The sequence below is a fragment of the Silene latifolia genome, unplaced genomic scaffold (genome assembly GCF_048544455.1).
Source record: "Silene latifolia isolate original U9 population unplaced genomic scaffold, ASM4854445v1 scaffold_158, whole genome shotgun sequence".
In the NCBI taxonomy this organism is placed as follows: domain Eukaryota; kingdom Viridiplantae; phylum Streptophyta; class Magnoliopsida; order Caryophyllales; family Caryophyllaceae; genus Silene; species Silene latifolia.
The window spans coordinates 14553-84291 of record NW_027413142.1 but is presented as its reverse complement, the minus strand read 5'-3'; the positions used below and the strand labels follow the sequence as shown (position 1 = coordinate 84291).

The following is a 69739-nucleotide window of genomic DNA, read 5'->3' as shown; positions in this document are numbered from 1 at the left end:
GTATATTTTCTTTTTCTAAATATCTTGTCTGTACGGTTGTACCTACTTATTTAATGGGTCAAATTCAATGAACAAGACGACCCATAAACAGTTCCTCCACTTACCTAATTACACGGTTTGAATTGAGTAATTTTCAACGTATATGCATGGTTTTACGTAGTCTCCGGCAATCCAACTACCACTACTCTGAGTACTCTCTATATAAGAAAAAATTGTTCAATTTGTTTAAGCATCACATTTTCACATACACATTCAATCTTATAACATAAAGTTTTAAACACTTTCAATTAATCAATAAAAATGGATATCATGCTAGTTCAAAAGGCCTTGTATGCACTTTTCTTTGCTATCGTGGTTGCGATTACAGCCTCGAAGCTGAAGGGGAGGAAGTTGAAGCTTCCCCCAGGACCGCTGCCAATTCCCATATTCGGGAATTGGTTGCAGGTTGGGAATGATCTTAATCACCGGAACCTCTTGGACCTTGCCAAAAGGTTCGGAGATATAGTATTGTTAAAAATGGGGGTTAGAAATGTGGTGGTTGTGTCCTCTCCCGAACTTGCTAAAGAGGTGCTTCAGAAACAGGGAGCTGAATTCGGGTCTAGGCCGAGAAACTTAGTGTTTGACATATTCACTGGGGAAGGACAAGATATGGTGTTCACCGAGTACGGTGAACACTGGAGAAAAATGAGGAGGATCATGACGGTCCCCTTTTTTACCAACAAGGTGGTACAACAACACAAGGCCGGTTGGGAGGAGGAGGCTGCGAGTGTGGTTGACGATGTTATCAAACACCCTGAGTCCTCCTCCACCGGCATTGTACTACGTAAACATCTCCAACTCATGATGTACAATAACATGTACCGTATCATGTTTAACCGTCGCTTTGACAGCGTGGACGACCCTCTTTATAACAAGCTAATTTCTATTAATGCCGAAAGAGGACAATTGTCTCAGACATTTGACTACAATTACGCTGATTTTATACCTATTCTACGACCTTTCCTCAGGGGTTATCTCAAGTTATGTATAAAAATCAGGGATAAGAGATTGAATCTCTTCAAGGACTACTTTGTCGACGTCCGCAGGTACGATAATCTATGCCTTTACCCTTTTAATTTTCATCAACGTAATTTTGAGTTAGATTATGATAGGACGTCATCAAATAGTACTTATCGATAACACCGTGTCAGTGTCACCGTTTATCAACCTTTTTTTTTTTTGTCAAAACACAATAATTATAAATGTTCCAAACTTTTCCAAGTTGACCCAAAAAAGTCAAAGTTTGACATTGAAAAACAAAGACCGGTTGGAATAATATTTTAGTTTCCCACCAAGTATTTTCTAAAACTTTGAATTTAAACAAACAAATTATTAATGAAATTCTTGTCAAAAATACAGGAAATTATCAGGAACAAAGGCAGCAAACAACACTGAACCAAAATGTGCAATAGATCACATCCTGGAAGCACAAAATCGAGGCGAAATCACGGAACAAAATGTAATGTACATTGTTGAGAACATCAATATTGCTGGTGAGTTAACTTGTAAAATTTTCTTCAGCTCGTCGCTACGACTTTATTTGTATGTATAGAGTGTTTAGTAACCGAATACTAATAAATTGAACTGAACTGAACTGAATGTTAACAGCAATCGAAACAACATTGTGGTCGATCGAATGGGCAGTAGCAGAGTTAGTGAACCACCCTGAGATTCAGAACAAGGTAAGGGAAGAGCTAGACAATGTACTCGGAAAAGGGAACCAAATAACCGAGCCAGACACGCATAAGTTACCATATTTGGAAGCTGTGGTGAAGGAAACACTTAGGTTGCGAATGGCCATCCCGTTGCTGGTACCTCACATGAATTTACACGAAGCCAAGCTAGGCGGTCATGACATTCCCGCTGAAAGCAAGGTATTGGTCAACGCTTGGTGGCTTGCAAATAACCCTGAGCATTGGAAAAAACCGGAAGAGTTTAGACCGGAGAGGTTCTTGGAAGAGGAGTCTAAAGTCGAAACAAATGGAAATGATTTTCGATACCTTCCGTTTGGGGTTGGTAGAAGGAGTTGCCCTGGTATTATCCTTGCTCTTCCGATCATCTCCATCACTATCGGCCGCTTGATCCAAAATTTCAACCTCCTTCCTCCTCCCGGCCAATCTAAGGTCGATACAACGGAGCAATGCGGACAGTTTAGCTTGCATGTCCGGAACCACTCCACTGTTGTGCTTAAACCCAGAGTTTAAGGCTGATTTGTTTTTCTTGTATCGCGTAAATTACATTTTTTTCTAATTAGCTATATTTAATCGATTTCATTCGTTTATTTATTCTGTATATTCAAAGTTAGAAAAAAAAATGTGTGTTGGAGTACACTAGTGTAATAAACAAGTCAATGACTTTTGTAAACATTCTTATAAAGCTCATAAACTATACTACTGGTTGTATTAAAAAAAATCATTTTTCCGTTTTTACAAGCCCATAGGGCTTGCATGTTAAAGAGTTCATGTCCACGTTATTCGACCCATAGACAAATTCAGGCCGAATTTGTCCAAAATTTGAGATAAGTATTATTATAAAAAGGGTTTTCTAAAATGTATCCTTAGGGCACATTTTGACAACATTTTTCCATCTTTACGAGGCCGGAGTGCTACTCTGTTAAAGATTTCACACCAACGTTTGACCAATTTATCAATCGGTATAGTCGATCACTTATGAATTCCACTCACTAGGATAGCTTTTGATCTTGACAAGTATTCAGATAGCATATTGGACGTGTGACATTCAAGTTCTTCTAGAAAAGGAGCTAATGTTTTGTGTCCCACATGACAAGTATTGAGTGTAACATTCAATCAACACATTTGTTTTAACCTTGTGTTAATAATTTAATTTTGAGAAGTTATTTCCGAAATCGGAAATTAATTGCAACAAGAATACATATAGGCCATGTTTGCTAATCAAGGTGAAATAAATAGATTTTGGCTTAAATAGTAGATTGACCAATTAATCTACTAATTTCTTATGTTTCGTTAATGACATATTTAGATAGCATATTAGTGGAAATCTCCTGTTTTTGAATATGCTGCTAATAGCAGCATATTGTAATAGCATATTCAGGTTTTACATGAAAATGATAGATATATACATATACAAATATATAGATTTTTTTAGTACATAAGTACTAAAGTTGTATAATAGCGGTAAAATCTCAAATTCATAACTTGAAATTTAATATTTAAATTTTTTGATTGAAATATCACAAAAAATCGAAAATAACCATAAAAAAAACAAGGAGTTAAAATGTGTATAATTATCAACTTCAAACTTCCATATACTGCATTTTCGAAACCTTACATTTTTATGTCGATAAGTATAATTTTAAAATCTAGTCCAACGTACTTTTGATTCGTTGATCTGCCCTTGTCCCTTGATAGAAGAGTTAAAAGCATAATACCTAAAAACTACCTAAAAATTTGTTTATTCTAGCCAAATAAAGTTGTTATTTAACTTGTTTAATTTGAAGATGGATAGCGCCGTCTTAATAATACCTAAGTGAACCTCAAATACATCATAGAAATTAAAAAGGATTAATTTATGAAAACACCCTTTAATGTTGCACTTTTTAAAACTTAACACCTTATCAATACAAAAAATTAAAACTTAATACCTTAATGTGCACTCCTTTTACATTTTTGTACCTTAAGTGGATTCGGGCAAAAAAAAAAAGGGAAATATTCCTACCATTTTTGAAATTTCCCTCCAAAATCCATATTTTATCTCCATTATACCCTTATGCTATTTTCCTTCCCTCTTATAACTTCATTCTATTCTCAATCTCTCACCATTTCATCTACAATGCAAGCTTCTTGTGTGAGTTCATGGTGGTTGGGTCTTCCTTTTTGAGATGTGCCTGGTAGGTGATGAATCGGGTTTTGGGCGGGTTTTGGGATCTGTTGTTGGCTGCGTCGGATGCGGTGGTCCGCTTCTACTTGATGTTTGTTTTTTGTTTACCATGTTTACTGTTCTTCAAAATAAAAACTTTCCCTATCTTTATCTTCCTAGCTTTAGTTGTGACGGTTTTGGTTTGAGGGTTGATCATGTGGCTTTTTATTTTGCTCCCTATCTTTTTACTCACTTCTTGGCTACGAGTTTCTTGTCCGTAGGGACTGTTGTTATTTTGTTATTCAAAGTGTAGGAGATTTATCTTCTTTGGAGGTTAGCTTTCATGGTCTACACTCTACCTTCCGCCTTTCCTTTCTACGTCCTTGTGGCGTAAGTATACTTTGTTCAATCTCGATGGGTCAAGGGTCTTGTTGGTTTCCGGGTTTCATGTATCACAGCCAAGGAGATGAATCTCCTAGACACATTTTTGTGTCTTGTTGTAGGTATGTCTCCGAAACTCAATTGATAATTAAGATGGGTAAAGATTGGTTCGGTCTTTTGGCCATCTCTGATCGTCACTTCAAGATTGTTCTGGATCTTTTGGCCACCTGTGATCATCACTTCAAAATTACGCGATCAATAATACATTTGACCGATTTGTTTGACATGTCTAAAAATCATGCAATTAGGCTAATAAGAAGTTTCGTGTATATTTTTTAATTTTATGGAAGAAAATGTTAACGGGATTTACTTTACCAGCTACCAAAAGTGTGTTAATGTGGAAGTGGAAAAATGTCGTATTAACACTACAATCAGTGCGATTGATCTTACATAAAATTTTCTAGTATTATTTTTTATCGCTAATAGGAGGGTGTTGACCGGCAAAACTAATAAATCGAAAGACTAACCCGACTCATACAACGTTCAAACATATAAAACCCTAATGACCCATAATCGAATTGACTTCACCCCATCCAATCCTACTTTATATATACTGTATTTAATGACACATGAATCATTACCCCTAACTAATGTGATAACATTTTCAAAAAAATGATTAACCTTACCTAAATTCTTATATATTCGGAATCATAGCTCGCAAAATCAACCCGACCTGAAAAGGCTGAGCTGAGACCTAAAATTGACCCAACTAGCCGACCTACAATCAATCAATACTATATATTAAATCCAGAAACCAAGGGACTTCAATGTAATTAAAGAAAGTTATACAAATTAATTATACTATATAGTTTTAAATCAATAGCACCGTGTGATGGACCCGATTAAGGGATCTCAATGCAAATATTATATAGTTTGGGTTAAAATTAAATTATATAGAAGCTTGGTAATTTTCCTAAACATGGTCAATTTCCTTAAAATAAAATAATTAATTAAGATGGTCAATTTTCTAATATTTATAGAAGACTAGAAGATGGTCAATTTTCTTAAAATAAAATAATTAATTAGTATAAACATGCACACTTATGGTATTAATTATTATCATCATAAAATTATATATTAAATTTAAAATCTATGCAATTTTATTAAACTTTATAGTTTATTAGATGTATAGAGATGTTAATTATTTAACATACAAAAATATAATAAGTAGGTTATAACTAATTCAAGTTAGATTCCATAATATATAATATTGCATAATTCTTTCGATTTGATTTAATGCATATATGTAATATATTTATATAAATATATAATCCTCTTAAAATTGTATGCCTAAGTAGTAAAAGTAATTTCCTTAGCAAAGAAAAGAATTGTAGTAACATTGGATATAGTTATATGATAGTAATCACTCATTTGATTAGTAAAAGTAACAATATTATCAACGAGATTAGTGAGAGTGGTAGAAACAACAAAGGGAGTAGTGAAATAATCAATATTAATGCGGCAATAGTGAAAGTAACAATAATTACGGCGGGAGTAGTGAAATTATCAATATTAATGTGGTAGTAGTGACAGTAACAATAATTACGGCGGGAGTAGTGAAAGTAACAATGATTACGGGCAAGTAGTGAAATGTTATTACAATTGTTTCATTAATAAGAGTAAAATATTAATAGCGGGAGTAGTGAATTTGTCTCAAAATTTATTTCATCGTAATTTTAGGATGTGTTATAAAAAATATATTAATGATAAATAATATGGGTTATGCAACTCTAAGTAATTTTATTTAATGAAAAACAAAATTAATGGTAAGTAGAGGTAGCCCGGGCGAAGCCGGGCACCAATACTAGTATCCAAATTATACTAGAAACCTGAATCGACTTGACCCTTCTCGAACCAACATTCTTTTTATATTGTGACTCTTTAGCTTTTTGCCGTGCCACACTTGCACTTCACATTTAACATCCCAAATATGAAAAAACAGGGGATTTGCCATTATGAATTCATTGTGGATAATTATCCGCAATCCAACTAAAACCTACAAATTTGGATGAGGAATGCTATTTACCATTTATTTTCTACCTTCTCATATGATCTTACAATCGATTAAAATATTGTATATTTAACCTCGTCCACTTGCCATCTGATCCCAAATGATATATATTTTATTAACCGATTGTGAGAGGGTAAAAAGAGAAGGTGAAAGAAAAGATTCGGGAGAAAAGGTAGATAGCAACCCTCAGTTTAAATAGTGTCCTAAGTAGGAACATGTTGAGGTAAAATTCTCTCCATTTCCTAAAAAGAAATGGAGAGGCCATTACCTATCAATGGTCCAAATTGTATCATGTCAACATCGAACGGTTCACGATTTATGCATAAAAATAAAGGGTTAATAGAGTAAAGATGAGATAATATTATTAAATGGGTTTGTGAGAGGAAATGGAGAGAAAAGAAACGGAGAGGATCCTTGTTGTAACATGTTGAGGTGCTTTAACATTGACTAATGCATTTCTTTGCTATCATACTCAATGAAGAAAAAGTCATTGCCTTGCTTGTTTATTGAATTAGTGTAATTAAGCACTCTCTTTTCTTTTTTTTTTTCTAAATTTGAATATACAGAAGAAATAAAGAAAATCGATTAAATAACGTTAAATGTGCGATAGCAGTGCGCACCAAAGATAACAGCTACAGAACCCCTAGTCATTACCACAAAAAAAAAAAAAAAAAAAAAAAACTTAAACCCGGGGTTTAAGCACGATGGTGGAGTGATTACGAACATGCAAGCTAAACTGTCCACATTGCTCCGTTGTATCGACCTTTGACTGCCCGGGAGGAGGAAGCAAGTCGAAATTTTGGATCAAACGGCCAACAGTGATGGAGATGATCGGAAGAGCAAGGATAATACCAGGGCAACTCCTTCTACCAACCCCAAACGGAAGATATCGAAAATCATTCCCATTTGCTTCGACTTTAGACTCCTCTTCCAAGAACCGCTCCGGTCTAAACTCTTCCGGTTTTTTCCAATGCTGAGGGTTATTAGCAAGCCACCAAGCGTTAACCAGTACCTTGCTTTCAGCAGGAATGTCATGACCGCCAAGCTTGGCACCGTGCAGATTCATGTGCGGTAGCAGCAACGGGATGGCCATTCGCAACCTAAGCGTTTCCTTCACAACCGCTTCCAAATATGGTAACTTATGTGTGTCTGACTCGGTTATTTGGTTCCCTTTTCCAAGTACATTGTCTAGCTCTTCCCTCACCTTGTTCTGAATTTCAGGGTGGTTCACTAACTCTGCAATTGCCCATTCTATCGACCACAATGTTGTTTCGATTGCTGTTAAAATTCAATTCAGTTCAAATTATCAGTATTCAGGTTTTCTTTAGTAATTTCGCCTCGATTTTGTGCTACTAGCTGAAAAAAAAATTAGAAGTTAACTCACCAGCAATGTTGATGTTCTCAACAATGTACAATACATTTTGTTCCGTGATTTCGCCTCGATTTTGTGCTTCCAGGATGTGATCTATGGCACATTTTGGTTCAGTGTTGTTTGATGCCTTTGTTCCTGTTAATTTCCTGTATTTTTGACAATAATATTTAGCAACTTGTTTTTTTCTAAATTCAAATTAAGAAAATACTTGGTGGGAAATAAAAAAAAATATACTCCCTCCCGTAATCAATAGTTATCTATTGCTTTGGCATAAAGATTAAGGAAATAAATACGGGTGTATTTGGAGCACACAAATCACTTAACCCCACTTACACATGACAAATGGCCGACAGAAGATTACCAAGAATGAAAATAGATAACTATTTATTGAAACATCCAAAAATAGAAATAAATAATTACTGACTAACTGGGCGATATCTCATTTGTTTTTCATAAGGTCAAAGTTTGACTTTTTTGTCAACTTAGAAAAATGTTGATACATTTATAATTGGAAAATGAATTAGCATCGTCCAATCTTAGCGTCACCCTCTCACATGTAATAAATAAAGACACTAATAATAATAGGTCCATCATATACAATAAGTAAGGGCCCAAATAAAAAAGTACATGTGAAAGGTGACACCGATGACATCCTATCATTATTTTTTATAATTAAGTGTTTTGACAAAAATAACAAAATGTAGATAAATGTTGACACAAACATGGTGTTTTCGATAAGTAATATCTGATGACATCCTATCATAATCGATAAATAAAACCCAAAATTACGTTAAAGAAAATGAAAAACGTGAAGGTGGAGATAATCGTACCTGCGGACATCGACGAAGTATTCCTTGAAGAGATTCAATCTCTTATCCCTGATTTTCACGCATAACTTGAGATAATTCCTAAGGAAAGGTCGTAGTATTGGAATAAAATCGGCGTAATTGTAATCAAATGTCTGAGACAATGGTCCTCTTTCGGCACTAATGGAAATTAGCTTGCTATAAAGAGGATCGTCCATGCTGTCAAAGCGACGGTTAAACATGATACGATACATGTTATTGTACATCATGAGTTGGAGACGTTTACGTAGTACAATGCCGGTGGTGGAGGATTCTGGGTGTTTGATGACATCATCAACCACACTCGCAGCTTCCTCCTCCCAACCGGCCTTGTATTGTTGTACAACCTTGTTGGTAAAAAAGGGAACTGTCATGATCCTTCTCATTTTTCTCCAGTGTTCACCGTACTCGGTGAACACCATATCTTGTCCTCCCCCAGTGAATATATCAAACACTAGGTTTCTCGGCCTAGACCCGAATTCAGCTCCTTGTGTCAGAAGCACCTCCTTAGCAAGTTCCGGGGAGGAAATAATAACCATATTTCGAACCCCCATTTTTAATAGTACCATATCTCCGAACCTCTTGGCTATGTCCAAGAGGTTCCTGTGATTAAGATCATTCCCAACCTGTAACCAATTCCCAAATACGGGAATTGGTACGGGTCCTGGGGGAAGCTTCAGCTTCCTCCCCCTCAGCTTCGAGACTGTTATCGCAACTACGATAGCAAAGATAAGTGCATACAAGGCCTTTTGCACTAACATAATATCCATTGTTTTTAGGAGTTTGTGTTAAGATTGAAAGTGTGTATGTATGTGAAAATGTGATGGTTAAACAAATGGAACAATTCTCTCATATATATAGGGTAGTGGTAATTGGATTGTGGGAGAATGACTCAAATGTAAACCGTGTAATTAGGTGAAGTGACGTGCAAAAACAAGTTGCACCGTTTGATCCTGGAAAATGCACAATCCCAATCCCATGCAAGACTTATCTTTCTATCGTTAGTTTGTGCGGTTGTGCGTCAACCACTTAGTTTTGGCCAAATTTGCACTCATATTGGGATTTGGGATTTATTATTGAGTGAGTTCTATTTGGATTTTACTTGTTTTTCAATTGTTTGATTCTAGAATGTTTAAGTTTCTAGAATGTAGGGACCAAGGTTAATCCACATGTATTGTTTTAGTTTGTTTTTTTTATAAAATGGGTTTGAGAGAATATCGGTGGTAGGGTTAAGGGACGGTTAGTATGGGTGATTGTAACGTAGATACTTCGTACTACTCCATTCAACTTCACTCTACCTACTATTTGTGTTTTGCACAAATATTAAGAAGGGTGGGGTTGGGTGAAAAATATTGTAAATAAGTAATGGGGTATGATGTAAATTAGTGGGGTATGACTTATGAGTGGAAAATGGTGGAGTTTGATGTAAAAGTAGTGGAGTATGAGTGGCAAATATTGTAAATAAGTAATGGGGTATGAGGATAAAATGGTCATTTGGCATTCTCTTTTAGGAAATAGGTAGAGTGGAGTTGAATGGATGAAAAAGGAAATATGGTAGAGTGGAGTTGAATGGAGGAAGTATATGTTAATATTGTACTTTAGAAAGAAGAGGTGGTGGGTGAGATTTGAATCGCTGATCTTTTAGCACCAGGTGTGGGAAGGCTCGTGTTTAGACCTGATAAAATTGACCTGAACTGAATAACCTGACTTATCCCAACGTGAGGACACGAATTTGACCTAAACTCGAATTGACTTGATCCTATATAACTAACGCAACTGTTTATTGTTGGAAACTGCCGGTTTTCCTATTAAACGTAACTCAAAGTGGCTCTTTGATCACGAATATTCTTGTGAGAAAATTGCTCTCAAGAATTTATTGAGAGATCATTTTTTTGCCACCCCTTATAATTTGTTGGTACCACTTTGATGACACGGGTAACAAGTTAATTAGACATTCATTTGTATGTGAACTACCTATAATGTCATTCGTAATTACTTTTTGACTTTCATTACCTAGTCTCGTACCTGTTATACCATTCTAGTCTTTCAATAAGCTAAGAAGGTCTCTCGTGAGATTTACTCCTTTATAATAAGTATTTTATATCTTCATAATTTACATACCCTTTCATTATAAAACGTAACCACTATAAACAGACTATTTTAAACGATCTCTTAATAAGAATCGATCTGTCAAAAGACATATATATAAAACAAGAGTTGTACGAACGTCAGAGCAACGCTTCACTGGGTCACTAATCACTGTGTCTGAAATCATATGACTTGTTCTAGATCTATAGTTTGAACAAGACTTTATTATATGAATTAATCAATTAATCAATATTTGTAATGTAATTAAGGACATACGACTAAATTAACAAGGAGTGTACTAGTTAAATTAGGAAAGAAAAACTACTGAAAAAGTCTTTCCAACAAAAGTGTACAATACAAACACGTTTTTGAAAACTACTCCCAAGAGCTAGAAACTTTCTAAAGGGAAACCAATAATTGATAAATGTGAAACTGACCCATGAATTCTAGAAACTCTAATATTTAATGTCCAATAATTCTAGATGGGTATCATCAATTAATGACATTGATATTTGATAGGTGAGTGTTCAACCTTGTACAATGAGTTTTATTTTTCAAAGCATTAACATTTAACTTCCCTTTTTTTTTTTTACCTACGTGGACAATTTTTGTACCACAAATTCTTTGTTTGTGTGCGACAAGATATCCGTCACTTTCTTGAGTGATGATATCATTTTACCTCACAAAGACTCCACTTTTTCTCTCTCTGCAACACTATTCATGTGGTCCCCTTTCTCCACTAACTCATTTTGTTACCATTTTAACTCACAAAATATCCGCCACAAATGGTAACCCGTCACAAGGGAGACCAATTGTTTTTGTACTCTTTGTTGTCTCGGTTATCTGTTTATCTTTAATTTTCGTATAAACAACAGGGAAAAAGAAAGAGACGTATTATTAAATGGTAAATGGATTAAATTGAGTGTGCATTGGCTGAGACATCCAAAATGGAATAGGAATAAATGATCGAGATAGACTACTAGTGAGTATGATATGATGTATTTGATCTCTTTTAAAACGGGTATATGTCTTAAAATTAGGGAAGGCATAATGGCTATCCGAAATTACTAATGTCACTCATATTTATGAGGCGGTGAATAGTAACATGCCCTTAAACTTAGTTTGTATTGTTGTGGCATTAACAAAAAGTGTAATAACATTATCATTTCTTTGAAATTAAGACTGGTTAAATAGTACTCCGTACTCCAACTTGGATATTTTGGAAAAGTTTGTTTTGTAGCCCTGGGCATAGGCTTTTGTCCTATTTACTCATTTTAAATTTAAGACGAATATATATTAGCCTTAAACAAGAATTTGTACTTATTCTTGGTTGTGGATGTTAATAGAAGTGATCAGAAAAGATAAAAGAAAACGTAAAGAAACTAACTCATAGATTTAGTCCCATAATAGTTAAGATATGCGTAACTGTTAGGAACCGGCTTAAGAGTTTATATAATACTCTCTAATATCAAAACCTAGAAAGTTTCAAACAGAAACCCTAACCCAGACAGAGTCAGATATTCTGAACCTATGCTAGTCCTTCGAAGTGTGATGTTCTTTTCGGTTTAATTTTAGCTTAATTCAGTTAAGCTCAACTCAATTCAGCTAACTTTAGTTCTGCTTATTTCAGTTCAACTTTATTCAGCTTAGTTCAAAGAGTTTAATTCAATTCAGGTCGGGCCCATTTAACCCAAAATAACATCGTTTAACAGATTCAAGGCATAATTCAATAGCAAATTTTGTACGATAAGTCGATAACTGTCTAAATAACAATAATTTAACATGCTATTGTCTATTATTGAGGGGTGTTATACACCTTCTCCCTCCAACCTTCTCTTTCACCTTTTTTCTTTATAGTCTCACAATCGATTAATTTAATATATATTGTGTGGGGTCAGAAAATAAGTGGATGAAGCCAAATAATTAATATTTTAATCGATTGTGAGAAGAAAAGATACTACTTCGTACTAATGTAGAAGAGAAGATAAAAAGAGAACGTAGATAGTATTTCTATTAGATGCAATTTAGTTTTGGGATTATTAAAAAAGCTTTTCATTATTGTTACCAAAGGTTAGATCAATTGTTACACTCAGCTGTCAATTCAATTATCAGCCATATTAGCTCCTTTTCTAGAAGAACATGCACACCACAATTCTTGTACCAGCGTGTTTTACTTCAGACGGCTGTTTCCCGTCTGAAATAAGATGGATAATATGTTGTCATTTTATAATAAAATGTTGTTATTTTATGATAACATGTTACCATTATTTTTCACATTATTTTCAGGGTAAAAAATAATACATATAGAAATAACATTTTGTGAATTAAATGGCTACAATCTCTTATAAAATGACAACATTTTGTCGATTTTATTTCAAACGGAAAAACAGTCCACCTGAAATAAGTATTTGTGCTCTTGGACGTTGATAAAATTTGTTTCTTTCATGATTGAAACTATCCTATGGTCCAAGTTATACGGAGTACACAAATTAGAGTGGAGTTCATCACCCAATTGATAGCTTAGTCCATCCGACCCTTATTTCGCAATCGGACAATTGAACTTCTTAAAATAAATACCGGGCTTGACAAATCTGGCCTAAAATTTGTTTATGAGTGGGACGTGGCCGACATTTTTTTTGGTAGGCTAGCACCTGACCCTCTCAAGAAGGAAAATAATTGTAAGTAACTCTTCTTTAAGACGGAGATATCCTTGTACTATCATTCCGCATGGGCATATAAAATACATCTATTCTTTTTCTGTTTGTCTTATTTCACAAATTTTCATTATAGACGGACACTATTCGTCTATACGTATAGACGGATACCATTTCTCCTCACAAAATATCCATTTGTCATAAAGTGGGAAGCACATAGGGAGTCCACCTTGTCCCCCCTATCCATTTTATTAGAGGTGCCTTTACCCGTCAATACGCCCCAACCTGTCTATACCAAGACCTATTGGTCTTATTTATTCCACATAAGATATTTATCCGGTCTTATCCTCGTTTCTAACGGTCAACCTCCCTCGTCCTCTATTTACTAAATGAATAGGCGAAACTCTTATTTTCCCGCCTAAATAATATTTCCTAAAATAAGGTGTAGCATTTTTAGCATATATTATCTCACAATCTTTTATTAGCACAATATTTTAATAAATTTAATATTTAGTTTTTAAAACATTCTATATTATTTCACATCTTATCTTATCTTTATTAATTCAGAAGACAATACTGAATCTAGGACGCGCCACGTCATTAATAGAACTTTTTTTTTTATTTTTTATTTTTTATTTTTTGGAAATTCAGATAATGGTGGAACCCGTTAGTGTGCAAAGTATTTATTTCTACAGAAATCCGCCAATACAAACATGCGACAAATTCCGTTTTAGAACAAATACAATGAAATAATTTTATACATTCCGAATAAATGAAATTAATGGCATATAAGCGGAATGAATTACAAATCGCAATAAATGAAACTAATTACAAATTATTGATTTACATAATTTAAAAAAAAAAAAAAATAAGAATAAAATTACATAATTATGAGAAAGATTTATATTTAATTACGGGATTGAATTACATATAATGCAAATAAATTACATGCATAATTTTTTAAAACTAGATAGTACGATATATTTTAAAAAAAGTCACGACGGAGTATTTATTTACAAAAAAAAAACTCGGCAACTTAACACACACAAGACACCGAAAATGGTAGGTGACAATGATAGGCTACCGAGTAAATTTACTCTTCAACAAGCGTTTCAAGCAAAATTTATTTTTTATTTCTCTAAAAAAAACAAATAAATGTTGACATTTTTTGAAATATTTAAATTTACAAATTTTTAAAAGATTAACAATTATTTTAATAAATATTTTTTTAAATATAACACGATAACTAAACAATCGTAAAATTTTAACATATGTTCCTCTCAGATCTGTAAAGAAAGTCGTTCATTACCGAGGATTTATTTACTTGGAGCAAAAATTATGGCAACTTTACTATCAGTCACGCACTAAACCCGTCCACAACTTAAAACCGTGTACGAATCTTATTAAGACAGTAGTAGATCTCACTTATCCGAATCTGCTGCACAATTGTGGATCCAGAATATCTCCAACAAAGGGCAATCCTCGCCCCTACTCACGAGATTGTTGAATTAGTAAATGAATATGTTTTGTCGCTTATTAAAAAGGATGAGATAATTTATTTGAACTCCGATGAGGTGTGTAGTGACGACAGGGGTACAGGTGACGGTGACTTTCACTCTATTGAATTCCTCAACAGTATCAAATGTGCCGGACTCCCGAATCACCGATTGAGGTTGAAGGTCGGTGCTATGGTGATGCTTCTGCGAAACATTGATCAATCACGTGGGTTGTTTAACGTTACGAGACTAATTGCGAATGATCTGGGGGCACGCGTGATAAGATGTACTGTCTTAACTGGTAGTCATAAAGGTGATAGAGTGCATATTGCTCGACTAACACTTACTCCATCAGACATCGGTAGATTTCCGGTACGTTTCAGTAGAAGGCAATTCCCCGTTGTTTGTTTTGCGATGACGATAAACAAGAATCAAGGGCAGTCTTTAACTCAGGTCAGCATCTCTCTTTCAAGACCAGTGTTTAGTCATGACTAGCTTTATGTCGCACTTTCCAAGGTCACCCGAAAAGAAGGCTTGAAAATTTTAATTTGTGATGATTCAGATATGCGTACTTCTCCTACGACTACAAATGTAGTCTTATCATGAAATTTTTCAATTTTTAGAATAATTTGCATATGTTAAAGTTGATTATTAAATTATATTTATTTTATCAATTGTATTTACAATAGTAGATTACATTATTTCCTCTTAAACCATTTCATGTGAACACGTATCTGTAACAAGTTTAAACATTAATTATGTAGATCGCTGATTTAGACCAACTAGATAAGTACAATAGAAATACAAAAAAAAAAAAAAATACATCCAAAAATATTAATACCGGCACAAATACATACCCGTGCAATTTTGCACGGGTTTAAAACTAGTTATACATAAATTTATCTCCATTATTATATGATAAAAAAAACTGTATACTTTTTTTAAAATATTTGTACATAAAATTCAATGACTTTTAATGATAAGAAGTTGCAAAAAAAATGTTAATAATAAAAATATTTTAAAAATAACATCGTTAATTTCTCGGTGAAAAGCAAACTTTCATTAAAATATTCATTTTATGATTTATTACAATTTTAATTTTTATTGCTTAACTTAAAATAAAGTGATGAGAAACGTAAAAAATAAGTGAACTATCAATTTAAAATCCATAAATAATACGGAGTACACTAAAAAAGTAAAATTTTATAAATACCGTGCATATATTACACCGAATCTAAACTAGTTTCTCTCTAAATCCTAACCTTTATTATATTAATCATACTGGAAGCCGCCTTAGATAAACTAATCGATGGTAAGGCGCACAACAAGAAAATTTAACATCTAATTAATCAAGTCACCTTTTTGTTGAGATTTGTGTTTCAATATTTTCGTAATTTTTTGTTGTTGTTGTTGTTGTTTAATCTTTGTTTAACCAATGCAAAAGGTGTTTTTTTGGTGAATAGTTAACAGAATAATGCAGTGATCATATATTTATTCTAGAAACCCGATATTCCTCGAGATTCTAGGATCAATTCCTTCTGCAATTGTGGATCGTATTCTGAACAAATAGTCACGCCTATTACTCTGTTTGCGCTTTTCTATCATACCCCAATGAGTAGGGCATTTTTGTTAAATGCAGGTAATATAAACGACACGAAACGAAATATAAACCTTAAACCCTGGGTTTAAGCACAATGGTGGAGTGGTTCCGGATTTGCAAGCTAAACTGACCGCATTGCTTAGTCGTATCAATCTTTAACTGACCGGGTGGTGGAAGAAGCTCGAAATTTTGTATCAAGCGGCCAATCGTAATACAGATGATAGGCAAAGCGAGAACAATGCCAGGGCAACTTCTTCGACCGACCCCAAAAGGAAGGTACCGAAAATCATTTCCATTTGCTTCAACTCCAGACTCCTCTTCCAAGAACCTCTCGGGTCTAAACTCTTCCGGTTTTTTCCAATGCTTAGGGTTGTTAGCAAGCCACCAAGCATTAACTAATACCTTGCTTTCAGCAGGGATGTCATAGCCGCTCAGCTTAGCGCTTTGCAAATTCATGTGAGGTACCAGCAACGGGATGGCCATTCGCAACCTAAGTGTTTCCTTCACCACCGCTTGCAAATATGGTAACTTATGTGTGTCTGCCTCGGTTATTTGGTGTCCTTTGCCTAATACGGTATCTAGCTCTTCCCTCAGCTTTGTCTGGATTTCAGGGTGGTTCACTAGCTCGGCTATTCCCCATTCCATTGTCCATAATGTTGTTTCGATTGCTGTTAACATTTAATTTAGTTGAAGTCATTAGGGTTCGGACTACTAACTAGTACTCAGTAAATGTTTAACTTTACTCACCAGCTACGTTTACATTTCCGACGATGTATAATACATTTTCTTCAGTAATTTCTCCTCTATTTTGTGTTTCCAGGATCTGGGCAATGGCACATTTGGGTTCAATGTCTTTTGATTCCTTTGTTCCTGCTAATTTTCTGCATGTATGACAATTCTAGATGGTAATCATTGATTCGACCCGGTAACAAACACATATCATGTCCGCAGCTAGAGCTGGCCATCAGCCCGACCCGACCCGGCTCGCAATTGGCAGTTATTTTAGACAATTTAGCCCGGCCCTAAATTTCCAGCCCGGCCTGCCCTTTATCAAAAAAATTTGGTAAGGCCCGCCTAAAACAGAACACGGCCTGGCCCGAGTTATATCTCCCACAGCCCGGCCCATCTCACTCACGGGCCTGACCAGAAGAGCCTGGCCCGCCTGTTAAACGGTCATCAATCTGAACCCGACATGTTTAACTCATTTATTCTGTAAGTAGTTCATTATTAACACACGTAACCCGTAACCTGCATAAGTTTTTAGTCACGTCTGTATTAACCCGATTACATAAATAGTTGCAATGTCTTAGCTCTAATCCGTTAACTTTATGTCGGGTTTGCGTCATGTTAACAAGTTAGGTCAATGATTACAAACTCTACTTAAAATAATAATATCTTTTGGAGTTGATATAATTGTGGTGGTTTATGACAAAGAGTTGGCCCATACTAGAAAGATTAAGAGGATAATAAAACACTAGTGCGTGGCTAATTAAAATTCATAAAATCATATCGCTAACGTTTTCGTTGTTCAAAGAATCAAAGTGTTTTGACTCTATGTATTTGGAAGATGAACCTGAAAAGTGTGATGGATTTAAAATTAACTTTCTCGATTCCAATAAATTTTGAAATTTTATACGTTTGTCTACTATATATGAGATATATTTTAATTAAACGTATAAAATTCATTTAAAAGGTCATAAATGCAGAGGATAAAGCGAAGAATATCATACTTCCGGAGGACGTCGACGAAGTAGTCTTTAAAGAGCTTCAATCTTATATCCCTGACTTGTGTACATAACTTGAGATATCCCCTAAGGAAAGGGCGTAGTACCGGTATAAAATCGGCGTAATTGTAGTCGAAGCTCTGAGACAAACGTCCTCTCTCGGCATTCATAGATACGAGCTTCTTGTAAAGAGGGTCGTCCTCGCTATCAAAACGATGGTTAAACATGAGACGGTACATGTTATTGTACATCATGAGTTGGAGACGTCGACGTATTACAATTCCAGTGGAGGAGGATTCAGGGTGGTTGATAATATCATCAACCACCCTGCTGATCTCCTCCTCCCAACTGGCCTTGTTCTGTTGTACCACCTTGTTGGTAAAGAACGGGGCCGTCATGATCCGTCTCATTTTTCTCCAGTGTTCGCCATACTCGATGAAAACTACGTCTTTCCCTTTATCAGCAAAGATGTCAAAGACTAGGTTTCGAGGCCTAGACCCGAATTCAGCTCCTTGGGTATGGAGTACGTCTTTGGCTAGTTCTGGAGAGGAGACCACTACTACATTACGAACACCCATTCGTAGTAGTAGTATGTCTCCAAACCTCTTGGCAAAGTCCAAGAGGTTTCGGTGGTTGAGGTCATTCCCAACCTGCAGCCAATTCCCGAATATGGGAATTGGCAGCGGTCCAGGAGGAAGCTTCAACTTCTTCCCCCGTAGTTTTGAGAGTGTTATCGCTACTATGACGGTGAAGAAGAGGGCGTACAAGCCCTTGTGCACTAGCCAAATATCCATTACTGATTACTCTCTTCGTCTCGATTATTTATGAATGGTAGAGTGGGAGGTTTCAATTTGTCTACTGAAAGTATGATGCTTAACCAAATTAGACGCACATCCTTTTATTGATAGAAGATTGGAGATTTGGGGAGGTGGGGAGGTGGTGATTGGACCAAAGGTATAATTGGAATTACGTACTCCCTCTATAAACCTATTTTCACCCATTTGCTTTATTGCGGTCTCCAAGATGATACTTTGACAGTTTTTTCTAAGTTTACATGTTACTTTTTTTTTTCTTGAAATATTTTTTTTGTGGAAGATATTATGAAAATAAGTGTAAATGTTTTTGTTTTATTATCTAATAATTTTTATTCTCCAACTTATTTACGGTCAAAGTTCGGAAACTTTGACCTTCTAAAAGTAAATGGGGTGAAAATAGGTTTGTGGAGGGAGTAATACCATAAACTCAACTTCATATTTACTCGTCTTGATCAATCTAGCTTCAGACAAGACCCACGTCATCTCCTTGGCTGTAAAACACGTCATCTGAAGCTCCATCAATTAAAGACAAGAAAAGATGGGTATTTTCTTTGGGGCAGCGCTGCTTGCCCAGAAAAGATTGTTATGGATGTTGACCTTGAAGTCCGTGATCCGACATCCGTCTTTTGTCATCAACACGACGCTGCGAGCCGATGCATTTACCTTGTTTTAGTTTATGCTTTTAATATTACTATAGCGTTTTATGTTATTGTTTATTGGTATGGTATAGTAAGCCATACTGCCACAATGTAAAACTCTTTCTTTACGGCTGCCAAAAAAAAATAGTTTTTGTTGGTAATGATGGCTTGCAAAAGCCAAGTCCAACTTTACTTCATGTTGATGTGCATCCCCCATCGGTGGAGATTTATATTGGTCCTTGTACATCAATGGTTTAATTGAGTGAAACAAAGGGTTTTTGTTGTGAGTCTCAGGTTTGCGGGTTTGGGTCGCGCGCCAGCCCGGTTTGACTTGGGCCTGAGTAGAGCATTTGCAGTGTGGACCTTGGCCCATTTTTTGAACATGTGGGACGATAGCTGATTTTAGCCCATTTTAGGGCTGGTCATCATCCTATATTGTGATCATCATACTTATAAGTGGAATTACGTTAATAGTTTTGCCCTTTATGATTGGACACAAATAACACAGCTAGTCTTGCTTGTGATGGGCTAATTCCGTCACAAGCTTGTGACCTCTCACAAAAATGGAGAGGAGGACAAGGTGGGGCACCCCCCATGTGCTTCCCCACTCGCCTCTCATGGGCATTTTGTGAGAGAAAACGGTATCCGTCACAAGTTTGTGACGGATACCGCCGTCACAAATGAGAATTTGTGCAAATAACAAGCCTTGCCCCTGTTCCATCCAACCTTTTCATGATTAAGTGCATAATTATCATCCTTAATTATTTGTCTTTAAAATAAATGACTTGTTTATATTTTATGCATTCTGTTTTTGTCTTATGTGTAATATTTGATTTGTGTTAAGTTTAAGACAGATATGTCATGTCCATCTTAAATGAGAATTTGTCATTAGTTCGGATTGTACTCTTGTTGTAAATGCTATCTTGAAAAACTCGGGTCCTTGCAGGGCCTTACATTAACATCATTTTAGAGTGCAGGGATCGGTTAAAAGTCTCACCTTTCGTGATCATCATCTATGAAAAGCGGTCCACGAAACATGTCGCGGATGCAATTTCCAAGTTCGCCTTACGTAACTCGAGCTTACATTGTGGCTCCTTTTGCTAGGACAGTGCACCCCATTTTGTTTTGGATATGTATAACTTTGATTTGGCACACATTTGTACTCCTTTATCCCCTGATCCACCCCCTTAATTGTATTTGAACCTTGCTTGTGAAACTTTAATATATTTGTTCCTCCTTTTCCAAAAAAAAAAAAAAAAAAAAAAAAGAGAATTTGTGTTGATAAATAAGAAGTATCCTTTTAATTTAATTTTTTCAACACGTGGGACATTAGCTCTTTTTTAGTCCATTTAAGGGTTGGTCAAACCTGAGGGTTGACCCGGCCCGTCTAGACGCAGGGTCAAGTTTTATCCGGCCCACCTGACCCATAAAAAACTAGAGCTAGACTTGCAAATCCAACCCGGCCCTCTAGACTTGTCAGAAACTAGACCCAGAGTCGGAACGAGCAAATCCAATCCGGCCTGCACTCGACCCGTCCAAAACCCGGACCGTTTTTGGGCCGGGGTTGAAAAACGCAAGTTCTTTTTGTATCAAATTTAGGTTGATTTTTTAGATTGGATCATATTTTGACAAGTACAACTCAAAGTTATTCAGGTTGGGTCATTCCGATCAAATCCGTCATAAGCCCAAGTGCACAACATATACATTTCCGTTGGTTTTTTTTCACTTTGGCTCCTAAACTAGGTAGCACCGACACGGACACGGACACGGACACTGACACGACACGGACACGCGATACGGCATCTCATGAAATTTAGGACACGGGACACGTCATTTAAATTTAATAAAATATATATTTTATATTTATTTATGTGCGATTTTATTTTTGAAAAAGTATTTGAATATTAAATTTAAATAAGTGAAGGTAAAACTTGACGTTAATTATAACTCATTCTCATTTCCAAAACCAAAAACTAACTTATAATCAACTATTTCGACATCTCATTACTAGTCTAAAGAACATCATTTACCGCTAGTTCAACTTATTTCCCCACCAAATTCAACCATATAACAATTCACGCCACTTACCTTAAATTCAACTTGATTCCGTTTGAAGGTGTGTCCAAATGCCATGGACACGGCTCAAAATACCATGGACACGTGTCGGACACGTGCCCAAATAAAAGATGAAAGTTAGACACGGCTTTACAAGTGTCCGACACGTTTTGACGTGTGTCCGACGAGTGTCGTGTCCGACACGGGTCTCCGACACGGGAACGCCGATTAGGAGGAGTGTCGTGCAACCTAGCTCCTAAATAATCCCGTAGTATGAGTATGATCGTTATCCCCTAATATCACGCAATTTTGAACTATAATATCTACTTCCATTTCCATTTTTGAAAACCCATTTGATTTCCTGCTATTTCAACAATTTTGTGTATAACAACAACAACAACAATGGTGTCCATTAAAATACATAAAGAAGAACAAGAAACAGAGAAATGGATTAAACATTATTCTGAGTAAGTCTTGCTTAAAACGGGTTGGATTTTAAGACGGGTCGTTGTGTGAGAGGAAATGGGTAGAGGGGATAAAGGTGGGACCTCCCATGTGCTTCTCCACTCCCCCTAAATGGGTATTTTGTGAGAGAATATGGTATCCGTCTTATTAATAAGACGGATACCTTGGTCTGAAATAAGAATTGGGGATTCATCAAATCATCAAATACTAATTGTTGGTGATGGAGATTTCTCTTTTTCACTCTCTTTAGCCACTTTGTTTCGCTCTGCTTCCAACATCACTGCTACTTCTCTTGACTCTTACGGTTTTCTTCTCTCCCTTTTTCCATTTTTTGCGCTCTTTATTTATACTAATCAGTTGTTTAACTTTGATTAAAATATGTACGCCTCGTGAAGATTATAAAAACGTAAACAAATGATCAGGATGGAGCGAGTATAAACTTTGGTGATTTAACATATTACAGGTGACTAGGGTTTGTGGAATTATATTGTCATTTGTCAAACTAGTGGCGGAGCCAGGTGGCGGCTAGCAGAGTGATCACCCCGCTAAATAATGAAAAAATTGAAGTTTTTAGTTGAAACTTTCGATATTTTTTCTAGTATATATAACTTTCGCATATTCATGCGAAATTTATCATGTAATGTTTTATCTGTTCAATGATTTGTTTCTCTCTGATTAAAATATATCTTACAATATCAATGTAAACAATACGTCATCATGAAGAGTTTTTGTTTCTAAGGTTTATGATGCAGCCATCAATGCGTCTGATTCATCAGCATAGATTAATCCCAGTTGACTTGTTGCTTATTTAGTTACTGATTTTGTCTCAGTCATTTATTTACCTTTGATTAAAATACCCCTTACATTGTTTATTCTTTTATTGTTACACCGGATCATGTATGTTCCCTTTGAAGGAAATTTGATTGTTTGATTATTTATGTGATGTGTGACCATGTGAGGATTAGTACAATACTTCAATGTGATCATCTTCCCCTCCTTGAAATGATTATCAAAAAACGATAAGAGAAAAGTTATGATAACGGATATAGATTTTGTTTCGATGGAAGAAAGCAATTTCAGCAAAGCCATTAACAAAACTAGAGCTGGGGTTGGAGGCCGGAGAATGTGTATGTTTTTGCGTTCTGCAAAACACGTCCCAGACAGACCGGAATTTTTGTGCATTTACCAACCGATTAAGCATTGATTTTAACTTAAGGAGGCTCAATTGAAATAGATACTTTGAGAAAGAAGTACAAGAAAGCAAGTTCAAACTTGGAAGCGCTACAAAAGCTTGGAGCGTCCGTTATCCATGGGGTTGATGCAACCAGAATGAAACTACACACTGATCTTACTTTGCGGAGGTTTGATCGTATTGTATACTGTATAATTTTCCTCATGCTGGTTTCCATGGGAAGGAAGACAGCCTTCATCTTATCAAGTATGGTTTTCTTTTTTTCTTCTTGATAAATAGTACCAATATAAGGACCAATTTTTATAAAGAGTACCAACATAATCAATAATTCGTAATCAGTACCAAAATATTAACTTTTATCTATGAATAGTACCAAGTCGCATTAAAATCTCATCTTAACCTTACTATATAAAGTCCAAGAAACCATCACTTAAGTACAAATCTTGACTCATCCACTTCCAAACTCCCTCTGTTAGATGAAAACACGTGTAAACTGTAAAGTAGGAAAAAAAATGGAGTAAAAAGGCGACGTGGTACTATTTGTAGATAAAAGTTTTTATTTTGGTACTATTTACGAATTATTGATTATGTTGGTACTCTTTATAAAAAAAGGGTCTTTATATTGGTACTGTTTATCAATTTACTCTTATATTTATATATATGACTGTATTTTAATCAAAGGTAAACAAATGATTGTTATGAACTATAAAGGGAGTAACTTAATTCAAAATATGGATTTCCGCAATCAGTTGGAATGTTGCGACCAAATGGTGCAGGGATTTTTCCGTAATGGTTTTCTTTTATTTTTCCAGAAAGCACAAGGGACTTGTGCAGGGATTTTTTCGTAATGCAACTGGAATGCTGCGACCAAATGGTGAAATCCATGTCAGTCACAAAACATCAGCTCCGTTTTGTGATTGGAATCTAGAAGAACTTGCATACCTCAACGCTCTTATGTTGATCGAATGCGCTCCTTTCAGAATCAAAGACTACCCTGGTTATAACAACAAGAGAGGAGACGGTAAAAGAAGTGATGAATCGTTTCCTCTGGGAGAATGCAGCACCTTCAAATTCATCCTTGACCGTGGCTGTAAGAAAACATGTTCTCGAACTAGTCAAAGAAGTTCGAGACATATCTATGATAACTCGGTCAATATTGACTCTGAGCTTTTATCTACACCAGAGCGAAACAGGATCAGAGAAGAATTTAGTTGGATATTTGATTGGTATTTGGATCATGTCAAAAATACATTTGGAGTTCCGGATGAAAGTATCCTCGACAATGTCGACATAGGATTGACTCTCGGGCATGACAGATTTGTCGACATTGCTTCTGGCCGACCTTTGAGTGACTTCGTCTTTTTCTTAGACGAGCTCCATCGTTTAAGCATTTCTAGAATTCAGTGGCTAGAGGGTATTTTGGGAGTCGAGTATTAATCTGGACTTTCTCGTTGCAAAGAAAATGCAGTTTTGTTGTTGTTTACGTGATGTTTTAGCCCAAATGTAACGCTTTCTGTCTCAAGAAGCGAGAAAGGGAAAATGGAACTCGGATTTGCTAATAGTTGCTTCGTTTTTGTACATACATCAAGCGACTATGACCTCAGATTTTCTTACTTTTAAACATTTTAAGCACATCAGATTAGTTGATGCATGTCGCGTGGAGTACAGCATTTTAAGCACATCAGGTAGTCTCTCGCTTCGTGTTCCTTGAATTATCTTTAGTAGTATGGCAGTACGTTTGGCTTGTTGGACTTCTAAGGGAGAGGCAGGCCGCAGGGGCAATGCAGTCTGGCAATGTCATGTACTGCAACTGGCAATGGTATGTACTCTTTGAGTCTCTGTCATTTATTTACTTTTTACTCCGTATATTCATTGTGAGGAGTATTTTAATTACATTCCAGCCAAACATTTCTGGAATGTAATTAGCGTGATGCAAAATCTACTAAATAAACTCGACTAGAAAAACAAGTGCAAAATATCGCATCCAATAATACTATTAGCAACTCTTTTTTTTTGATGACGAGGGGGATGAATCCCCCGGCCCATGCATTCCCGCACCACCACATGGACCATGTAAGCCACCCCTTTGGGAGCTACAGTGGCCAAGTGATATTAGCAACTTTTAGTATATGCCATGTGGTGCTACGATTTTAGGGTGCAAACAAGCAATACAATAGGTAAACATAATACAGTAAGATCTAAAGTTTTAAACTTAAAAACTTTTCAGCATTTTCATGGAGGCGTACACATGCCGAAGGTGCAATTCAATGGAATACAACAGGCAACCGTCTTGCTGCATGACTGACCAACAATAGAACTTCTACGGACAAATGGGTTACGCTTAACGACTGGAAAACCCGGCGGCTGCTTTGGAATAACACTACCCGGGTGCTTTGCAACAAAACCAGGAGGCAATGGCGACGTTGTTGTTGGAGCAGCCATAGTTACTACAATTACATAAACTAACGCTAATAATAGAATAACACTAATGCTCTTCTTAACATTCATGATTTTTTTGGTTATATTATTTGAAATTGTTCCGGGTGTAATTTCGGAGCAAGTATCGTTACCACCCGTGGCTTGTAGAATAATGTCTTGAGTTGAACCCTTCTTGCTTCTATCGTCCCTTTCGGCCTCTCCTGCAACGATGAACGAACTGAGGGCTTGGCTTTGTGCCAAGCGTACCCACTCCGACGCTCAAGTTAGCAAACTTAAAGGATTAAGCAGTGTTACTTGGCTAGATATGTCTTGTAGAGAGATAAGGGAGATATTACCAGATGAATAGTGTATTTAGGTTAAGTTGTGGGATCCTTTCCTCAAGGAAGGTTGAGGAGTATTTATAGGCTTTCACCTTTTGTCACGTAGTGCCAAGTGGCCAAGTGGCTATCGGTGGAAAGATCGTTCTCCCCTCGGCCGATGGACCTATGGCAAGCCGGCCGAGGGTCTTGGATGTGAGTACGCGGATATGTGTCCCGGTTACCGGCGTTGCTAGGCCGAGACCCGTGTGACAGCCGATGGGACGACGGCTAGGGTCGTTTCTAAGTCGTCGACTTGTGGGATATTTTTGACCTTGCTCAGTGTGTTGACTTGGTCAGCGGTGCAGAATATGCCCCATCAATTTGCCCCCAGCGTAGTCTATGCCGTGGTATGGGCTCCGATGCACTTTTGAGCGTATATTCTGCGCAAGTAATTTTCACAAATTTTCTGTATCGGCTTCTTCTTGTGCATCGGCGTGGCTCTTGTTAGGCCGTATCATACACCATATCCCCCCTCCACATGGATGCGTAAAGGGTATCCGATGTGGAAAAGAACATGACGCCGGCCGAGACCAGTGGCCGAGAGTCTTGGTTGATTTTGATTGCCCCCGGCCGGTGCTTCCTAGCTTGGTTGATCAGGTGGCCGGCGGAGACTAGATACCTAGGAATTTGTTGAGGAAGATGAACAGTCGAAGAGATGTGAATAGGCGTGTTGAAGACGCTTGGTAACTGTTGCATTGATTGACTTTCAACTGTTGCAACGATTGACATCCCGCGGTTGCATGCTCGACACGTGTATGTTCGCTGATTGGTTGACGCTTTATGGGTTGTGCCCTGATTGGTCCTTCTTCATGGGCTTTTCTCTATAAATAGGGCAGTTATTCCGTGATTTTGGCCTCCAATTTATTTTCGAAAATTTTCTCCAAAATCTTCATCTTTCCAAACTTTCAAGGGTTGTCTTCGTCTTCTTAATCTTCGGAGTATTTGATCCGGCAAGTGTTTTTCTTTAAGGTAAACAAGCAAACTTTTTATTTTTCTTGCAAGTAATTTGTTGTGAATCATGTCTTCTGATGCCGGGACTGGTACTTCCTCGCCGGGGTTCCCGTCGCTTCTTGATGAGGAGGAGGGACGGGAGGCCATCCCGCTAAGGTTTGGGGGCCCTAGGTCTCCTTCTCCCGTAGGCCGATCTACCCCTCCAGGAGGAGTTGGAGGATGAGGATGATGCGGATGATGATGAGGGGGCTCCCGGTGATGGTGGGAGGATTACTACTCCGGATCCTGGTGAGGGGGCTCCCGTTGGTGGTGGGAGGATGACTATTCCGGATCATGGTGAGGCCTGCACGACTGGCCTCGACCGTGTCTGGACAAATAAATTCGCAAGCAGCTCCGGAGAAACTCTTTTCGGAGATCACTTCTTCCTTGGTGAGGGGTATAAAATTGTTTTCCCTGGGGAGGGTCAGGCGGTCTGCTGTCCTCCCCCGGGTCATATCGGCGTGTACCTCAGGCAGTTGGAGTACGGGCTCCGGTTTCCTTTGAATGAACACGTCATGGCCATCATCAAAGCTATGAATCTTGCCGTGGCCCAACTGCATCCGTTGGCCATGAGGACGATAATCGGCTTTGTGTGGCTCTGTCTCTTTAAAGGGGAGGTCCCTACGGTCAACTTATTCCGCCGACTTCATAGTCTTCGGCCGTCATTCGCCCGAAAGGTGGGATGGTACAGCGTGCAGACGGAGCCCGGATATGTTTCCGTAAACAAGCTTACTTCCTGCAAAGACTGGCAGGAGCGATGGGTGTACGTCCAAGTGCCGGAGGACTACCCATTGCCTCGGTCTTTTCAGAGCCCCGTTTACTTACGGTGTGAGACCCGGGAAGAGTATGAGAAATACGTCTCCCGGGGTAGCAAGGTTAAGATGGACGCTTCTTTTGTCCCCCTTACTGCGGATGAGAAGCGGCAATGCAAAATTTGATGCTGAGGAGGGATGGCTTCCCCCGACTCAGATTATTCTTCAAGACGAGCTGCTATGCCGCGTCGGCCTCATACCGGCCCTCAACTGGGGTGAGTAGGGTCGGTGTGAGGCCCACCTTTGCTTATTATGTTCCTTTTTCAGAGCCTTGTTTTACTTCCTTTATGTAACTCTTGTTTGATTTCTTGCAGATCGGTTTGGGCGGGATCTGTCTGAGAAGGACCTGAAGAGGCTAGGGCTTGACAAGGACGGGAAGGTTGTCCAGCGGCGTCCTACGGCTGAGTTGAAAGATCGCCGACTGTCCCCTAACGAACTCATGGACAAACAGACGAGGGCGTTGGATCCGGAGACGGCTCAAGCACGGGTTCTCGGTGGCGTGCCGAAGAGATCGAAGAGGGCAGCGTCCAAGTCGGCGGCTGTATCAATGGCAACTCCCTCTTCGACCCCAAAGGGTCGAAAAGGATCATGTGGAGGTGATCAACATTACGAGGGGAGGTGACCGTTGCTAAGGTCCCTTCTCCGAAGAAGAGGAAAGACGCACCGTCTGCTTCCACCGTTGCCGTGGAGAAACCTGTTTCCACCAGCCCTCCAACTAAGAGGATTCGAACTGGTACGGATTTAACCTGTGGTTCGGATTTAGCCGGCTCGTTGGACATTCCTGACGACAGGCTTTCTGACGTGTCAATGCATGGTGACATGGATGCTCTGTGTAAATTTTTTGTAGATCCATCGTCGGCAACTGCCGTTCTCACTGAACGGCAAGTAGGGAAGCAGCCTGAGAAGGCGATTGAGAAGGCGGGTGACCAAAACGTCGTCGTGGACTCCTCACCCCAGAAGGTTACTCCCACCGAGCTCGTGGCGGGGGGCGAGAAAATATATAAGTGGTTGGGGAGATGGAGTCGTCTAGCCGCCTCCCTCATCATGGAGCAGGAAAAGGCCATGGCCCAATCTGGGCCGCTGATTGCAAAGCTCAAGCTTGATCTTTCTGCTGCGAGGGGGGAAGCCGGGAAGGCTAAGCTGGATCTTCATGCCGCCAAGAGGCGCGCGGAGGAAGCTGAGAAGATGCTGAGGGCCGAGAGGGCAAAAGTTGAGGATCTTTGATGGCGCCACGCCAAGATGTTGGAGGAGCGGGACAGGTATAAAGGTGCCTACGACGCCGTGGTTGCCAAGAGGGACGAGTGGGAGGATCGATTCCGAAGCGGAGGAGGTGCTCGGGGACATGCAGCTATCCTTGCTCAAAAAGAGAAGGATATTGAAATGCTTCAAGATGATCTCCTCCCTAAAATGTGCGTCCAGTTCCGGGACCGGGCCGAGGAGGCGACCAGGGAGGCAATCAAAAGGGTCGTCCCCGACGGCTCCTTCCCGTGGGAGAAATTTGACCAGCTCCTGGATGAGATGGCCGAGGCCGTGGAAACAGCGGCTGCAGAGAAGGCAGAGGCAGCGAAGGCGGCTCGGATAGCTGAGGCCAAGGCGGCCGATGATGCGAAAGTGAAGGAGGGTGAGGGGCCGAAGTTGCTTGAAGATGCTCAGCCTTCCCCAAAACCGGCCACCGAAGGTGTCATTGTTGCACGATGGAGGGCAACGACAGGCATAGGGAGACGGGCGGTCGTCACCAGACTCACCCGGCGTCTCGGATAGCTTTAGCTGTTCGGGGGCCAATTATTGAGCCTTCTCTCCCTGCCATCCTTTTGGCGCTTCAAATCCTAAGTCTGTAATCTTTTGCTTTTTTGTTTCTTCGCTTCTGTAAAGCTTTGGTAGGTAGAGTTTAGGCTACCCTCATGGGGACGGCCGTCGTTTGTACTCTCCTTGCAATCATATTTAATAAAGTTATCTTATCGGCCTTTGGCTTGGCCGGAGCTTCGATCCACCTCTCGTTTGTCTTTTCGCGTTATTAATCGAGTGCGTTCGTTTTTACACTCGGCATGACCGAGCGGTTTGAACGCATGTCTCAACCGTGTTTCAACGTCTTTAGCGTTAGAATCGTGTAGGCATATTGACCGCTAGATTGGCGTCTCAATCGCTGCGCCGAGTATACGTTCTCTTTTAGCGTATCGGCCGGCGTGTTCCCGTCGCTCTCGGCTTTGACCGAGGTAATCGGGGTTGCGGCCCGATAGCGTTAGAATCGTGTAGGCATATTGACCGCTAGATTGGCGTCTCAATTGCGCTGAGTATACGTTTCTCTTTTAGCGTATCGGCCGGCGTGTTCCCCGTCGCTCTCGGCTTTGACCGAGGTAATCGGGAAGCGGCCGATAGCGTTAGAATCGCTAATGTGTAGGCATATTGACCGCTAGATTGGCGTCTCAATGCGGCGAGTATACGTTCTCTTTTAGCATATCGACCGGCGTGTTCCCGTCGCTCTCGGCTTTGACCGAGGTAATCGGGGTTGCGGCCGATAGCGTTAAATCGTGTGTAGGCATATTGACCGCTTAGATTGGCGTCTCAATTGCGCGGAGTATACGTTTATTTTTTAGCGTATCGACCGGCGTGTTCCCGTCGCTCTCGGCTTTGACCGAGGTAATCGGGGTTGCGGCCGATATAGCGTTTCTTCCTTCGAGTTTAAATCCGGTGGCAAATTGTGGAGGGGACAGACACTTTGATGGAGAACTTGGACGATTCATTTGTTTGTTATGATCGTGCGTTGGGGTGTCCACAATGGTTTGGACACCTCCGCCGCTATACAAAGTATTTTCTCAAGTTATCGGTGTTCCAATGGCTCATCAAAGGCGCACCTCCCATGTCCGTCACCCAGTATGTACCCTACCTCGTCTCTTCGACCACTTTGTAGGGACCTTCCCGGTTGGCCGTCGCCTTGCCATGAATATTTCCTTTGTTGGTGGCAGCCGACTTCCTTAGGACTAGGTCTCCTATTTTTAAGTCCCTTTTGTGGACTCTTCGGTTGTAGGCTCTCTTCATCCTGGTTCGATATACGGCCAAGTTGAGGCGTGCCGTGTCTCGCTTTCTTTCGACCAGGTCTAGGGAAGCTCTTAGGCCCTCCTCGTTTTCAACCGGGTCAAAAGTGGCCGGCTTACGAACGTTGGCACCGTGGCTTCGATTGGCGTGACCGCCGGAGCCGTAGACTAGGTGGAAAGGGGTGTATCCCGTTGCTTCTTTCTCCGTGGTTCGAAGGGACCATAGGACGCCGGGTAGTTCATCGGCCCATCTTCCCTTAAGGTCTTCAACCTGTCTTCTTCAAACCGTTGAGGATGGTTTTGTTGGTCGCCTCCGCTCGCCCGTTACTCTGCGGGTGGCAGACGGAGGAATACGCAAACTTGATGCCAAGCTCCTCTAACCAGTTCATTATCAGGTCGCTCCAAAATTCTCGGCCGTGGTCAAATACCATAACTTGGGGCAATCCGAAGCGGGTTATAACGTTTTCCCAGATTACCTTTCTGACGGCTGCTGTGGTCTTCGCTGGTACTGCCACGGCCTCAACCCATTTGGTGAAGTAGTCAACGGCGACGATTAAGAACTTCCTTCCTCCGGAGGCCGTTGGAAATGGCCCTAGCATATCCATCCCCCACTGTGCGAAAGGAAGGGGGCTAAGCACCGGTTGCAGGTCTCTGGAGGGAGCGTGTATCACCGGGGCGTGCATCCGACGCCCGTGCACTTCTTGGTCTTCGCTCGAATCTTGAAGCATGGTGGGCCGGGCAGTAGCCACTCGGAGAGCTTTGTGGGCTAGTGTTCTTGCCCCCATGTGGTGTCCACGATGCCCTCGTGAATTTCTCACATGCTCGATTCTGCGTCGGCCGGACCGACACACTTCAAGAGTGGTCTTATTACGGATCTTCCATACAGTTCCCCTTCGAACACCAGGTACACCGCGGCGATCCTTTTTATTTTGGCTGAGGGATTGCGGCCCTCCGGCAATTCACCTGTGAGCTTGTATCTCATTATCGGAGTCATCCACGTTGTCTCGGTCTCTATGTTACCCACCATGCCGACGGTCTCAGTGATGCTTTTCGCATTCCTGATATCTACCAAAGACGTTGGGTGACATTCTTGATGGTTGAGTGGCGGTTTGGAGAGAGCGTCGGCCCGGTTGTTCTCGGATCTGGGAACGCACTGGATTTGGAAGGATTTCAATTTGGCTACGTCGGCTTTTACCCTCTCTAGGTATCTTACCATTCCGTCGTCCCGGGCCTCATACTCCCCTCTGATTTGGTTGGTAACCAATAGCGAGTCAGTTTTCAACACAATGTGTTCTGCTCCGGCAGCCCTAGCTAGCTCGACTCCGGTTATCACCGCCTCGTATTCGGACTCATTGTTCGAGGCCGAGAAGGTGAATTTCAAGGCGTACTCAAACTCGTCCCCGTTTGGGCTGATGATAAGGATGCCGGCTCCTGAGCTATTCGTCGTGGATGAGCCGTCGGTGTAGACCTCCCATATGCCTGGGTTTGGCTCTTCCTGACGTGCATTCACCAGAAATCTGCAAGCGCTTGCCCCTTTATCGAAGGCCTTGGTTTGTACCGAATGCCAAAACCGTGAGAGTTCCACCGCCCATTTGATGAGCCTGCCGGATTGTTCGAATTTTTCCAAAGCTTTCTCCAACGGCCGATCGATTAGGACCGTCACGGGATGTGCATCGAAGTAGGGTTTTAACTTCCTTGTGGCAACGACAACGGCGAAGGTCGCTTTTTCAATTAGTGGGTAATTTCTCTCGGGCAACAAGTGTATGTATGGTCGACGAAATAGATTGGGTGTTCTTTGTTTGTCTTCTTCCCGACGATGACTACCGCGTGACCGTGGCCGAGGTAATCGCTATGTATAGGTATAACGTCTCCCCGATCGGCCTGGACAGAGTTGGAAGAGTCTGAAGGTGAGCTTTTAGTTGTTTGAAAGCCGTGCTCTGTTCCTCCCCCACCAAGTCTTTATTTCCTTTCAAAGACCTTGAAGAATGGGGTGCTTTTGTCGGCGACCGAGAGATGAAACGAGCGAGAGTCGCCATTCTCCCTGGCCACGATCATAACCTCTTTTCGATTCCTTGGTTCTCGCAGTCTAGGATTGCTCGGACTTTGTCCGGATTGGCATCTATGCCCCGGCGCCGACAAGTACACCTAAGAATTTACCTCCGCCCGACGCCGAAGTTGCATTTCATTGGGTTGAGCTTCATCTTGTATTTCCTTAGTGAACAAAATGTCTCGTGTAAATCGGCCGGATGCTCATTGTCGGACTTGCTTTTTACAATAACATCGTCGACGTAAGCCTCAATGTTCCGCCCTTTTTGGTTTTGGAACACTTTGTCCACCAGCCTCGTGTACGTTGCTCCGGCGTTCTTCAAACCAAACGGCATCATTTTGTACATGTATGTGCCGTTGGCGTGATAAATGCGCATTTAGGCATGTCTTCTTCGCCATAAACACTTGGTGATACCCGAGAAGGCGTCCAGCAGGCTCAAAGATGGTGTAGCCCGCCGTGGCGTCGATCAAACTATCTATTCGAGGCAAGGGGTAGCAATCTTTGGGGCATGCTTTATTAAGGTTGGTGAAGTCTACACACATTCTCCATGCCCCCGATGACTTCTTCACCATTACAACATTGGCTAACCACTCAGGATAAGTACAAGGCATGATGAAACCCGCCGCTAGTAATTTATCTACCTCGGCTTTGATGGCCTCGTCCTTCTCGGCGGAGGAGTTCCTCATTCTCTGCTTGACTGGGCGAGCGGTGGAGAGTACGTTCAGCTTGTGAACGATCACCTCCCGGCTCACGCCTGGCATCTCGGCCGCTGAGTATGCGAAAACATCTTTATTCTTCCTCAGCAGATCCAGGAGGTCGGCTCTGAATTTTGGTTCCAGGTTGACACCGACGGTTACGGTGCGGCCCGGGTCAATTTCTACCTCCTCGGTCTCCGCTCCTTCGACCATGCCGATGGTCCGATTATTTCCGGATCTGGGGGTGTACTGTATCCGGAAGGATTTTAGTTCTGTAGCGACAGCTCTCACCCTCACTAGATACCTTATCGTCCCGTAGTCCTGGGCTGCGCATTCTCCTTTAATCTGGCTGGCCACTAAGAGTGAGTCTGTCGTCACCATGATACGCTCTGCTCCGGCGGTTTTAGCTAGCTCAACTCCGGTTATTACCGCCTCGTATTTGGATTCATTGTTTGAGGCCAATGAGGTAAGTTTTAAGGCGTGCTCAAACACGTCTCCGTTTGGGCTGATAATAATGATATCGGCTTTCGAGCTATTCGTCGCGGAGGGGCCATTAGCGTAAACCTCCCATAAATCGGGATCCTCGTTCTTTGAGATGAGCTTCTGCGCCTCCCCCCGGTCCGAGACATACATCAGTGTCAGGGCCCTGATGGATATCACAGCGTCGATTTCGCTCAAAGTGACCCGGCCTATGAGAACGTTGTGGGCAGACGTGCCGTCGATGACTATGAATTCAGACATAACACTCTTGGCCGCACTCCCCTCGCCGAACCTTACCGGCAATCTGACCGACCCCAGGGGTACCAGGCCGTCCCCCGGAAAAGTCAGCAACGGGTTGGCGCAGGGGCTCAAATCTTCGATCCCCAGCCCGAGGCTGAGAAAGCACTCTCTGTACATGACGTTTGTGTAGGCGCCTGTGTCAATCAGGCACCTCTTCACCAAGTGGTTGGTTATGTCCAGGCGGACTGTAAGTGGGTCGCTATGAAAAGTGGCGACTCCATCGTAGTCCCCTTGTCCGATGGTCATGTCTGGGATGCTGGGAGCGGGGGTTGCTGTGTTGGGCACAAAGTTGATGGCCGGATAAGGTTCATCCTGGGGCCGTTTGTGCTTATGAGCGGACCCACTGCTCTCGTTGTCCCTGATGACGACATTGATTACTCCTACCCGCCGTAGGCGGACTTGCTATTCGGTCCGCCAAGATCCGGTTTTGGCCTCTGGCAACATATTTGCCGAGGCTCCCCTTTCGGATCAGTTCTTCGATGGCATCCTTCAGGTGTCGGCAATCGTTGGTTAGGTGTCCGGTGTGGCCGTGGTACTCACAGTACTGGCTCGTGTCACCGTCACTCCTCGGCCTAGGGGGTCTTTCCCATTTTTGGCCCTCGTTCTTGCTCAAAGCGAAAACCTCGGCGGCTGATACGACTAGGGGGGTGTGATCTTCGTGCCGTTTTTTGTAGTACGCTCCCGAGTTTCCTCCGGCATCCGCCGAGCTTTGTTTCGAGCGAGCTTGTCGACCGTGACCTATCGTTCCCACGGCGTCTTTCGTCGGACCGTGACCCGTTGTTGCCACGGCGCGCTTTCCTCCGGCCGTCCTCCCGCGACTCTTTTTCCCGAGTGCTCGGCCTCGCAGGGCCTACCCAGGTCTTGTGATAGTCTTCTACCTTGATGGCTTGGTCAGCCAACTGCCTGGCGGCGTCCATGCTCAGGCCTCCGCACTTGATGAGCTCATTTTTTAAATCTCCCCTTGGGAGGCCCTTCATTAGTGCGAAAGCTGCCAGTTCGGGATTGATTTCCCGAATCTGCTGGACCTTTCCGTCGAATCTTTCTACATAGCTCCGCAGGGACTCGCCTCCCCCCTGTCTGATAGTCAGGAGGTCAGATGTCTCTACGGCTCTTCTCTTGTTGCAGGAGTACTGGGCTAGGAAAGCGCCCTTTAGGTCGGCGTAATGGTACACCGAGCCATCGGGAAGCCCTTTGTACCAGCTCTGAGCCATCCCATGCAAAGTTGTTGGGAAAATTCGGCACCAGACCTCATCGGGCTGCTCCCATACCGACATGTAAGACTCGAAAGCCTCAGCGTGGTCGGCTGGATCACTATCTCCCTTGTATGAAATAGGTGGCAACTTGAGCTTAGTTGGCACCGGACTTCCAGACATAGGCGTTGAGGGGTTGCGACCACGTGTCGAACGACACGCGGCGATCGGCTCCTCGCATCCCTAACCTGGCTCCTTCCCCCGTAGCGGGAGGGGCTCCTTCTCCGACTCGGACTCCTTCTCCAGCTCTGCTGAGTCGGACTCCTCTGGCTCCTTCGGGGTGAGCCTCGTTCGTGTGGCGGGGACGCTGTCCTCCCACGAGTGCGGGAAGGACTTAGGTCTACCGCGCCCACTTTGGGCTCCCCCGGCATCTTGACTGGGTCGGCCTCTCCTAGTGCTCCGTTCAAATTTCTCGGAGTCACGTTTTGGGCCCTGGTCTCCCGGATGATTTCCGCCGCTCTTGTCGGCGTGACAGCGTGAGCGTGTGTCGCGATTAGGTCCAGGAGCATTTTCGGTTTACTACGTCAACCACCGTCCCATGATGGTGACCTGGTTGGTTGGCGGCGGCGTGTCGGGTATTATTGGCATCCCGAACTCGGTTGGATTACTCCGGTGGAGGGTCGCACGACTCAGTTGTTGAAAGCATCATCTTGGCGGAATTCGGTTTCGTCCGTCACGACTATCTCTTGTTGTTTCGACATCTCCTTAGCTTTTTGGGTGGGTTTTTGTTGATTTGTTTTTTTTTTTTTTTTTTTGTTTGGGAATGAATGTGACTAGCTTCTAGTGTCTTTCCCACAGACGGCGCCAATTGTTCCTGGGTGTAATTTGGAGCAAGTATCGTTACCACCCGTGGCTTGTAGAATAATGTCTTGAGTTGAACCCTTCTTGCTTCTATCGTCCCTTTCGGCCTCTCCCGCAACGATGAACGAAGGCGAGGGCTTGGCTTTGTGCCAAGCGTACCCACTCCGACGCTCAAGTTAGCAAACTTAAAGGATTAAGCAGTGTTACTTGGCTAGATATGTCTTGTAGAGAGATAAGGGAGATATTACCAGATGAATAGTGTATTTAGGTTAAGTTGTGGGATCCTTTCCTCAAGGAAGGTTGAGGAGTATTTATAGGCTTTCACCTTTTGTCACGTAGTGGCCAAGTGGCCAAGTGGCTATCGGGTGGAAAGATTCTACCCTCGGCCGATGGACCTATGGCGGGCCGTACGAGGGTCTGGATGTGAGTACGCGGATATGTGTCCCTACCGGGCAGGTTGCTAGGCCGAGACCAGTGTGACAGCCGATGGGACGCATCGGCTAGGCTGTCTAAGTCGTCGACTTGCTGTGGATATTTTTGACCTTGCTCAGTGTGTTGACTTGGTCAGCGGTGCAGAATATGCCCCATCAGAAATAATTGATTGTATTTGTTATAAGACCGTCTCACAAAAACTAATTCTTACGAAGTATATCAGAATCTTACTATGTTTTTTTTTTTTTTTTTTGTTGGGTGTGTTTGTATTGATATGAGATGATAACATGAGACTTGCTCTTACACTTTTATAGGGGAAATTACTTGGGTGGGTTGGTATATGGGTATGTTCTTAAGGCTTTCCTTTGGTTAGGTAGATTAGTTTTAAATTGAGTTTTAAGGCATGTGCACTTTATAATTCAATTTTTATTTCACTATTGTATTTAAAAGTACACAAATTCTTATTTCAGACCGTCACTATCCGTCTTAAGCTTAAAACGGATAGTGGTCTCTCACACAAATGTAAGTGGAAGGCAAGTGGGTGGGAAATGGATATACCCACTTGCCTCCCACTTGCATTTGTGTGAGAGGCCACTATCCGTCTTAAGCTTAAGACGGATAATAACGGTCTTAAGCAAGACGGACTGTTAAAAGTAATATGGTTTGTCATAACATAGATGAGTTAACGCGGATTTTAGGCTTTTAGCCAAACATATGTACTCTACAAACCACACAGTTTAAGAGCAGGACTTCTAAAAAAATACTTCCTTCGTTCCAATTACTTATCTGATTAAAATATTCTTGGAGATAGTATTATTAGTGATTAGTTTTGTTGAGTCCTCCACGACGGGTTTATAGAATTAGGTGCATGAAATCGGCATATAAGCAAATGAGGTTCCATCCTAAAACCAATTGATAATGGGAAGAATAACTCATTCACTTATAAGCTAGTCCCTTCACTATTATTCTACCGACGTCGACGTGGGGACAATGCCCCTTACACAGATACACACATATGAAAAGAGACCAAGTTTGTTTATATTTCAAATTGAATTAAAAGGTAAAGTTTTATGAGTTTGTAAATTGGGCCTGAGCCTCGATGATAAGTACCAGACCTAAGACCTGACCCAGCTTAAATTTATTTAATCCATAACTCAGGAAAAAAAAGTTCCACTGAACATACTTTAGTCGGAACGTGAACCACCTTACAAATCCTTAGCTTACTCCTGCCTAGAGACTAGAGCTGACAAGTCTAACCCAATCCGACGTAACCCAAAAATGTTGGCAAATCAAAATTGACCTAGCACGACCTGATCACGACTCCTAACCTGACAAAACTCGATTAAGATAAACCTGAAACCGAACCCAATCTGACCCGACTCGAGATGACTCGTAACCGGAGTACTCTCGATTATAACTGGCAAAATTGACTCGACATCCGAACTGAAGATCACAGCTTGACTCGAAACCCAACCCAAATATTTATTGTTGCACACTGATTACTATCCCTGAAAAATTTGAGAATAGTGGAGTCAAAAATGACCCGAACCTGACCCACATCGAAGGCTGCGAACTCGAATTGACCCGACTTAAACCCTACTCGTTTGCCAGGTCTAACCTCGGTACTTGTTCGACCTGATCTGATCAACCCTACTTATAAACGACTTAAACCTAACACGGATACAGGACCTAATCCATATTTGACATAATCTAATCAAACCGACCATAACCGAGCTACCCGATTGCCACCTCCCCTTCAAGTCTTCAACTAGTTAAAACGAGTGCGGATAATTTTGCCTATACGTACCCGGTACCCCCAATGACGACCGTTGGGTGTAACTTTGGACCTTTGGTCTTCACTCACCTTGACTCCTAAAACAATCCCCTATTATCTCGCAATTTTGAACTCAAATTTCTACTTTCATTTCCATTTGTAAACCATTTTGCCATTTTGGGTATAACAACAACAATGGCATCCATTAAAATACACAAAGAAGATTCAGAAACAGAGAAATGGATAAAACATTATTCATCAAATCATCAAATACTAATTGTTGGTGATGGAGATTTCTCTTTTTCACTTTCTTTAGCAACTTCTTTTCGTTCTGCTTCCAACATTACTGCTACTTCTCTGGACACTTATGGTATAATTCTGTTAACATAGTTGCTTAAAGTTTTGATCTTTAATGGGTTTGATCATCATTTTTGTTTTGATTTTTTTTTGGGTAATTTATGTATAAGAATTGGGTTATTTCTATTGCAATGTTGTTGGGGTCTATGTTACTCTGACTCGACTGCAGGTGTCAGATACAGTTATTTTCCGTGACATTTTCTTCTTTTTGGTCTAAAATAAAGTGTGCACGACCAAAGTGAAGTGTCAGAGTGACATAGGTTGGCGCTAGTTGGATTATTTGTGTTTTCTAGATTGTTTTTGAATTTTGATTGTGTAATTAGGGTTACATGATTTTTTTGTTATTAAAGATGCAAACTTTACCATGGAACACTAAGGTTTATGCTTTAGGGTTCAATGGTTCTGAATTTTGTATGCTTTTGGGTCAATTTTCTGTCTGGTTTTTGCTTATTTATGCATTAATTGGTTAGATTGTTTAGTGTTTCATTGGGACACATGATCATGCATGCTCCTTTCGACGAAATGTTTGTATGTTTGATTCAGTGGCGGACCTAGGATTTTGGTACCGCGGGGTCACTATTTTTTAGAGCAGACATTAACAGTAGTAGCGTTTGTAATGGAGGCCGGAGAAAGAGTATGAGTGGAAATTGCCATTTTTAGGGAAGACATTAACAGTACTAGCGTTTGTGATTGAATGTGTTAATTTACGCTGCATTATTCCGCTGCTGCTGAACGTTTAGTGTTATGTGTATATTTGTATTTTGCAAAACTTGTCCAAGCACACGGGTATTACTATTTATGTGCCTTTACCTATTTAGCATTGATTTTAACTCGAGGATGCTCAACTGCACTATTGAAATAGATACTTTGAAAAAGAAGTATAAGAATGCAAGATCTAACGTGAAGGCGCTACTAAGGCTAGGAGCGTCCGTTATTCATGGGGTTGATGCAACCAGAATGAAACGCCACACTGATCTTACAATGCGGAGGTTTGATCGTATTGTATACAACTTTCCGCATGCTGGTTTCCATGGGAAGGAAGACAGTCTCCATCTTATCAAGTATGGCTTTCTTCATTTCTGTATTATAGGTCTTTGTGGTTTGTTTCATCATTTATAGACATTTGACGATTTTATACGTTTTTTTTCCTGTTTAGAAAGCATAAGGGACTTGTGCAGGGTTTTTTTCACAATGCAAGTGGAATGCTGCGACCTTATGGTGAAATTCATGTCAGCCACAAAACAGCAGGTCCCTTTCGCGATTGGAATCTAGAAGAACTTGCAAACCACAACTCTCTTATGTTGATCGAATGCGTTCCTTTCAGAATCGCAGACTACCCTGGTTATAACAACAAGAGAGGAGATGGTAAAAGAAGTGATGACCCTTTTCCCCTGGGAGAGTGCAGCACTTTCAAATTCATCCTCGGCCGTTTCTGTAAGAAGACAGTTTCTCTAACTAGTCAAAGAAGTTCGAGGTGTGATCACGGTCAACTACACTACGACGCTACACCAGAGAGAAACAGGTTCAGAGAAGAATGCAGCTTGATATTTGACTGGTATTTTAACCATGTTAGTAAGACATTTGGGGTTCTGGATGACAAGATCGACTTCAATGTCCACAAAGCATTGGCTATCGGGTATGACAGATTCGTCAATATTGCTCCAGACCGACCTTCGAGTGACTTCATCTTTTTCTTGGAGGAGATCCATCGTTTAAGCATTTCGAGAATTAAGTGGCTAGAAGGCATTTTGGAAGGTAGGAGGTACTAATTTAAGCTTCCTCAGTTTAGAGAAGATGCATTTTTTTGTTTTTTTGGTTCACGCTTTGGATTGAACGTACTCCATTCCGTCTCAAGAAGTCAAGAAAGGGAAGATGGAACTTGGTCCTGCTGATAGTAGCTGCCTTTGTGCACATACTCTCTTCAAGCAAACCTAACATCAGTTTAGCCTACTTTTGAACAGTTTAAGCACATCATATTAGTCGGTGCATATTTTCTGAACCAACTACCGGTTTCTGTCAGCATTCTGAAGTCCTACTGAATGCATCTGTATCTACTTTACAACTATGCGTGGCATTAGAGCAATCAACTGAAAATGAAAATCGTAGCTTATCAGAACTGAATTTTGCAAATCCGGAGCATTTTGTGAGGCAAGCATTAATTTGGACTTCCTCATTGCAAAGAAGATGCAGTTTTTTGTTATTTAGGTCATGTTTTGGACAGAATGTAACGCCTTTTGTCTCAAGAAGCGAGAAAGGGGAAACGGAGCTTGGATCTGATAAGAGTTGCTGCATTTTTGTACATTAATCAAGCGACGACTATAACCTCAGGTTATCTTACTTTTGCGCATTTTAAGCACGTCGTATTAGTTGGTGCATACCCCTGAACTATGTACCTGTTTCAGTCAGCATTTCAGAAGTGTGAAGTCCTGCAGACTGTATCTGCAAGACTGCAACTGCTATATCTTTCCTAATTCCTACAATGTGTAAAATTCCCAGAACTTTATTTTGATCTAATGGCAATGTAGTACTTCTTCTACAGTTCTATATCCAAACGAAATCGCGACTTATCAGGGTTAAATTCCTCGATCAGGGTATATTTGAATGGCAATTTTGGTAGAATGGTAGGTTTGATATAAGAACAACTTATAATCGTCTGGTGGTGCTCAATGAAAAAAGCTTTGTAATTTAAATATTAAAAATAATATTTGGGATATTCTCGTGTACCCCTAAACTTTTTCGTTTTTCACAAAAAAACTTTGACCAATAATAATTTATCGTTACGAGTTTAGGGAGAGAGTATTTAATTATTTATTAGGCCTATTTTGTACAATGATAGTTGAAAAATAATTAAAAGAGAAAAAAAAAAAAATTGTTGGTTGTAGTAATTGAACCCACGACCACTAGGGTAGAATAAATGCTTCTTACCACTAAACCAAACAAACAATAATGGAATATATTGCACAACAATTATTTATTTCTGACTTAGAGGGGGTGCGGCTGCGCCCCCTGCACCCCCTCAAGAACCGCCCCTGGCCAAGAGTTATTGACGTCAAAAATTTTTTTTGCAAGAAAACGAGAAATTTAGGGGTACACAAGAGAATATCCCATAATATTACGGAATAGTATTTAAAAAAAAAATCGTGACTTACTTTTGATCTAACGGGTTGACGCGTTCGAGTTAAGTTCCGAATCTAAGTTAACGGGTCATATTGGATGAGGGTCCATCATTCTTAATTAATCATAAACAAACGGGTCGAACGAGTCACGTCCCGAATGGGGTCAATTATATAACACCCGTGAGGCCGTGACCCCGTGTGACCATTGGTCTTACTCACTTTGACTCCTAAACTATCCCTGTGACCTGTCTACTTTACCATTGTTGAAAAAACCAATGATTTCACTTGCTGTTTGAACAATTTTGGGTATAGCAATAACAATGGCGTTCATACAATTGCATGAAGAATATTTTAAAACAGAGAAATGGATAAAACATTATTCATCAAATCATCAAATACTAATTGTTGGTGATGGAGATTTCTCTTTTTCACTTTCTTTGGCCAATTCTTTTCGCTCTGCTTCCAACATTACTGCTACTTCTCTTGACTCTTACGGTTATTTCTCTCCCTTTTTATTTCTTTGCGCTTTTTTATTTTTTGTGACGAGTATTTTAATCCAAGGTAAATAAATGATTGAGACGGAGTAGTAGTTTTTAAGTTGTTTGTTTGTGAGTAGGGTTTATGTAATCATTGTATAGTTGCTTAAAGTTCTGATCTTTAATGGGTTAATCATAATTTTCTGGATTTTTGTAGGTAGTTTATGATTGTGGGTCTCAATCATTTGTTTACCTTTGCTTAAAATCGTTTAGAAAAGACAAAAAAGTAAACAAATGATTAGGACGGAAGAATAGTCAGAATTGAGTTATTAATCATTGTGGATCATTAGATAGGAAATATAGTAAGTTATGATCTTTAATGTGTTGATCATCATTTGTTGGATTTTTGTAGGCAATTTATGATCGTACATCCCAATCATTTGTTTACCTTTACTTAAAAAATCATTTGGAAAAGTAAACAAATGACTAGGACCGAGGAATAATCAGAATTGAGTTATTAAATTGTGGTCCTGTGGATCATTAGATAGGAATATACTAATATAGTTGGTTAAAGTTCTGATCTTTAATGGGTTTATCATCCTTTTATGGATTTTTTAGGTAATTTATGATTGTCTGTCTCAATCATTTGTTTATCTTTGCTTAATATACCGTTTAGAAAGAATAAATAAAGTAAACAAATGATTAGGACCGAGGAATAAGCAGAATTGAGTTACTTCTACTGCATGTTGTTGTGGATAGTTGGATTGTTTGTGTTTTCTACATTGCATCTTGATGAAATCGGGTTTCATGTTTTTCATGAAAGATGCAAACTTTACTATGGACCACTTAATAAAGAAGGGTTTTTCTCAAAGGTTTATGCTTTCGGGTTCATTGGTTCTGAATTTTGTATTCATTTTAGTCAATTTTCTGTATTAGAATATGATTAATTTATCCTTGTTGCTTAGTTGGTTAGATTGCTTAGTGTTTAATTGGGAGACAGGATCATGCATGTTCCTTTCAAAGGTATATTTGTTTGTTTGGTTGTTTATGTAACGATTAGTATATTACGTCGATGTGGTCTCTCCCTCATCTTGAAAACCGAAATACAGGGGAAAAGTTTTGAAACAGGATATCGACTTTGTTCCAATGGAAGAAAGTAAATTCAGTAAATACATTAAGAAAACTAGCGTTTGGAACGGGGGTAGAGTATGAGTGGAAATTGGCATTCCTTGAAAAGGAATGTTTTAGAGTAAATGATGTATATGATTGATTATTGAACGTGTTAATTTACACTGCGTTATTCGCTGCTAAACGTTTATTGTTATGTGTATATATTTGTATTTTGCAAATCTTGTCTGAGACATAACAGGAGTATTTATTTACCCTTACCTATTTAGCATTGATTTTAACTTAAGGATGCTCAACTGCATTATTGAAATAGAAACTTTGACAAAGAAGTATAAGAACGCGATATCAAATGTGATGGCGCTAGTAAGGCTAGGAGCGTCTGTTATTAATGGGGTTGATGCAACCAAAATGAAGCTACACCCTCATCTTACTTTGCGGAGGTTTGATCGTATTGTATATAACTTTCCGCATGCTGGCTTCTATGGGAAGGAAGACGATCTCCATGTTATTGAGTATGACTTTCTTTATTTCTCTATTACGGAGTATATGCCTAAGTTTTATGTTTTATTTATATATTGTGTGATTTTAGGATTGTGGCTGCAAATGGGAATTTGTTAATCGCTTAGTAGGTTTGTGTTTAAACTGTTTATATGTTAGATCAACTACTCTTCACACTTTAATTTTGATACGATTTAGAACATTGGAAATTTTGAATACAGGTGATCATGGTGCGATTTTGTGGTTCTAATGTTCTTATCCCTAAAACAATTGCAATTTTTTGCCAAAAAATGGGTGTTTTCTAAATAGTAAAAAAAAGATGGTGATGGATAAATGAATTTAATTAATTTTAACTTTAATTTTGTACACACTAGGGTATCAGAAGACATTTTAAGCTTCTTTCATAAAGACCCGTTTTTAAGGATAAGGAAAATTTCTATGATTTTGATTTTTTCATGCAAAGAATATTTAAAGTTCAACATGGTATTTCTCCGTCTTTCAAGTGCAATGATACAACGGTTGTCATTTCTGGTAGCATCTTAACGTAATTCATCCGTATTTACTTGTGTGCTCCCTCAAGTGACGAATGGGACATAACCAGGCTGCTTTACTTGACACAATTTGGTTCAGACGCCGTAATGCCTCATGGTTGCTGCATTGTCCCTTTATTTGCACATGCTCTCGATTTGATCATGTTACTCATGTTACTGTCCATGCTAAATCGTCAAAGAACTAATTGATTCAGTATTTCAGTGCCAATTGCGAACCAAATGAACCCTTTTTAATCAATATATCACCAAACGAGTTCTTTTTTTATTCACTGATGGTAAGATATGATTTTGCGCATGCATGCAGACATGCAGTAACTTGAACATGTACTTCATTAGAAATGATGGTATTATTTTTGCCACTCGTTTCCTTCTTCGCATTTTGAGGTGTGCGTTCACTCATGGACGGTTCTAAAGGATGATTCATGTCAGCCGACCCCAAATCATTTTGGGATTAAGGCTCTGATGTTGTTGTTGTTGTTGTTTCTTTCTTCCCGGTACTTCTGTTATAAACTCGTTTTTTATTTCCAGAATGCATAAGGAGCTTGTGCGGGGTTTTTTTCACAATGCAAGCGGAATGCTGCTACCCGGTGGTGAAATTCATGTCAGCCACAAAACATCAGCTCCATTTTGTAATTGGAATCTAGAAGAACTTGCAAACCACAACTCTCTGAGGTTGAGCGAATGCGTTCCTTTCAGAATCGAAGACTACCCTGGTTATAACAACAAAAGAGGAGATAGTGAAAGAAGTGACGAACCTTTTCCTCTGGGAGAATGCAGCACGTTCAAATTTACTCTCGACGATTGGTATGAGAATACAGTTTCTCATTCTCTAGCTAGTCAAAGAAATTTGAGTTGTGATCACGGTCAACTTTACTATGACCCGGGATATAAATCGGTCAATTTTGACTCGAAGTATTTGGCTACACCAGAGAAAAACAGGTTCAAAGAAGAATGTAGTCGGATATTTGAATGGTATTTTGATCATGTCGTAAAGACAACTTGGTGTCCGGATGAATGGGTCGATTACAATGTTCACAAAGGATTGACTCTCGGGTATCACAGATTTCTCACTAATGCTTCAGGCCGACCTTCAAGCGACTTCATCCTTTTCTTGGAGGAGATCCATCGTATAAGCATTTCGAGAATTAAATGGTTAGAAGGCCTTTTGGAAGATACGAGGTATTAATTTGAACCGACTTATTTTAAAGAAGAGGTAGTTTTTTGTTTTACGGGTCGCTCTTTGGATTGAACGTAGTGCCTTCCGTCTCAAGAAGCGAGAAAGGGAAAAAAAGTACTCGTACCCAAAACGAAACTCCAATATGTTGATATCAATATATCATATCGAGATTTGAACTAATTCCAATATGTTGTTGCACTCTTTTGAATATATTGTATGTCTGTATATGGTATTTCGAGATTTGAGCTGATTCGGGTTTGTTGTTGCATCCTTGTGAACACCATTTTGTAAGATTTGAGATTGATAAATCTCTTGTTTTGATGACCTGTGCTTTAGGTAAGATTTCACTATAGTAGGGGCAGTCTTTAGACCTGGCAAAATCTCGGCTTGAATGACCCAACCCGTATAACCCAACCCACACCTGACACTCGAACTGAGGAACCCGAGATTGACCAGTAACTCGAGTTGACGTGATCGATATGTTTATTGTTGTACACGATCCAATATTACTAAATAACTTGATAATAATTGACCTGGACCCGAATTCACTTATCCGACCCGACCTGAGCTTACCTGAATTCAGTAAAAACCCGAAAATGGCCCGATCTGCACTTGGCCCAGTTGGCATGTTTGCCAGGTCCAGTAGGTCCAAGTAGGGGTGTTCACCGGTCCCGAACCGGACCGGACCGCAAAGACCCGCAGACCGAACAACCCCTTACCCCAAAATCGGAGACCGGGCCGGTACCCTTTAGGTCCGGGTTTGAACCGGACCGGTTCCATTTTTAAAGGTAATTTGAGATTATTTTTTTTTGCTTGGACCGGACCGGAGGCCAGTCACCCTATTTTTGTTGACCCGGAGACCGGACCGGATTGTATTTGGTCCGGACCGGACCGGCCAATTCGGTTTACCGGTCCGGTCTACTTTATGAACAGCCCTAGGTCGAAGAGTATAATTTAGTTTTTTTTTTTTGTCTAAATTATCCTCTTTCTAATTCGGCCTCTGGTGAAAATTTCCGACTCCTAACTACAAATCCCGACTCCGTCACTAGGTTCACGACCCCTGCAGATTTAATGACTGTGGTCCCCTTTCATTTGATGACCTTTTTTACAATCAACAACTTGAAGGATTCTCTGTCACCTTCTCCCTCCTTTTTAAAGGAATATCTTCTTCAAAGGACAAACTTTTACGATCATTCCCATTACCCCAAATTGTAATAAACTCTATGTTAAACATTCTTTGCGTGCTTATAATAACTTATAACCTTCTAAATTTCCATATAAAATCGACTCGAATCGAGGGCGCATTTTGGGGAAAAAACAGAGTGTAGGTCCCAAGATAGGAAACCGTAAAGAAAATTTTCTGAATCCGTCACAGTCTGAAGTCGTATAAAGGAGAATGAAAGATTGTAGCAATTACATGGTTGAAACAACATGTCGTCTTGCAAGATGGAGTATTCAGAACCTCTCTACGTGTTCTTATCGTCGCTCCGATCCTTTCAAGATTGGTCTCTGGAACTGGTATGTATCTCGATTTAGAATAATAATGTACAATCGAGTTGTGAGATGAGTTTTTTCGAGGAAATTATAAGAGCAACTGTAAAGAAAAATTACAATTTCTTTACAGTTGCAAAAAAAAAGATATTAGGTAATGTCAGCAGACTTTTTCGTTTTACATGGTGTCATGCACTCGTTTTTTCGAAAAAAAACTTTGACCGACAATAATTCTCTATTACGAGTTCATAAAACGGTAATTTTTTTTTTCAAACCAATTATCTCGTCAAGGCCTTCAATTTGAAAAAAAAATTCACCACCTTTTGAAATCGTAGCCGGTAGTTTTGGTTGGTCAAATATTTTTTATTGAATAAACTTTGACCGACCATAATTCCCGATTACGAGTTGAGACGTCGTTGAATTTTTTTTCAAATGAAAGACCTCTTAAAGACTGTCAATTTGGAAAAAAAATTTATCGTATTCTGAACTTCTAGCCAAGAGTTATTGACGGTCAAAGTTTTTTTTGCATGAAAAGAGGGTATATCATAGAAAATGAAAAAGTTGAGGGGTACACGAGAGAATATCCCAAAAAAAAAAACAGCGGAATAGTAATAAAGTCTATGGCGCGGTTGTATACTTGTATGCGTACAAATGTCTCATATTATTCCGTAGACAAGTAGTATGTTTATTGATGCAATGTCCATACATTAGGATGTCAAGATCCGTCTTAAAATGAGAAAAAAGAACATACATCGGATGTACTACCTCCAACTTTTTTGTTTTTTGAGCATATATGTATTTTTTTTTTAACTTATTATCTCAAACTTTATTTATTTTTGAGCATATGTGTATTTTTTTGAGCATAATAAAGTTTATAAGTTAGATTTTAATATTTTTTCATCAAAACTCAAATTTAACTAAACTTATATGTAATGTTTTTGAGTTTTATTGTAATTTTTAGAGCAATGTTTTAATGAATAAACTCGAAACTTACATAATGAAACTCAGAAACTTTAAAACAAAACTCAAAAACTTTATTATAATGCTCAGAAACTATAGAATTGGAGGTAGTACATCAGATGTATAATCCTCTTACTGGTCTTAAAATGAAAACGGTTCAAAAACTTGCAGATATTCTAGGCATCTTTTTTTTTTGGTCTCATTTAGCATATTTGACCTGTTTTAAGTTTAAGACAGATATTACCATCTTAAACAAGAATTTGACGCAATGTGCATGAGGTAGTAGGTGGATTTAGTTGTGATTAGAAAATTTGAACTAATGGTCATTTTCATAGGCATCTGGCATTGGAAAAGAACAGAGTTTTGATGATCAAGTTGTATCCAGAAATTAGCAATTTGAGTAGAGAAAATCCGCCAATTGCGTCTTTTGTAATCCGGGTTTTATCTTCAGTTGATGATTGCAAGCCTCTTGTTCACCCAGGTATGTAGTGGCGGAATCAGAATTTAAACCTCCGAACTATAAAAGTGGTTATATTGAGATCTGTCGAGATATCGATATTCGGGAATCTTATTAGGATAGATTTTTCTTTTACTCGCTCAACCACTTTTTTTTTTGGTACTCAATAATTTAACACAAATTCCGGTTTATACACACTCTTATTTTTAAGACGGTGTATGTCTGTATTAAGTTTAAAACGGGTCACTAACCGTTTTGTTTTCGTTAATTGCAACTTGCATGAGAGCTGGCAAACTTTAATTTGTTTGTATGTGGCCATGTATGTATGAGCATTGAGCAAGAGTGTCGGCCAATTGATTAAAATAATGATAAAAAAGAAAGATGGTTGTAAACTTTTGATAAATTTTGTCACAAATAAGAATAACTATAAAAATAAATATGTAATCGCAAAATGATCACATTTAGTGAATTAAATTAAGATAAATTCTCATTTTAGACAGACTTTTTTCGTATGAAATTAAGATGACTAAAATGGTGTCTGACAATTTTACGATAAAATGTAAATATTTCCTGATAAAATGTTACTATCAGATTCTGTTAAAAAATAACACTAACATTTTATTATTAAACTAGTTTAGCTCCCGTGTAATGTATGCAAGGTATATATAGAATTTTAATTTTTTTTTTAGTATATTATACTTATGAAATATAAATTAGCTAATCTTTTTTTTACATTTCTTATTGTTATATTTTGATTTGAAAAATCAAAGTCTAAATCGTATTAATCATGGAAAATTAGTATTTCAATTAAAGTTTTTCCTATTACCGAGAGATTAATGGTGTTATTTTATAAAATTTTACTGATAATATATTTTTAGCCGCAACTTTTTATCATAGAAAATCAATGAATTTTTTTCGTATGATTCTTTAAACAAAAAAAAAAAAAAAAAATTTATATCATAAAAATATTGGAGATAATTTTGTATAAAATGTAAAATACTAAACGACATAAATATATAAATCTGAAAGATTATGTCTATTATAGTGCACCATATTTATACAATATGCTAAAAATAACTAAACTTTATTTTAGGAAATATGTTTAGGCGGGAAAATTTGGAGCTTCGCCTATTCATTTTTATTATAAAAATGTCATTTCCTCGTTTTAAGTTAATAGCGTCTTAAGGGAGACTAACATTTATTTTTGTGCAGAAGTAACAGATCAGCAGCTGAAGAATAATGACGATTTTATATGGCCACTTGATCTTCAAATTGGAGGAAAATTTATCATTGATGTTGAATTTCTTGATCTCAAGACAGCTTGTCCACATGTATGCCTCACTTTTTTCACTCCTCATTTTATCCAATTTCACAAAAAATAAAAATCGTAAACGATTATTATATACTATCTCCGTTCTAGTCAATTATTTACGTCTTAAATGACTATTTTGGACCGGTTAGGAATTTGGATCACCTAAAACATATGCTGATTTTGGATCGTAGAATTTTGATAACGCGTTGGGTTTGCATTTGAATCGGAGATGACCTGATAAGATTTTGGATCGATTTTGAATTATGCTGAACCCGGCCCATTGTCCTCCCTACTCGGCTACTCCCCTTCGCTTCTAATATTTCACCCAAACAATGACAGGGTGGAGAGCCTTCCTCGATTTGGGCGGACGGACTAACACAAAAAAGATCTCACTCAGCCGCGCTAACTTGCCTTAGCCGGATGCTGACAGAGGACACCTACACCGACATTGTTATCAACGCATCAGACGGGTCAGTAGGAGCTCACAGAGCCGTTCTGGCTACACGATCACCTGTGTTCCGAAGCATGTTTGCACATGATCTCAAAGAGAGCCAGTTTTCTACCATCAACATTTCCGACATGTCAATTGAATCATGCCATGCTTTCTTGAGCTACTTGCATGGAACTATCAAACATAGTGAGTTCCTCGTACATCGCCTTGCACTCCTTCATGCAGCTGACAAGTATGACATCTCGGACCTCAAGGAGACGTGCCACGAGAGCCTCCTTGAGGATATTGATGCCGAGAATGTCCTTGAAAGGTTGCAGAACGCGTCCCTCTATCAGCTCCCTGAGCTTAAGGATTGTTGTATGAAGTACTTGGTTAAGTTTGGTAGGGTTTTCGACATTCGGGACGAGTTCAATGCTTTCCTTCAGTATGCTGATAGAGATTTGATTGCTGAAATCTTCCAAGAAGTTTTTGTTACTTGGAAAGGTTTCTAATCTACTAAGCTTACAGAACTCTTTTAATCTACTACTACTACTACTAGTATTCGAGTTGTGGGTTAATTATGCCTCTATATGAGGGTTTATGATCCCCTTACCGACAGCTAGGACAATATCAAGTAGAGGATCGTATTTAAATGTGAGTATACCATTGTTCCATTTATTCTTTCGTTAAAAGAAATCATTTACTTTCACCAAAAACATAATTAATGGATCATTTACAATGGTGGAGCAAGGGGGGCCTAACAGTGGCGCTCGCCTCCGCGAGGATTTAAAAATCTCTAAATTTTTAGTTAGATTTTTGAATTTTGAATTTTTTCAAAGTACCTTATACTATTACACCTTCGTCCCTGCTCAATTTTTTCGCCCGACTTCAAATCCTTGCTCCGCCACTGATTTTCACTATACTCTCAATGTGGTGAAGACGTCTTTGGTGGAAACGTGATGAAGTTACCCATAGGCATAATCAACCCACACTCGACCAATAGAACTAGGCCGCTAGGCGGAACTGTTTAACAAGTACCTCAAACTCTTAAATCTCTTTAGGTAAACCCAAGCTCCTATTTCTGGTCTTACGTTTAAGAAGGCCTAATATTATGTTATGTGATCGATTTAATAAACAACACTAAACTCTGGTATGACCAAAGAAACTAGAAATTTACCTCAATTATCAATTTGGGATTTTGCCAATCTAGGAGGAACACATTATTAATTAAAGTGTAAATTGCAAAATGGCTTTAATATGTTCTCGATAAGAAACGGAAAAGAAACACATTTTGACTAAAATGAAGTTTTACAACCAGTGTATACTGTAGTAAAAAGATGGGTTAAAATCGATAGTACTGGACTACCACGGTCAAAAAGTACGACTCTATGAATCAGTAGGATCAAATAAATACAAAAAAAAAAAAAAATACCACGGAAATTTAAGAATACAATTAGTGTACATTTGCACGCTTTGTATTTCACGATCCTGAAATGCCTACCCAATTCTGGGTAATGATTTAAAACTCGATCGACAATTAACCTCCAAAGAGAAATCCAGCTGCTTGGTCTTCATTGCCATTAAATAATTGGAGGGCTTGTATGACCGAATTTCGGTCAAACCCAAGTTCAACAAGCTTTGATATTTTGGATTCAAAATCGGAACCCTGCAGTTCACAAACATTTCGATCAGCTACATCTGACCATAAGAATTGATTGTTGACAACCATCTTGAAATCCCTTTACTGTTTCAATACCCAACTTTACTCTTAAAACTATTTACGCGAACCCAAAATATCATAATCACCCCAAACTGGGAAAAACATGATTAAGATCTTCTAAGTTATATTTATAGCCTAGTACTCGTAAGTCGTAACTATTACTCATGTCACTGACAAGGGCACTCAACATATTACGCCTTATTGTCAGTCAGCCACTACTCTCAGCCCCAAGGAGGATTTTACGACTAAACCTACACTCAAAAAAAAAAAAAAAAAAAAAAAAGGTTTGAACGCTTAGGTGTGACTAATGACCCACCCAACCATTGAGTCTCAGTTGATACTTTAGGCACTTGAAATGTGTATGAACTAAAAAAAGCGGGGGGGCAAGGCTTCCTCAAGTCATTAAGGAATATCCAAATTAATGAACACTTATTTTGGCATACTATTTTTCACGTAAAGACAAATACTAATCATTTTCAAAGAAATACATGAAATTTTAAGTGTGCACTCATTTTCCAATAAGGCGTACCTGACTAGGACTGGCAGCAGCAGCCCCTGCACAACCCATGGAAATTCAAGAATTAATTGTTGCACCAAGAGATGTCATAGAACAATACAGAGTAGATGTTTATGTCAAATAGATTTTGGCTTATGAACTATGTTACTCAGACTCGGGTGAGTCGGTAGGATATGGTTCAATTCCAATTCCAAGTGTATAGTAAATAAAGCGTACAAATGAAGGTTATTTATGAACTCAAAACTAATGTGGCGCAAGAGAAGCTCTAAGCTGTGCTCTTGCAAGGTTGAGCAAAAAGCTCTTCAAACCCGCGTGAAAAACGGGGTATTTGGCTTAATTACCTTCAAAGGCTCTACAGACACAGGTAACTTAGCACAAAATCTACAACTAAAGCAAGAAAAATCTCACCTGATGACTGACTTCCAGTTGGAACACTTTTATTATCCTTTGCTCCTAATGAACCCTGAAGAATAACAAATTAACTAGACGAATGCTACAAGACAATACATAAGACAAACGTAGTAAGTAGTAACAGTGAAGCAAAATAGCTAATAGAACTCTTACGGAAGCCTCGCTGGCAGGCTGCTTAGAATACCTCTCCTCATCCAGATATTGAGCAGGTATGTCCTTTTCTGGAAGCAGATAACAACTTTGTTTTCAAGAAAAACTTAATAATTGTGGATTCAATAATCCAATAGAATATATCAGGCAAAACATAGAAACTATGAAATAGAGAAGCTCAAACCTGCCAAAAATGGAACAGCAACCTCTCCTCCACCAACTCTTAAAACATTATCCTTCAAATCAATTATGCACTGCAGTGGAAAGGCCAGGTTAAAGCTTCCTTTCACCATATGGGATGCAATCGCCAAACATAAAAACATAGATATTACCTGATGTTTGCGGAGCATATCCAAACCAAAGAGAAACTCCATGTTGGGAGAGTCAAGAACTGTAAAGGTACAAGGGTAAAACACATTCCCAATCTTCAAAGAACATAGGGAATGGGAGTTAACAAGCAAGTCAAATTTAGCAATTTGCATCAGGAAACAGGTCCAACGTAAATAAAAGGGTAAATTGTTATATGTTAACTTTGAAACAAGGCTTTGACAGATTCTAAAAGGCCGTAAGCCCGTAACTACATTGATTTTCGTACCTACTCACAAACTAATTTCCTTTATTTCAGACATTAGTCAGTCTACTGCAACCACACAAAAAACACAAGCAAAATGTCCAAATTTTGAAAATATTATTATGAGGTTACATGTTCAATACCTTGATAGGAGCTACATGTATTCGTCCCAATATCTCTGTCTGACCAACTCCATGGGCAATACCTCGGTAACGTTGATCTAAGAGCCTTAACAATCTGAAATGGAATAAAGGAACAAAAACGATAACATCAACCTCTGAAAGCTGAAATTTGCAGCATGATAGAGAATGAATGTGTTTTGGATATTATATACTAGTCGGGGCAACACCTGCAGGGAATCCTGACATGAGCTTTATAAGCATAGCAAGAACCTTAACTTAAAAACTAACTAAGTTATGCAGACTTTTGACGTAAAGAGAGATCTACTAGCAAATGAGGAGTTTCCGCATTGAAGTGGTGGAGTACTATTAAATGTTAGAACAATAATCGACTTCAGATCAACACGAGAAGGCATACCCACAACGCTCGGCACAACTTTTAGATATAATTGTTGATTGAGCCCCACTATCGACAAAAGCCTGAAACAAGATTATGTGATGATATTAACATATGCTTTAAGGACAATCGAAGAAAACTCACATTTCCACTCTAGTATTGAGCAACTGAGGATATGTTCACAGAATAGTGCAGTGACTGCAGTCACACTTTTCCAACAAAGGTTGACAGCAAGTATTCTAGAGAAGCCTCGTACTAATTATATTTGATTGTTTCGAAAGAGAAAGCAATCTAGCGAAATGCATTCAATATAGACAAAACATTTTACAAAACACCAATCAAATGGTACTCAATTTAATCAACAGTTCTTGAAAATATACAATATCAATGAAATAAAACCAATAACTGAACAGCTCCATCAAAAAAGCAACCGAAGCATCTTATCACGTATCAAATAAAGTTGTAACCAAATTTATGTACCTTATCATTCCAACAATACATATACTTGTAAAATCAAATCTTTTTATGGAAATACTGACCATAAGATTATTTCAACATTCACAAATCTGCCAGTCAAACGAAACCACACCTAACGAAATGCTAACGCATGCACTAACGCCAAGAGTTTACAGTAAAGACTGATATAAAATACACCAACAATATGCCCCACACCAGAACAAGAAAGGTAAAATTTCGATATTCTGCTGATTTTCAAGGACGTAAAAATAAACTTTGCATAATGCTAACCAAGAATTAACGCCAAAAGTTTTCAGATAACCTATTAATAAAATTGACCAAGAACATGAAGCCGCACCAAAACAAAACAAAAATATATTCAATTTCAATAAATTGTTAACAGAAATGTACCAAAAAAAAATACATACTAAAGTGGCCTATGGGGGATCCATCCTCTAAACAATATATGAAAAAGGTTTAGGCTGAACAAGAAAATGCATTCAAAGAGAGAGAGATAGCTACTCGAGATAATTTGAGGTATTGAACGAAGTGAACCAAAAAAACATAATTTTGCCACTGAGCAAACCCGTCTAAATGAGAAACTAAATTATCTTGATTCGTGTGAGACATTAACCAAAGCTGTCAAGTACTTCATTTTTTAAGTTTCTCTGTCACTGGGTATCCCTTGGGAGCATAAAATGATAGAGATACATACCAAAAAGAACAATCAGAAAATGTTTCTGGGATATTATGGTAACTACCTTAAGGGGGACACCGTTCACTTCCATGTCCACATACAACATAACCTGAGAATTTAAAAAAAATAGATGAGAGTAGTATACCTTGATGAGAAAAGTCTAGATATTAGAATGAGATTAGAGTGTATAGCATACCACTCTAGCAAAACCTTCAGGGTTATGCTCCAAGGCCGCCGCCCAGTTTTCATCAATCCCTTTCTAATAGTTGAAGAACAAAGTAAGAAAAGAAACATATAAGTATCTTTCACTAACAAACCCTCGTACAAATTATGATAAGGTGGAACTTAACAAATTACTCTTTTCCAAAATACATCAACAAAGGAGGATTTAAGACAGACTATCTTCATATTCCATTATAAGGATACAAGAGCTTATTTCTTTTGTGAAAAGAAAGACACAGAATAAAGAAAGAGCGGACTCTACCTGGCGAATGGCAGCTTCAATTTTTTTCTGGGCTTCCACATCAAAAGGGTCTGCATGAAGTAATGCCTGCCATCATAACCATGATACCATCAATAACTACAGCTTCAATCTGAAGCGTAAGAGATACCACGAAGAACGGCAAAAAACAGGTAATCTACAGATGTGAAGTGATGGCATTTTGTTAACCGTCAGAATTAATCGGTAAGGTAATACATATCTTGAAACTCTTACTGTATTACACAACACATGTCACAGTTGAATGTTATGTTCCTCGGTAAATATCATGGAATGAGATTTCTGTCTTGAACTCATTATGGTTACCCCAATGTCTCCAAGAGGAACCCACTCCAAGCTGGTTTGAAAACCAATCGTACGCAGTATTTCTTTTAGAAGGACCATTATTTATATGTTAACGATGTGAGTTTTTACCAACATAAGGAAAGAAACAAAAGTGGAAAGTCATTGTGACTTGTGAGTTTGCCCTTCTAAGGAAATGTGAAAAACAGTTGTGAAGGGGAGGTAGTACAAAACAAATGGAGGATATTAAAAAGATCGACGCAAAAAGAAGGAAGTAAGAAAATAAACAAATGTTAGCAAACAATCAAATAGTAAGACAAAAGAAGAATCAAGCTCCCTTATCATGTGGCCAGGTACTTTCCTTCAAGACCAACTTACCTACTTACCTATGCCACATCTTCTTCAGTCAAAAAATAAAATAAAAATCCTCGCTTCTATTAGGTTGGATTCACTAAGTTTTCTATTGGTCCATTCACTACGTTTTCTTTTGTGAAAATATCAAACCACCATAACAAAAGCAAGTGGATTACACTATTCATTTATCTACTAGAAAATTCCAAAACACCATCAGAAAAGCATGCCCAAGCTTTAAGTCTTTCAAATTAGCATGCCAGCAAAAAGATATGGTTTCTACTTTCTACCATGAAAAATGTTTCCGTTTTGATTAGCAATCAGTTCAGAGAACACATGTGCCTACCAGATAAGTGTGACAGGATACAAACATATACAGATTCACTATGCTACTCTCAGTCATTAAAAAGGAAAGAGATGCACGGCAAACAAATGGATAAATAAACAAAGTAGAAAAAGAAGACACATGCACTAGAAACCAGCAATGCCCACTTACAAGTTCCTCAGTCTCCCTCCGCTTCATCTCTTCCCTTTGCCGATGGCGTTGCCGCAAAATTTCTTGAAATTTGTTCAAATCACTTCCAGAAATGGCTTGGGCGAGCTCAGGATCATTCTGCACGTATACATAGGAACCCAATGGTCAAAACTCATGGTAACATACCCAACAACAATATCAAGAAAACATTATAAAATGTATACTAATTCATATGTGGCAACATGTGCAACCTTTAAAACTGGTTCCACTAAAAATTCAAAGACTGTGATGCAGAATCATAAGTTCATAACCCATCACTCAGTGATAAATCATGAAGGAAACATCTGCAAGTTAAGTTTTGATAGATATGCTCAAGGAGATATGTTTTACCACCATCAAGGAGTATCTAATTATCATTTTTTTTTAAAAGGGGAATGTGGTTTCTAATTATCTCAAACGTCTAAGTGAGGTAAATTAAGTCTTAAGGCAGATCCTAGCCTATCTTGAATGAACAGTTTTTAAGTATTTGGTTTTTCTAGCACCAAGCATCAAAACATCATTGTTTCAACACTCCAACTAGCTACGTCAGTACGTGAAAGGGGGAGACTGAAGCTTGAGATAGTTGTTCTGCGTGTATCTTGCAAAGAGATACTAATCCCAATTGCCAACTGAGTTTAAATTTGTCTAAATTTGTCTGAGGTAATAATTTGTATCGTAGCTTCCTTAAAATTAGCTTCACAAATCACTACCTAATTGATCAACTACTATCAAACAAGACTTAACAAAAGTAAGCGTCCAAGGGTCAGCATTACTAGACATTCAATGCTGCCAACTTAAATCAATGATCAGCCATCTGGCATACAAAAATGCTACAAGAAGACAGTTTCCGAATACTTTTTGTCTGTAAATACTACATCTTTGATTCCATCCACAAATCGAATGATAAAAAAAATAACAAAATGCGTGAAACACGTGAAATTAGAGCAGCAAAATGTTATCATGTCTCTCCCTAAAAGTAATAGTTAAGTATGGACATAAACTAAACAACTCATTGCCATACCTGAAAGATCTGAGTCATGAAATTAGAATCACTTCTAATTTGCTGTTGAAAAGCAGCAGGATTCACAGCCGACCCATCTGGATTAACTCTCAGGGCATCATTTTGTGACGAACTGCCACAACCACAACCAACCATAACCCACATTTCAATCAACAAACTCCTCACATACCACAATCACAATATACACAATAAATTCCTACAATAATCTCTATATTCAGGGCAATAATCACCTAGGTAACGGGGCAGAACTCGAAACCATCATTATCAAATCGCCATCAACAACACCTAAAGAACTAAGCTTTTCATGATTCCTCATCTCCTTCCCATTATACAGCAATTGTTGTTGCTGCAACGCTATACCACTCTGCACACCCCACAATTTCGTGATAATTAAGCTAAACTTAACTACAAAAGAGCACTAATTAAGCTAATTAAACTCAATTACAATCAAAACCCTAAAAATAGCAATTAAGGTAAATCGTTCACCTCGACTTCGAGCAAAGCCTTGACATTCTCGACCTGGAGATTGCGAATTGGGATAAATTACATAGATCAACGATAAATATACATCAAAATGACAAATTGATTGAAGAAAATATGAAATTAGGGTTTGAGAAAAGGGGAAAAACTTACAGCTTCGTCGCGATCGATATCTAAAGTGATGATCTGTTCGTCGGCGGTCATTACAGTGATCTTCATGATTGAATTGTCGATTAATGAAAAATTAAGTTAGGGTTGTTAAGTTGATGGTGAAATTAAACAAATTAGGGGAACTGGGAAGAGTGTTGAGCAATTAATTGTGGTGGTGTTTAAGATAGGTGGGAATTTGGATGATCTTAAATTACAATTATTATTTATGAATATTAATTAATTAATTAATTAGTATTATCTGTTTTTAAGGCTCGGTTCTTTAGTAAACTACTACTCCCTCCATTCAACTCTACATGGCACTTAGAGCATCCACATTGAAGAGGATTGTCCATCCTCTTAGATGAAAGAAGGTGTTAAGAGGATGTCCTCTTCAATGTGGCAACATTCTTTTTAAAGAGGAAGAGGAAGACATCCTCTATAAATAGAGGATGTCCTTGTCTTGGCCCTTGTGCCAAATAAGAGAGAAAGTGGATGGTGGGGACTACTTAAAAGAGAGGAAATAAGATCCTCTTTGATGTGGAAAAGAAGAGAGGAAGAGGATGAAAAAAAGTGGAAAATTGAGTAGTGAAAAGAGAAAGTAGTATGACCAATGAAAAAATTAGAAAAAATTGAAAAGAGGAAGATGACCTCATCTTCAATGTGATTGCTCTTATGCTTTTAGCACAAGTTTTAAGAAAGCAATAAAGAATTGATAAAAAGTACACTTGCTTTATAAAACTCAGCTTTATTAGGGAAAATGTAGCTGAGATTAAGAGTAGTATTAGGGACTAAATTTCCCCCAAAAAATTACAAGATTTTAAAAACCCCACCAATTGGTGTGTTTTTAGACTTTTCCCTCCCAAACCAATCAACTCACAAGTACAAATGGAAAACACCTACCCTAAGTAAGTTCTCATCCTTCATAACTCCTCAAAACAAGCAACACCTCCATAAACTTCAGTCATTTCAGTAAAAAAAAATGCAGAGTTGCAAAATTGCAGTCCTTGCAAAATTACAGTCCTTGCAAAATTACAGTCCTTCATAAATTACAGTCCACAAAAGTCGATAAAATTACAGTCCATCGAAAATATTACAGCAAAGTCTCTGAAAATTACAATAAAATTACAGTCCTACAAACATTACATAATCCTCAAGAAAAAATGGGAGCCAAGTGTCTCTCTGAAAAATCCAGGTTAGAAGTTGCCATCTTCTTGCTTCAGAAATCAAAACAAGGGAAGCTCACCCGTGGTGATATGAAGGAAGTAGCTGACAGATACGGTGTAAAGGTTAAAACAATTTTTAAGATTTGGAAAATGGCAAAAATACCAAGAGAAGTAGGTCAAGCATTAGATGTGAAGAGCAAGAGAATGGGTAACACGAATAGGAAAAGAATACTACCACCTATTGAGCATATTAAAACATTGGAATGGGGTCAAAGAGACACCATGGAAAGAGTCTCCAAAAACACAGGAGTAAGTGTTGGAAGAGTTCACTCTTGGGTATGCAAAGGTTTATTAAAACCACATTCAAGCCCACTGCATCCTCACCTCAATGATGCAAACAAGTTACATAGGTTAAAGCATGCTTTAAAGTGCTTAATAGTTGAACATGTTCAAGCAGATTTTTTAGATCTTAATGCAATGCCAATCACAAAAATTAAATTTGCAGAAATGAGTCATATAATCCACATGGATGAGAAGTGGTTTTACATTAGTTATGATGGTCATAAATTTTATATGGTTGAAGGAGAAGAGATACCATATAGGAGTTGCCAATCCAAGAGGTATATCACAAAGGTAATGTTTATGTGTGCAGTTTGTAGGCCTATATATTCAGAGGATGGAGAGTTGCTATTTGATGGGAAAATTGGAATGTTCCCTTTCACAAAACAACAACCAAAGAGAAGAGCAAGTAGAAACAGGCCAAGGGGTACAATGGAGACGAAGCCTATTGATTCAATTACAAAGCAAGTAACAAGGAATGCATCATAGAACAAGTTATACCAAATATCAAGGCTAAGTGGCCTGAAGGAGCAAGTAAAAACATTTTCATTCAACAAGATAATGCAAGGCCTCACATAAAGAACAATGATCAAGCATTCATGGCGATTGCAAACTCGAAGGCTTCAATATTGATTAACTTTTCAACCTCCTAACTCACCAGATTTAAATGTTAATGACCTTGGGTATTTTAGGGCATTACAGTCATTACATTCCAAAGAAGCAGCCAAATCAGTTGATGAATTGGTCAATTCAGTCATGCAAGCATATGTTGATTATGATCATATAAAACTCAACAAGGTTTTCCTAACACTTCAGTCAGTAATGGTTGAGATTATGCAAACTAAGGGTCATAATGACTTTGCAATCCCCCATATGGGTAAGGATCATCTAACTGCCCTTGGCATATTACCAAGAAATTTGGAGGTCAATGAAGAATTGGTGAGAGAATGTATTGGGTATTTAGAAGGAATAGGTCAAACAGAAGGTCTAGAGTACTTAATGGGTGAATTAGGATACAATGTCCAACCATTAGTTGTTTAGAATATTAAGGGTATGTAATGCAAGACTTAGGATACATTGTTCAAGTATTTTGAAATTTGTTTACTGTATAAACATTTCAATGCTAAGATATGTTTAGCTTGTAATCAAATAATGAACATGTAATGGTATGTAATGCAAGACAATCTAATGCAATTTCAGTTTTATGTGAAGTATTAAGCTCATTTTACAGTTCAATTAGCTACACTAACATAAACTCTCAGGCCTAATTGGCCTCATCATTGAGTTATGTGAAGTAATAAGCCTTCCTACACAGCCACAAGTGAAGGTACATAATGCTAAAACCATGAAAATACAGTAATGCTTTTGGCAATTTAGATGGTTTAACACACACACTCATTCAATTGTAGACCATATGGTGGCTTAACTACTTTAACAAAATGGCCAATGATGTTCTGTTTTAGCTATAAACTTGAAAGTGCTCTCAACCGGGCAAGTACAAGTGTGTATCGCCCCGCACCCGCCCCAATTGAGGCGGGGATGGGTAAAGCTTTGGCGGGTGGTGGGGTGGGTGCGGGTACGAAAATTGTACCCACCATGGGTCATGGGGCGGGGATGGATTTCGCATCTTACCCACCTAATATCCGCCTACCCGCCAATCACTAAAAAAATTAGTATAAAAAATTAGTAGGATTATGATAATTTTATAAATCTTATTTTGTTATACTTAAGATATAATGATAATAATAGCTATTTTATAAAGTTTTTTACGAATTTATTTGGTGAAAAATTAAAATTATAAAGATAAATTCAAAAAAATGGAAATTAATAGTGATTAAACCAACTTTTACGAAAAAAATTATCGAATAAAATTATGGTGTAGCGGGTTAATAGGTAAGCGGGACGGGTACGGTTTTATAGTTTTACCCGTTGGGGCGGGGATGGTTTTGAAAATTTGTACCCGCCACGGGTGATGGGGCGAGGATGGGTACGAGTTTTTCTTAGTGGGTACGGGTACGGGGGAGCCTATATCCACCATCGCCCCGCCCCAATGACATCCCTATTCCTCTCTATTATTTTTTCTAATTTTTTTATTTGGCCACGTCATTTTCTTTTTAATCTACCCATTCTCCAATTTCTTCATTCTCTTCCTTATTCTTCTCCACATCAAAGAGGATCTTCTTTTCTCTCTTTTAAGTAGACTCTAGTCACTCTACATGTTCTCTCTTATATGGCACTTGGACCAAGACAAGAATATCCTTCATTTCAAAGAGAATGTAAAGAGTATGTTGACACATTGAAGAGTATATTCTTTTAGCAATCTCTCTGATCTAAGAGAATGGTCAATCCTCTTCAATATGGGTGTTCTAATATGAATACACAAGCAGTTCATGGATTATACAACCAGTTGTATATGTTGTACGGTGTAGAATTTGAGCTTTGTGATGAAGTATCTGAGCTTTTTGTTAAATAATACTCCCTCCTATTCCGAATAAGTGTCTCATTTGGACAATGGCACGAAAATTAAGGAATATAGTTAAAATAATGAAAATTATTGTATAGGGGTAAGAATATATGAGTTAAATAATGAAAAGTATTGAATATAATGGGTTATGGGTGGTAAATAAAAAAAAGAGTCAAGGGTAGGAAAGTAAAAAATCATGTCCAAATATGGAAAATGGACAGTTATGTGAATAGACAAAAATGGCAAATGAGACAGTTATTTAGAATACGAGGGAGTATGAGCTTTATTAGAAAGTATTGAACTCATCCATTTACACATTAAAAACATGAACTTTGAATTAACTCAGAAAAAATACATATAAGCTCGAATTTTTATACTTTGGTTGTACAATGCTTATGGTACAACTGGATGTATAATCGTATTTGTGATGCACAAGTGTGTGTACTATATCTCAAGTTTTGGATTATCTTGAATTCTTCAATAAAGCTCGTAAATTTGATGATCAAAACCGGAGACCTTGTCCCTACGCTCGTGGCTGAACATGGCCTTAGAAATTAGAATCCCCTTTATTATACTTTATACTAAGGGGTTGTTTGGTTACCCAACAATCTAACATAAAACACATGAATTGCAATTTATGTAATTTGTAAAATTAGTGGGTTGTTTGTTTGCCCCAAATTACATGAATTGAAGTTCCATATGAACTCTAATTCCTTCGTAAACCGTAATGGGGGTACCTAGGCGGCCTAGGGCTGAGCAAAAAAATCCGATTATCCAAACCGATACGATATCCGAATCTGATCCGAATTTTTGAATATCCGATCCGAAAGTTAAGTTTGGTTTGGATATCTGATTCGAAATTTTTGGTTTTGGTTTTGGTCTGGATATGGATATTATAATTAAAACATTTGGATATCTGATCCGATCCGAAATTATAGTTTTTTAGTGTAATTTCGAGAAAATAAAATTTTATTTGATAAAATAACTTCATTAATGTTAAAAATATTAAAGAAATCTCTAAGTGGTACTTAAATTTTATGTCGATAGCATTGGAGTAAGAATACTATGAATATAATTCGAAGCATTTGGTTTGGATATTGGATATCTAATTTTAGGATTTCTAATATGGATATCCGATCCGAATTACCACTTTGGATCGGATACCTGATCCATGCTCTGCCATTGGCTAGGCCCCCTAGGTAGCTGAAAATTCTTATGGAATCCGCATCCCACATTTCAACCAAATACTCCCTCCTATTCAGCCTAATGTTCCCCTTTCATTATAATACTCATCACATGTATTAGAGAAAGGGGAACTATAGGCTGAATAAGAGGGAGTACTTTTTTTTCCATTTCATGCGAACTGCAAAATCACGTGAATTGTTACTTCCTTGTTACTAACTGAGTAGATCTCTTGTAAAACAACGGTTTTACAAAGTTTTGTAAAGTTTTGTAAACCATACATCAAAGACCCGATTCCCAAAAGTGGTTATGTACTTGTGTGGGAGTTATTTTAGTCGAGATATTTAGGTAAAATATCTTTTGATTTTACAATAAAACTTGTGTAAAACGATATATATAAATGTTTTTTAAGGCAAGTATACCATAATCTCCCACACTAACTGAATCTCCCAAAATCAATGTATATATATAAAAGAGGCTTTTTTCAGGCATTTTGAGAGACTCCAAGCTTTTTAAAACACTGAAATAAATAATTACCAACAAATAATAAATTAACAATTAAAATTTATATTGGTGATTGATTGTGTTTGGCCGGCTGTATATAATACTTTTATTAGGACTAGAATTCTTCTAACTTAACAATTCAACTATCAACGCACCAAAAAAAAAAAAAAAACAATTCAACTATCATATATACAAGCAATATTGTATTGTAACTACCATATATACTAGCAATATTGTATTGTATCCTATTTATAAAAGCAACAACCACAGTGCTTAGTTGTCGCACTGTGGTTAATTGTTGACTTTTCAAAGACCCCAAATTGCTGGCCCACCTGAGAAACCCACGTTCAATTTGACATTTAATTTGGCAATCTTATTTACATGAATTGAAATAAAATTCATGCAAACAGCATCATAAATAAAATTTACAAATAAATTAAAAATTACATCTGAAATATAATTTACATTAATTACATGATCAAATGCCTATTACATCAGAAATCAGAAATAAAATATTAAAATTACATGATAAATGATACAAATATGAAATATTACATGAACAAATGCCTATAAATAATTACATCAGAAATTACATCAGAAATCAGAAATATAGTTTACAAATAATGTCGTCGAACTACTATATACACGGTCCATGTATATAGAAGAAATCAGAAATATAATTTTCAGTGAAGAATTTGCGATTTTTTAATACGGGATTTAACATATTGTGAGAATTAAAAAATCGCAAATTAAAATGTATATAGTATATAGTATATATTTTTTTATGAAATAGCATACCAGTGCCTATAATTACATCAGAAAGACAACTGTGCAAATTGTATATACTCCGTGCAATTTAACATACAAAATATATTTATAGAAATATTAAATTCCATTTTTAAAAACGATTTTTAAAAACGATAATTACGGAAATACTTATCCCCTCAGATCTGGATAGAGAGCCAATCATCATCGAGGCACAACTTGGAGCAAAAAATACGGCAACAACTACCAACCGACAACCCGCTATCGGGTTGTACCGATGATAGGCTACCAGATATTCCCTACTACGACAAGTACAACTTTATGGCTCGGTTTATAGATATAAATAGATCAATTTTGACCGAAATCCAAAGTGTGCAAATTAATTTGTCCAATTCAGATCTTAGATTGGACTCAATGGGCCAACTTTATCAAATTCTGAAGACAGATCCACACATAATCCACACCCATTAACAAATCCACACATTAACAAATAAACCCTAAATATTGCCTTTTAATCACGTTGTATTCAGTTAATTATGTGAACACAACCTCTCCTAAAACTGCCTCCATAAACTCACCCCACTTACTTTTCAACCAACGATAAAAAATCTATAAACCTCAATTCTCATCTGCCAAACACACCCAACCTGGAAAATTGTCAAAAGAATAGAATAGCATGGCAACAATAATGGAACCAACATCAGTGAAGGAGATGGTAGCATATAAGAAGAACTATGAAGTCACAGTTCGTGTTCTTCGAAAGTGGATTAGGGAGTCTGATGTAAAAGAAGGTGAACAAAGAAAACTTTATGGAATGGAGTTCATTTGTATTGTGATCAAATGGTGAATCTCAATCTCATCATGAGTATTTCTTTTACAAATTGCAATTTTTACTACATGTATACTTAACGTAATTATATCCATGTTAGGGTGAGATAATTCAAGCAATCAGAGCAAAGACATTGGTGCGGATTTTCAAACCACTTATGCATGAAGGCAAAATTTACAAAATTTCGAAGTTTGTGACGGAACAAAACCTTGGGAATGATAGAGCAACATTCCACAATTGTAGGATTGCAATGCAATTTACAACGAAAGTTGAAGAAGTTTATGCCCAAGATATACCAACTCAAGCATGTAGATTCGTGAGCATTGAAGACATAATCCATGGGAATGTCCCAAACGAATATTACATAGATGACAAACACTTTTTCATTATTTAATTTATGTTGCTCAAAAAATATTCCACCAAGTTAATAAATGCTTATTTTCATATTCAGATGTCATTGGTCTTTTAACACAACTTCACGAGGGTGATGAGAGAAAGGGTTACAAGCAAAAGTACATTGACATCACGACGAACAAGAAATTTTCACCCACACTTCTCTTGTTTTGTGTTATATTTATTAATTATTTAATATTTTCTCTCTACTAAAAGAGCACAACCTTTGATAGGAAAAGAAGACTAAGGCTAACAGTTTGGGAAGCCTACTTTCCCGAGATTGATAGGATAAACGAAGCATGCAAGTCCTTAGCAGAGAAACCAGTTTTGGTCCTCAAATGTGTCCAAAGAAAGGAATGGTATGGTAAGTATCACTTAAAACATTTTTATAAAACAGCCAGCACATCATTGTCTTACACATTACCAAAATAATTTTTTGTCATCAACCACAGGAACTGTGACGCTTTCAACAAAAAGAGGAGCAACAAAATTCGAAATAAATCCAGACATTCCAGAAGTCGAAGCTTTCAAAAACAGGTGAGTTATTCAGTTTAGGAAAAGCAATCGATTTGTAAACAAACAATTCCACGTTTTATGGTTCATGATATACATTATTAAACTTGATGAATAATCCATAAATATATCACTTTGTAGAATCAAGTCAATATCAAACGATGCTATTTCGGTCCCGTTGGGAATCATCATCAAGGCACATAACATCCTCGCAGGAGCCAACATAAAGTCATTAGCTTCAGTCCAAAAAGCAACAAAGGTAAATTTAAGATTTCATACCAACTTTTAAATTATTACACAACATATATGTCCACGCATGTTTCGATTTGACTACACTAACATGAAACTACTTGGGGTTACAATTATAGGCAGGATATTATGTGACATTAGTTTACATAGAAGAAATGAACCTGTCTCTTCATTGGTATTTCAACTCATGCGGAAAATGCCTAGGTAGAGTTGTTCAAGAAGGGGATCAACTATGGTATTGTAAGAAGCCAAGTTGTAAGTTGCATAATATTGGGGTTCCCACAGCAACCCAAAGGTAATTTACTGACCTATATAAACTTTAACAGCTAATATACTCAATTTTATTAACAATGACAAGAGGCAGGTTCCAAATGAAAGTTGAGGCAAGTGATGGAGGACATGTTAAGGCACAACTTATGCTGTGGGACTCCCCAATCTCCAAAATTATAGGCAAGCAAGCATCGACAATAATAGAGGAACAAGAAAAGGTAAATTATTAACATCTCAACATAGGATTTTTTTCCCTTTATCATGTTGTAATTTACAAAATCATATATGAAAACAGGAAGGAGACAGAGAAGCGGTGCCACTTGAATTTAGAGAACTAATGGAACGTGAGTTCATTGCAAAAATCAAGGTGGACCAAGACTATAACATACAACAAAAATCAACGTGTTACAAAGCAACTCAATTGTGTGGAGAGAAAGACGTGATAAAAAAATGGAAAGAACTTGAAGAAAGCGCAAAGGTACTTTTTCTCATTTTTAAAGAGATGAAATAATCTGCCGATTCAAATAATTGTTTCTTAACAACTATTTTGAAAATGAAGGCTGCGGAAATGAGTGAAAAAAGTTCAGCAATAACTATTTCTCAGTGAGATAAGCTTTGAAGAGCTGATTTTATTGGTAAGTTCAATCAATCATCAAACAATTTATTGATTATTCCTATATCCTTATACCAAGCTTAACGATATCATACAATTGTACAATTAGGAGAACATGAAGACATATGGGGAGGAAGAACAGGATAACACACCTATTAGCAAGCTGCCTCAAAAGCGATCATCCATGGAGTATGATGAGTGTGAAATTACTGAAGTACGAAAAAGCACACCAGATCAGGGATCATCAAGCAAACCTGTAATTCCACTCAAGAATATTAAGATCGAGAAGTAGGTTTTTTAGTACTGTGTACGGTTTTCAATTTACATGTAATGGACTATGGACTATGTTTACAAACTTTTTAGTTCTTTTCATATGTGTGCTACGTTTTCTATTTTTAAGTTTGCTACGTTTTCTAACTTCAAGTGTAATAGACTAGGTTTTGAACAATTGGTACTACCTTTCAGATTCTCTTTATGTTTTAATGAGTACTGTGTTTTTAATTTGTTTCCGTCAAACATTGTTTTTGCTAAACTGAATTCACAAAAGATCAAGAATTAGGATACCTTCCGACAGCAGAGGGGGACAAAGAAGGGAGGGCCAAGGGGTGGACGAAACCGGGTGAAGGTGTGGTCAAAATCAATGTTGACGCGTTTGTTAAAGAGGGTGTGGGTACTGGGCTTGGGACCGTGTGTAGGGATGTTAGAGGGGAGGTGGCGTGGGTTGTGGTGGACCAGCGAAGGTGGGATAGGGAGCCAAAGGAAGCGGAAGCGGAGGCGCTGCTATTAGGGATGAAGGAAGCTGCTAGAAGAGGACTGCGCGACATCATAATGGAGAGCGACTGCCAAGTTTTGATCAAGGCGCTGAGGACGAAGGAGCATGGTCGCAGCGATTACCATCTTATCCTAGACGATATTTATCTTGCTTGTAGTTCTTTTAATTCAGTGCAATGGTCTTTTGTTGGTAGGGAGTCGAATAAGGTTGCTCATGAGATTGCTCGATTGGCACCTTGGACTGTAGGGAAGCGGGAATGGTCGTATGGCTTTCCGGTTAACATTATGTTTCATGTTTCTAATGATTTATTAATGGAAGGTTAAACCTCTACGGAGGGATTTCAAAAAAAAAAAAAGAATTAGGATACCTTCCGATGTACTTATCAAGAATTTTATACTTATCTTCGGAATCTTCAAAAAAATTCAGATTGAATTCCTAATTACATCGGAAGGTATCCAGTAGCTTTGCTTTAACAATTTGCACTACTTTCAGATTCTCTATATGTTTTAGTCAGAACTGTGTTTTTAATTTGTTTCCGTCAAACTATGGTTTTCGCTAAACTAAATTCACAAAAGATGAAGAATTTAGTACTTATCTCCGCAATCTTCAAACAAATTCAAATTCAATTCTTATTCTTAATTAGAACGGAAAATCCTGTAACGCTTTTTATAACAATTACGCTGAATCTGCAACAAAAAGTAGAGGACGGTCA

General features: G+C 38.4%; 8 protein-coding genes across 9 annotated transcripts; 5 read left to right on the top strand and 3 right to left on the bottom strand.

Annotated features, from left to right (window-relative positions):
* The first annotated feature begins 261 nt into the window (after positions 1-261).
* On the top strand, positions 262-2259 carry LOC141637938 (trans-cinnamate 4-monooxygenase-like). The gene is made up of 3 exons (XM_074447357.1): positions 262-1085; positions 1399-1532; positions 1648-2259. Exons 1-3 carry the CDS (start codon positions 301-303, stop codon positions 2241-2243), a joined length of 1515 nt encoding a protein of 504 aa, XP_074303458.1. The 5' UTR covers positions 262-300; the 3' UTR covers positions 2244-2259.
* Positions 2260-6807: 4548 nt separating this feature from the next.
* LOC141637924 (trans-cinnamate 4-monooxygenase-like) lies at positions 6808-9576 on the bottom strand. The gene is made up of 3 exons (XM_074447341.1): positions 8531-9576; positions 7713-7846; positions 6808-7606 (listed from the first exon to the last, which is right to left on the bottom strand). Exons 1-3 carry the CDS (start codon positions 9313-9315, stop codon positions 7011-7013), a joined length of 1515 nt encoding a protein of 504 aa, XP_074303442.1. The 5' UTR covers positions 9316-9576; the 3' UTR covers positions 6808-7010.
* A 6670-nt stretch (positions 9577-16246) lies between these two features.
* Positions 16247-19033, bottom strand: LOC141637951 (trans-cinnamate 4-monooxygenase-like). The gene is made up of 3 exons (XM_074447370.1): positions 18114-19033; positions 17131-17264; positions 16247-17051 (listed from the first exon to the last, which is right to left on the bottom strand). The coding sequence occupies exons 1-3, from the start codon at positions 18899-18901 to the stop codon at positions 16456-16458; spliced, it is 1518 nt and encodes a 505-aa protein (XP_074303471.1). The 5' UTR covers positions 18902-19033; the 3' UTR covers positions 16247-16455.
* A 19699-nt stretch (positions 19034-38732) lies between these two features.
* Positions 38733-41588, top strand: LOC141637937 (uncharacterized protein At4g26485-like). The gene is made up of 3 exons (XM_074447355.1): positions 38733-39053; positions 39903-40101; positions 40197-41588. The coding sequence occupies exons 1-3, from the start codon at positions 38879-38881 to the stop codon at positions 40807-40809; spliced, it is 987 nt and encodes a 328-aa protein (XP_074303456.1). The 5' UTR covers positions 38733-38878; the 3' UTR covers positions 40810-41588.
* Positions 41589-42354: 766 nt separating this feature from the next.
* On the top strand, positions 42355-46254 carry LOC141637933 (uncharacterized protein At4g26485-like). The gene is made up of 3 exons (XM_074447351.1): positions 42355-42651; positions 44074-44272; positions 45338-46254. The coding sequence occupies exons 1-3, from the start codon at positions 42477-42479 to the stop codon at positions 45993-45995; spliced, it is 1032 nt and encodes a 343-aa protein (XP_074303452.1). The 5' UTR covers positions 42355-42476; the 3' UTR covers positions 45996-46254.
* A 1052-nt stretch (positions 46255-47306) lies between these two features.
* Positions 47307-51191, top strand: LOC141637949 (BTB/POZ domain-containing protein At1g55760-like). The gene is made up of 4 exons (XM_074447368.1): positions 47307-47504; positions 48773-48918; positions 50107-50225; positions 50546-51191. The coding sequence occupies exons 1-4, from the start codon at positions 47383-47385 to the stop codon at positions 51146-51148; spliced, it is 990 nt and encodes a 329-aa protein (XP_074303469.1). The 5' UTR covers positions 47307-47382; the 3' UTR covers positions 51149-51191.
* Positions 51192-51883: 692 nt separating this feature from the next.
* On the bottom strand, positions 51884-59254 carry LOC141637921 (protein DNA-DAMAGE INDUCIBLE 1). 2 transcript variants are annotated; one of them, XM_074447339.1, is made up of 16 exons: positions 58975-59254; positions 58828-58860; positions 58572-58705; positions 58342-58453; positions 57303-57419; positions 56159-56224; positions 55871-55933; positions 55739-55783; positions 54543-54604; positions 54149-54242; positions 53767-53859; positions 53619-53688; positions 53438-53505; positions 53282-53336; positions 52886-52911; positions 51884-52302 (listed from the first exon to the last, which is right to left on the bottom strand). In XM_074447339.1, the coding sequence occupies exons 1-16, from the start codon at positions 59038-59040 to the stop codon at positions 52174-52176; spliced, it is 1233 nt and encodes a 410-aa protein (XP_074303440.1). In that variant the 5' UTR covers positions 59041-59254; the 3' UTR covers positions 51884-52173. The 2 variants fall into 2 exon arrangements, 1 of the variants encoding a protein (XP_074303440.1); XR_012541952.1 differs by lacking the exon at positions 52886-52911 and having other exon boundaries at positions 51884-52511; positions 52951-53336.
* An 877-nt stretch (positions 59255-60131) lies between these two features.
* Positions 60132-61514, top strand: LOC141637941 (uncharacterized). The gene is made up of 2 exons (XM_074447360.1): positions 60132-60941; positions 61176-61514. The coding sequence occupies exons 1-2, from the start codon at positions 60132-60134 to the stop codon at positions 61512-61514; spliced, it is 1149 nt and encodes a 382-aa protein (XP_074303461.1).
* The last annotated feature ends 8225 nt before the right edge of the window (positions 61515-69739 follow it).

What these genes read in the sequence shown, in the direction of transcription:
- LOC141637921 (XM_074447339.1), bottom strand. Translation starts at nt 59,040, where the DNA reads ATGAAGATCACTGTAATGACCGCCGACGAACAGATCATCACTTTAGAT. An exon ending in TCATGACTCAGATCTTTCAG is followed by an intron (nt 57,420 to 58,341) that starts GTATGGCAATGA and finishes GTATACGTGCAG; the next exon opens with AATGATCCTGAGCTCGCCCA. An exon ending in ATATGCTCCGCAAACATCAG is followed by an intron (nt 53,689 to 53,766) that starts GTAATATCTATG and finishes TTTCCACTGCAG; the next exon opens with TGCATAATTGATTTGAAGGA.
- LOC141637937 (XM_074447355.1), top strand. Translation starts at nt 38,879, where the DNA reads ATGGCATCCATTAAAATACACAAAGAAGATTCAGAAACAGAGAAATGG. An exon ending in TACTTCTCTGGACACTTATG is followed by an intron (nt 39,054 to 39,902) that starts GTATAATTCTGT and finishes CTATTGAAATAG; the next exon opens with ATACTTTGAAAAAGAAGTAT. An exon ending in GACAGTCTCCATCTTATCAA is followed by an intron (nt 40,102 to 40,196) that starts GTATGGCTTTCT and finishes TTTCCTGTTTAG; the next exon opens with AAAGCATAAGGGACTTGTGC.
- LOC141637938 (XM_074447357.1), top strand. Translation starts at nt 301, where the DNA reads ATGGATATCATGCTAGTTCAAAAGGCCTTGTATGCACTTTTCTTTGCT. An exon ending in TACTTTGTCGACGTCCGCAG is followed by an intron (nt 1,086 to 1,398) that starts GTACGATAATCT and finishes TCAAAAATACAG; the next exon opens with GAAATTATCAGGAACAAAGG. An exon ending in TGAGAACATCAATATTGCTG is followed by an intron (nt 1,533 to 1,647) that starts GTGAGTTAACTT and finishes GAATGTTAACAG; the next exon opens with CAATCGAAACAACATTGTGG.
- LOC141637951 (XM_074447370.1), bottom strand. Translation starts at nt 18,901, where the DNA reads ATGGATATTTGGCTAGTGCACAAGGGCTTGTACGCCCTCTTCTTCACC. An exon ending in TTCGTCGACGTCCTCCGGAA is followed by an intron (nt 17,265 to 18,113) that starts GTATGATATTCT and finishes TCATACATGCAG; the next exon opens with AAAATTAGCAGGAACAAAGG. An exon ending in CGGAAATGTAAACGTAGCTG is followed by an intron (nt 17,052 to 17,130) that starts GTGAGTAAAGTT and finishes AAATGTTAACAG; the next exon opens with CAATCGAAACAACATTATGG.
- LOC141637949 (XM_074447368.1), top strand. Translation starts at nt 47,383, where the DNA reads ATGAAAGATTGTAGCAATTACATGGTTGAAACAACATGTCGTCTTGCA. An exon ending in AAGATTGGTCTCTGGAACTG is followed by an intron (nt 47,505 to 48,772) that starts GTATGTATCTCG and finishes TCATTTTCATAG; the next exon opens with GCATCTGGCATTGGAAAAGA. An exon ending in TCAAGACAGCTTGTCCACAT is followed by an intron (nt 50,226 to 50,545) that starts GTATGCCTCACT and finishes AAACAATGACAG; the next exon opens with GGTGGAGAGCCTTCCTCGAT.
- LOC141637941 (XM_074447360.1), top strand. Translation starts at nt 60,132, where the DNA reads ATGGGAGCCAAGTGTCTCTCTGAAAAATCCAGGTTAGAAGTTGCCATC. An exon ending in TTGATTCAATTACAAAGCAA is followed by an intron (nt 60,942 to 61,175) that starts GTAACAAGGAAT and finishes AGGGCATTACAG; the next exon opens with TCATTACATTCCAAAGAAGC.
- LOC141637933 (XM_074447351.1), top strand. Translation starts at nt 42,477, where the DNA reads ATGGCGTTCATACAATTGCATGAAGAATATTTTAAAACAGAGAAATGG. An exon ending in TACTTCTCTTGACTCTTACG is followed by an intron (nt 42,652 to 44,073) that starts GTTATTTCTCTC and finishes TTATTGAAATAG; the next exon opens with AAACTTTGACAAAGAAGTAT. An exon ending in GACGATCTCCATGTTATTGA is followed by an intron (nt 44,273 to 45,337) that starts GTATGACTTTCT and finishes TTTTATTTCCAG; the next exon opens with AATGCATAAGGAGCTTGTGC.
- LOC141637924 (XM_074447341.1), bottom strand. Translation starts at nt 9,315, where the DNA reads ATGGATATTATGTTAGTGCAAAAGGCCTTGTATGCACTTATCTTTGCT. An exon ending in TACTTCGTCGATGTCCGCAG is followed by an intron (nt 7,847 to 8,530) that starts GTACGATTATCT and finishes TCAAAAATACAG; the next exon opens with GAAATTAACAGGAACAAAGG. An exon ending in TGAGAACATCAACATTGCTG is followed by an intron (nt 7,607 to 7,712) that starts GTGAGTTAACTT and finishes GAATTTTAACAG; the next exon opens with CAATCGAAACAACATTGTGG.